This window comes from Prionailurus bengalensis, chromosome B3 (genome assembly GCF_016509475.1).
Source record: "Prionailurus bengalensis isolate Pbe53 chromosome B3, Fcat_Pben_1.1_paternal_pri, whole genome shotgun sequence".
Classification (NCBI taxonomy): Eukaryota; Metazoa; Chordata; class Mammalia; order Carnivora; family Felidae; genus Prionailurus; species Prionailurus bengalensis.
In genome coordinates, this window is record NC_057355.1 from 110,730,324 (window position 1) to 110,802,412 (window position 72,089).

The 72,089-nt window shown below is 38.8% G+C and overlaps 1 protein-coding gene across 1 annotated transcript; it reads right to left on the bottom strand.

The window, feature by feature from the left end:
* Positions 1–1,710: 1,710 nt before the first annotated feature.
* Positions 1,711–40,361, bottom strand: SGPP1 (sphingosine-1-phosphate phosphatase 1). Its single transcript, XM_043556318.1, has 3 exons — positions 39,427–40,361; positions 19,172–19,261; positions 1,711–6,409 (listed from the first exon to the last, which is right to left on the bottom strand). The coding sequence occupies exons 1-3, from the start codon at positions 40,138–40,140 to the stop codon at positions 5,858–5,860; spliced, it is 1,356 nt and encodes a 451-aa protein (XP_043412253.1). The 5' UTR covers positions 40,141–40,361; the 3' UTR covers positions 1,711–5,857.
* Positions 40,362–72,089: the final 31,728 nt, after the last annotated feature.

Sequence of the window (72,089 nt, forward strand, 5' to 3'; positions counted from 1 at the left end):
GCTATATATTTGGACATTATATGTTAATTTTAAAAATTTACAGCTTGTGTCCATAAATAAATTTTGGGACTATACTGCCAAGGGAAATGTTTTTAAAATATTTATTTTGTAACGCTATTTGAAACATTTTGCAGAGTGGAAAATGTTGAAGGAGTATTAGTTCAGTTTTTTATGTTCACTATTTCAAGGCTGTTATCATAGTACTTCAATGAGAAATAACCAAAAGTAACACTATCCATTAAAATGAGTTTGGCGAATTTCATCCCTAAATCAACCCAGATAAAAAGAGGGGCAAAGTAATATTCTCAAGATTACACTTCTATAGCTTATTAACTGGGAACAAATGTTATACCCTCATTTATACAGAACACTTTTGGCAGATTCACTTTTAGTTTTTTCAGTGTTTATTTATTTTTGAGAGAAAGCATGCACACGATCAAGCAGGAGAGGGGCAGTGCGAGAGGGAGATAGAGAGTCCCAAGCAAGCTCTGTGCTGTCAGTGCAGAGCCCAAGGAGGGGACGAAGGGCTCAAACTCAGGAACAGTGAGATCATGATCAGAGCTGAAACCAAGAGTTAGACACTCAACTGACTGAGCCACCCAGGAACCCCTTTAAAAAAAATTTTTTTACCATTTATTTATTTTTGAGACAGAGTGTGGGTGTGCACATGTGTGTGTAAGTGGGGGAGGGGCAGAGAGAGAGGGAGAGAATAAAAATTTGCTTTTAAAGAAATAATACCTTGGGGCGCCTGGGTGGCTCAGTAGGTTAAGTATCCCACTTCAGCTTCGGTCATGATCTCCTGGTTCATAAGTTCGAGCCCCTGCATCAGGCTCCTCTGCACTGAGAAGGCAGAGCCTGCTTGGGATATTCTCTCTCTCTCTCTGCCCCTGCCCACTCACACACCCTTTCTCTCAAAATAAATAGACTTTTAAAAAGATAAATAATAATTTGGACAGAAATCACATTCTATAAAACAGGGCATTGAAGTAATTACAGGCAAAACATTTCAAGAATCTAAATTATCCTTTAAATATTTGCATGAAAAGTGATAAAATTCCTACCAGATAAATTGGAACCATTTATTGACAAGCTAAAGTTTTAAAACAACTAAAAAGTAAACTGTTACATAATTTTTTACTTTTTTAGATCATTAATCTCTTTGAGAACCTGTTGGAAGTTGTAGAATTTTTCCCCCAGAAAAATGTACATACTATATAGCCTGTCTACGGATTGAGTATTCATTAAACATATGTTAATCAAATGCCTGCTGTCCCAGGGACCCAGAAGTAAATAGAGGCACAGGCTATTTTTTGTTCATGGAGCTTATATCATAAAGACAGAACATTTGAAGCCAATAATACATAAGCAAGAGAATCCCAGGTTTTGATATATGCTATAATGAGATTTCAGTTAAGAGAACCCCTAATACAGGACAAAGGGAAAACCTCAAATCTGAAGAGGTAATAATACTATTGTGTTGTTTTGTTTTGTTTTGTTTTAATTTTAAGTTTTTTATTTTGAGAGAGAGAGCAAGCAGGGTAAGGGCAGAGTGTGAAGAGAGAGAGAATCCCAAGCAAACTCCTCACTGTCAGCACAGAGCCTGATGCAGGGCTCAAACTCACCAACCGTGAGATCATGACCTGAGCTGAAACCAAGAGTCGGTGCTTAACTGACTGAGCCACCCAGGTGCCCCTGTGGTAATTTTTTTTAAAAGAATCCATTTTATATCTCCTAAGAAAAGGTCATTATGTAACAAAAACTTTGAAAACATGTATTAAATCAAATACTGCAAATAGCATAATAGGTAAGGTAAGTGTATGAAATTTTAAAACCTGAGATAATGGGCTTGGTGACATAAACCTAACAATGTTGTAGACATCATGATATAATTGGTTAGTATGGGTCACAAAGCAATTTCACAATTCATTTGGCTTTCAGAAAATGGGGGGAACCTCCTAAAATACAAACATATTCTGTCATATCCTGTTGCTTGCAGTGCTAGGTGCTGGGCTGTTTTAAATGGTGGAAAATGCACCAAGACTAGGGGTGCATGCGGTGGCTCAGTTGGTTAGGCTTCTGACTTTGGCTCAGGTCATGATCTCACAGCTTGTGGGTTCAAGCCCCGCATCGGGCTCTGGGCTGACAGCTCAGAGCCTGGAGCCTGCTTCGGATTTACTGTCTCCCTCTCTCTCTGCCCCTCCCCAACTTGCGCTTGTGCTCTCTCTCTCTCTCTCTCAAAAATAAATAAACATTTTAAAAAAATGCACCGACTAAAGATGATGAAAGGAAAAAGACAAATTTATAAAATACCTACTAGTTGAAATTAACAAATTAGTGTTTATTTCTGGAAACATTTTTTTTTAAATGTTTCTTCTAATTTTTCTTTGAATTCTCCCTCCTGTCTTATAAGCAGGGCATGCTTTGTTTATAAAGATGTGTAGTGGGCTTAAAAATGGAGAGTTTTCTAAAATGTCCTTTACAGTTAGCGTGTTAAAATTTATTTTTATTGTGCTATTTGCAGCTTATGTAACCACAATTAAAATTTAACTGTGTAAAGAGGTTGTTTTTTTTTTTTTTTCTTTTTAACTTAAGTACACTACAGAAGAAACTGGAAGAACATGACCAAAATCTGACAAAATATCCTGCATGGTACCATCCACTATGTCCGGTTACAGTACTCTTCTCAAAATATTGCTTGTTCCCTTTCCAAAAAAATCTCTTTAGCAAACAATAAAAACTCCCTTCAGAAAAACTAATTCAACTTTTAAGTTGAATTTTAAAAATTGGTCCTTACTCATGTCCAAATTAAACAGATTTTTAAATCTAGTGAAAACCTTGTTAACAAGAATGAAATTGTTTTGCTAATAAAAAATCTTTGCAGTATAAAATTATGTGATCATATATTCAAAATTAAAACATTCTAGTATTTACTCCTCCTTAGGGAATATTTTATGAAAATTTTCTTTTAAATTATACTCCTATCACTGAATTTTTGTTGCGTTTGAAAGACACATTTACTAAAGATTATAAAGGAAGCTAGTAAATAAAAATAATTATACAAATCTACTGTAGTCACATTGTTTTACATTAGGTCTTATAATGAGTTTCTGGCAGACCTAGGTTTTGCAGTTGACATATCACAGCATTTTAAAGTTACAAAATGAAATGTCCATATGTTAATTCAGCTTGAAAAAATACCTATTCCTGGGGTACCTGGGTGGCTCAGCTGGTTAAGCGTCCAACTCTTGGTTTCCACTCCTGTCGTGATCTCCTGGTCATGAGATCAAACCCCACGTCCAGCTCTGAGATGACAGCATGGATCCTGCTTGGGATTCTTTCTTTGCTCCTTGCCAGCTAGCACACACTCACTCACTCTCTCTCTCAAAATAAATAAACATTAAAACAAAACAAAACAAAAAAACCCTGTTCCTGGAGCACCTGGGTGGCTCAGTCAGTTAAACCTCCCACCTCAGCTCAGGTCATGATATCACAGTTCATGGGTTCGAGCCCTGCATCAGGCTCTGTGCTGACAGCTCAGAGCCTGGAGCCTGCTTCGAATTCTGTGTCTCCCTCTCTCCCTCAGCCCCTCCCCTGTTCTCTCCCTGTCTCTCAAAAATAAACATTAACAAAAACAAAAACCTGTTCCTAATACTGTGTCTAATGCCTGAGACGATGAATTGGCAGTCAACTACCTATAATACCATTGGCCACAGATTCTGCTGAAACATTTTATTCATGTTTCTTAATATTATGAAACTTTTTACTAAAAGTACAATGTCAGAATGATCACAATTGGAGCCCAAAGGCAGTTTGAACCCTGAGGAATTTCTTTGATATCTTCTATTACTGAAAACAGAACTCTGGTTTTGAATAAGATGCTTCAGAGGAAAAGCCTGCTAGAATGAAAATCCTAAATATATTTTATAAATATCAGATAATACAGAGAACAAATGCAAAGAAGGTAAACAAAACAAAATACTCTTCAATTCTGAATTTGGCTTTTATTTTAAAATACATTTAGCATGGAGATACCATAGGACAGAAAATAATAAATCACAAAGAAATGGAATATTTTCAAATACCTTTTAAGCTAGATATAAAAATTAATAAGATAGCATAGACCCAAATTATGGGAAATAGTTCCTAAAATTCAATTCATTAAACACATTTTGAAAGAAAAGTTCTTTGCACATTTTCCAACGTACCGATATGTTCCTAAGTGCCTCAGTTTCCTACTAACAGCTAAAGGTCCCAAATTTAGTTGTTTTACTTAAAATTATCATATTCAATGTTGGTAAAAATTACCATGTCCCTAAATTCTCAATCGGAATTATAAAAATATGAGTTCAAATAGTTATGCTGTCCAAAATAGAAACATCTTAAGTGATACTTCTGGATAATCAGACAGATATTGCACTAAAGTCAGTAATTCCATACCTGATGCTCATTTATATGGAAAGTTAATTCTCTTAAGAAAAACTTACTACAAATAAACTTAATGTTAACCTAATTACAATTACACTTCAAAATATAAAGGCACAGACAGAAGAAAGAATAGTTTAATACCCAAATTTTCCACTGTGAAAATAATAAAAATTGAAAAAATAATAGGATCTAAAATACTGATACTTTCAGATTTTATAATTTACCTTAAGTAGCTAATAAATGGGTATTAAAAGTTAACACTGCTAAATCCAATCCTTTCCAAATAATTTAGAAAAACGGTTTGTTTATAAATTAAGTGTGTGCATTGTCCCATCTATAAATTTCAATTACATTTCCATTCATTGGAAGTATCTACCTGCAGTATAAACAATCAAGACAATGTACAAAAAATATATCTTGTTCCTAAAACTTACAATGCACAGAAAAATACCTACAAAAATGGAAATACTTATCCATTTAGCTACCCAATAAATTAGTGAGAAAGTTTAACCCATTCCACATTTCTTTCCAAACAAAGGCTAAAGAATTGAGGGTGGCTTGCTTCTAGCCCTGTTAGTTTGACATGTATTTTTAAAACATTTGCCTGATTATATGTAACTTAAGATAAAGATAGTATCTTATTTTTGTATCACAGTATACATGGCATTTCTTAATTGCAACAGAAAGGCACAATTAGCAAGCAATAAAATTCAGTACCTGAATTATTAAACTGATGTCCAGAACAACTGCAAATAAAGTACATTCAACACAGTGTACAGAATTGAAAAAAAAAAAAACCCTAATTTTTCTGAAAATTTGGTCCATTAAAAATGCCTCCCATGCTCAACATCATGGGTAACATGAAAGGTGACGGCAGTGTAAAAAGAGGCAGTAAAACATTATGTGGTGGCATATGAATTCTGGTCTAGTAATTACGCAATTCAATTAGGAAATGGTTCCCATAGTAAATAAATGTTAAATATATCTGTTAATAACAACGTGCCTGTACTAAATCCAAATATACCGGCACACTGTTTGCATATTATTATTGATTTTATAATACAGCCCCACAGTTTAAAATAACTTAGGTATATTATTTCATATATAACATACATTAGATACATAATTGTACATTATGTATCTTAATATATATTATATATAACTCGAATTCATAACAGCATAAAACTCTCCAAACATTACATGAACATTCTAAATGGATACTTATCATTTTCTCAGTGTTGAAATAGCTCAGCTCACCTAAAACAATATCTGGATGTGCAATGATAAAATGCACTGACTCTTACGAATTTACTTAAATAATTATTTAAGTTAAATTCCTGCAAAAGCCTAACTCTGATTTGGCTTTTAACTAGGATATATTTTTAGATATCAGTAACTGATACCCTCCTTTCTTATAAACAGTATTTCTGCATCAAGAGATACCAATAAAGAAAAATAGATAAGGAACCAAAAATGTGATAGAGAAACCAACCATTCCATAGGTAATATACCGATAAGGAAGTTCAACTTCCATGTGTTGTCTTGCTTTTCGAATATCATCACATGGTATACTGAAGATTTTACAGGCTAAAGGAATGGTGATCCTTTTCATTATATCTCTGACTATTAGTACAAATACCATCCCGATGAGGATCCGCAGTATGGCTTTTCCAAACATAGTCACGGTAATGGGGGGCAGAGCTAATGGTAGTATATCCAGAGAAGGATCTAACATTAGACCCACGTTATGGCTAACATGAGATCCACATGCAATTCCAGCACCACTTCCTAGAATCTCAGCTGTGTCTCCTCGGGATGTACTCCAGGTGTCAAGAGTGAAAGAAAAGATCCCCAAGGCTAAATGAAGCCCGATGATGATTAATGGAGCATATTTGTGAGTTTGGTTGAAGTCGTCAATCAGGTCCACAAACGGATAGAAGATAGCTAAGATTAAAATGGTATATAGGAATCCAGCAATAATATCCTGGGAGAAGAGAAAAGTAAAGTTGTTCAGCATAATACTATTTTTGACATTTAAAAACATATATTTCACATTTTAAATCTTAATACAGATTCTTTAGATGTCACATTTTCAAACTTTACTGACCATATAATAAATACTAAACATTTAGTGATAATAAAAAGATTAATTTGATGATAATAATGAAAGTATTATGTTTTTTGGGGCGCCTGGGTGGCCCACTCATTTGCGCATCTAACTCTTGACTTCGGTTCAGGCCCGGATCTCATGGTTCATGTGATCAAGCCCTACGTCGGGCTCTGTGCTGACAGTGCACAGCTTGCTTGGGATTCTCTCTCTCCCTCTCTCTTTACCCCTTGCCTGCTTGTGCTCATGCATGTGCATGCATGCCCTCTCTCTCAAAATAAACATTTAAAAGCTATGTTTTCATAATTCTACCTTTTTATAAACTAACTACATATATACTATATAAGATTTATATTTAAATCCTTAACAATAAACTCTGTCTAAATTGTGTAGTTTTTTTTAACTTTTTTAAAAAATTATTTATTTTATTTAGGAGAGAGAGTGGGGGCGCCTAGGTGGCTCAGTGGGTTAAGCGTCTGACTTCAGCTCAGGTCATGATCTCACAGTTTGTGAGTTCGAGCCCCGTGTCAGGCTCTGTGCAGACAGCTCAGAGCCTGGAGCCTGCTTCGGATTCTCTGTCTCCCTCTCTCTCTGCCCCTCCCTTGCTCACGCTCTGTCTCTGTCTCTCAAAAAATGAATAAACGTTAATTTTTTTTTTTTTTAAAGGAGAGAGAATGCAAGCAGCGCAGGGGCAGAAAGAGATGTGGAGAGAGTGAATCCCTAGCAGGCTCTGCACCTGCAGTGTGGAGCCCAACGCAGAGTCATCCAGGTGCCCCATGTGTAGTTTTGATTTCTGGGAAATTACACAGCTGACCCTTAAACAATGTGAGGATTGGGGTGGCCACCCCACATACAGTAAAAAAACTCATATATAACTTTGACTCCCCCAAAACTCAACTACTAATAGCCTACTACTGACCTGAAGCCTTACCAATAACTAAACATCAACTAACACATATAATTAATGCTATACATGTTATATACTGTATTCTTACAGTAAAGTAAGAGAAACAAAAGAGTAAAGAGAAAGTAAAGAGAAATAAAAATGTTAAGGAAATCATAAGAGAAAAGACATTCAGTACTATAAAAAATCTGCATATAAGTAGACCCATGCAACTCAAATCCATGTTGTTAAAGGGTCAACTGTAGTTGCCTAATGTTTTTCTGTCTTAAAATTTTTATTAGGTAATAACTGATACATAGAAAAAGATACGTAGAGTGTGTATGAAGTTATAAAATTCATATCTATGAAATCACTGCCGCAAAAAAGATAATAATATTACCAGTACTTTGAATCTTTTGTATGCTGTCTCCCAACTCTATCACTCTGTATCCTCCACAAAGGCAATTATAAACCTGAGTTTTGGCTGAATAAATACAGTAAAACCTTGGGTTTTGAATAACTTGTTCTGCAAGTGTTCAAACATTTCTAATAAATTTTAATTTGATAGAGTGATGTCCTGCAATACAAGTAGTACATGATGCCGAATGTCACATGATCATAACTGAGCCAATGGTTCTTGAAATTCGCTTTGATATACGAGTGCTTCAGATTACAAGCATGTTTCTGGAACAAATTATGCTCACAAACCAAGGTTCTACTGCACTTGTTAAAAGCTTTCATTGGGGCGCCTGGGTGGCGCAGTCGGTTAAGCGTCCGACTTCAGCCAGGTCACGATCTCGCGGTCCGTGAGTTCGAGCCCCGCGTCAGGCTCTGGGCTGATGGCTCAGAGCCTGGAGCCTGTTTCCGGTTCTGTGTCTCCCTCTCTCTCTGCCCCTCCCCCGTTCATGCTCTGTCTCTCTCTGTCCCAAAAATAGATAAACATTGAAAAAAAAAATTAAAAAAAAAAAAAAGCTTTCATCACATATCTCCAAACAAACAAAAAATGATCTAGTTTTGCTTCTTTCTGAGCTTATAAAAATGTTATATAGTGCACAGTTCAAGATTCATTCCTTATATGTAGTTGTAGGTCATTCACTTTCCCAACTGTGTAATACTTCGCTGTGTGATTATACAGTTTACTTATTCATTATTCCACTGGTGGTCATTTAAGTTGTTCATAGGTTTTGGATTAGTTTATTGGCTATGGTTGAGCTTGAGTGCTTTCTTAATTTGTATCTCTTCTTAAACCAACCAGGAATATTATAACCAGTGCAACCATTTTTTTTGTTTCAATGTTGCCTGGTGTGGGCAGAGTTTCCTAGAAACAGAATGGCAGAATCATAGGGTATGTGCATGTTCCATTTTATAAGATTAAAAATTTCCAAAATGTTCATAAAAATTTACATCCCATCAGTTCTGCATTTCTTAATGTTTAAATTGCATTTTCCTGATTTTTTATAAGATTATGAGTTATTCCTTTTCTCTGTAATGTATATTTGTGTCTTTTTGTAACCATTCTTTTAGATTTTTTTTTCTTGTTGATTTACATGATTTTTTTCATATGGTATTCATATATAAATCCTCTATCAATAAAATCTCTTATCAATAACATGTTCTATAAACATCTTTTTTGGATTTTGTAGCTTGCCTTTTCATTTTCTTTATGGCACCTTTTAGTGAAGAGAAGTTCTAAATTTAATGTAGTCATATTTATCATTGTATCTTGTTTAAGAAAGCCCTCTCTGCCACAAAATCATAAAGGTATACTATTCAAAAAGTTTTTAAGTTTGCCTTCTACATTTAAGACTTCAGTATATCCTCAAACTCTTGCCATTGTCCTCATTGTGCAGAAGTTCAATGACTTTGTCATGGATTAGCGAAGTTAACAGTACAATGCACTGTTCTAAACTATGTAAAATTCTAAATCAGAATACTGTGGAATAGAAGAAGGGCTGAAGGTACAGACAATTCCTAAAGAGAGTAAGAACTGAATGTGCAGCTAAAAATTTTGAAGAATTTAAGTTCTTTAACCACCACCTTCCTGGGAAGCGTATCACATTGTAGACACTCAAATATTTATTGGACGAATAAATGAATCCCTTACATGAATCTATTCTAACAAAATCTACTAAATTACTTGTAAGTGAATCTTTACTCTGTTTTTCAACAATTACATTACAGGCATCATTAAAAAAACATTTTAAAAATTTATTTCTATATAGAACAAATTTTTCCTGTTATTTTCCAATTCTAAAAATATGAAATGAGATTATTTAAAAGCAATTGTGTTCTCTTTATGTAAGTGACTGCTTTCATAGTAGGTCGAAGAAAAATATAAGCAATTAACAAAATGTTTATCAAATTGTGAACTAAAGCAATATCACCTGTATATTCAAACTTCTTAGAAGGCATATAAAGCATTTCATATCTGGCTTCTGCCTATCCTAACACTTCAATGCCAGGGGCCCCTGGCTGGCTCAGGCAGTAGAGCATATATGACTCTTGATCTCGGAGTTCTAAGTTCGAGCCCCACAATGGGTATAGAAATTACTTAATAAAAAGAATCTTAAACACAAAACGCTTCAATGCCAGGTCCCATAATGAATTTTAGACTATTTCTCTCATCTCGGAATTATCTTTCCTCCTCTATTTTAGGAAAACCATTACATATCCTTTGAGATTCTGCTCAGGCACCTCTCTTCTCCATAAACTTTCTCTTCTCCTACCCCATAATAAGGAATTCCCTCCTCTTTACCTCCATAGCATCTGCTACAAAAGTTACCACATTGTTTTCCATTTTTTGCTTTCTATTTCTATTAGAAAACCAAAGATTCACAACCTCTGTGCCCTTTAGAAGTCACTAAAGAACTTTATAAATATTGATGCCTGGGCCAATCCTCAGAGATTCTGATTTAACTGAATTGAAGTGCGAGTAGGGCATCAATTTTTTTTTTTAATGTATATTTATTTTTGAGAGAGAGAGAGAGAGAGAGAGAGACAGAGAGAACAAGCAAGCAGTGGAGGGGCAGTGAGGGAGGGAGAAAGAGAATCCCAAGTAGGCTCCACACTGTCAGCACAGAGCCCAATGTGGGGCTTGAACTCAATGAACAGTGATCATGACCTAACCAACTGAGCCACCCAGGCACCCTGGGCATCAACTTCTTTCTAAAAAAAAGAAATAAAGAAAAAAAAGAGCTCCCCAGAGGCATCTGAGTGGTTCCATCGGTTAAGTTTCAGCTTAGGTCATGATCTCACCATTCGTGTGAGTTTGAGCCCCATGTCGGGCCTCTGTGCTGACAACTCAGAGCCTGGAGCCTGCTTCAGATTCTGTGTCTCTCTCTCTGCCCCCTCCTCCACTCGCATTGTCTCTCAAAAATAAATAAAAATGTTAAAAAGTATTTTTTTTAAAAGATAAAAATTTTTAAAAAGCTCCCCAGTGATTCTGTTGTGCAGCCCCAGTTGAGGAACCACTGCATTACATATTTACATTACATATTACCTATTTAGACAGTGATCTCTCAAGAGCAAAGTCTTTATCTTATTTATACATATATACCCAATGGCTGGCACACAGTAAGTAGGCAATAAATATTTGTTTAGTTAAACTGAGACAGAGAAATTCTTTAGATTCATCATATTGACTATATAATCCTGCTTGATAAGAACTCTGTATAAGAAATAGATGAAACAGGGGCGCCTGGGTGGCGCAGTCGGTTAAGCGTCCGACTTCAGCCAGGTCACGATCTCGCGGCCCGTGAGTTCGAGCCCCGCGTCGGGCTCTGGGCTGACGGCTCAGAGCCTGGAGCCTGTTTCCGATTCTGTGTCTCCCTCTCTCTCTGCCCCTCCCCCGTTCATGCTCTGTCTCTCTCTGTCCCAAAAATAAATAAACGTTGAAAAAAAAAAAAAAAAAAAAAAAAAAAAAAAAAAAAAGAAATAGATGAAACATAATTTCTTCAATTTAGGCTAAAGACATTTTTAGGGAATAACAGTCTCTACACTGAAAACACTGTTCTAATCTAATACTTTACATTTAGTGTCATATTTGATCCTCACAAACACCCTGATATGGCTTCCCTGGAACAATCTCATTTTGCTCTCCTCTGTTGTCCCCAGAATAAATACTAAAAATGCCTTTTTTTCCCATTTCAAGGAGTGTTCAAATTTAATAAAAATTTATGGTTACATTAGCCATTTTTTTGTTTTATTTTATGTTATCTTATTTTAATGTTTATTTATTTATTTTGGGAGAGGAAAAGAGGGCGACAGAAAAGGCCAACCAGGCTCCATGCTGTCAGCGCAGTGGGGCTTGAGCCCACAAACCATGAGATCATGACCTGGGCCGAAATCACGAGTCGGACGGTTAACTGACTGAGTCACCCAGGTGCCCCTGGCCAGTTTTTAAATAAAGAAAACTGGACTAATGTCATAGACCTAAGTATTTAATCTGATGGATTAAAGGTGCTCAATATATTTTGTTGAAAAAAAATGAATATTCAGCATTAGGAATTATATACTGGAGTGAAAAACTAAATTTTCAATTTTTTTAACATGAGGTCTTCCATGAAAACTCAGGTACATACTAAAAGTTACCTAAGAATTCTCATTAATTGAATTTTACTGCAGTTACTCAAAGATTCCAAAAGTGGCCCAAATTCTGACCATACTTGTGGATATGGAGACCTCAAATTATGACTGTCAGACCTCTATTCTTCATATTTCAGATCACTAATTTCCATAGAATTACACTTTTATGAGGCTATAGTCCTTTGGTTGCTATCCTACCCTTTCTTCCCTACGATGTGACTAAAGGCACAGATCTCGTGAAATAACTACAGAATTTTGGCTATCAGAATAGAAGCTGTTGCTTTATTTCTTATTTAAATTTCATGATAGGGCGCCTGGGTGGCTCAGTTCATTGAGCATCCGACTTTGGCTCAGGTCATGATCTCACGGTCTATGAGTTCACGCCTCAAATGCAGTTCACTGCTGTTAGCACAGAGCCTGCTTTGGATCCTCTGTCCCCCTTTCCTTCTGCCCCTCCCCCCTGCATCTCAAAAATGTTTTATTTAACATTAAAAAAAATAAATTTCATGATTGATTCAAAAACTTTCAGAACATACTAATGTGGAAATGTCTGAGCCTTGTAATTCTCAGAATGTGTACCAAGTTAGAAGTTTTAAATGACAATTGATGTTATTTACATAAAACCATATGTAATAAATTTACTGTAAAGTTAAGTGAAAGGAAGGGTTAATAGCTCTGAAGTTAGCTGGGTTTTTTTATAGTTTTTTCTTATAAGTAGATGTTCATTCCTATAAAATGCTTATAGTACTTTATTTATTTATTTTAATGTTTATTTTTGAGACAGAGAGAGACAAAGCATAAACAGGGGAGGGTCAGAGAGAGAGGGAAACACAGAATCTGAAACAGGCTCCAGGCCCTGAGCTGTCACCACAGAGCCCGACGTAGAGCTCGAACTCACGGACCATGAGATCGTGACCTGAGCTGAAGTCGGACGCTTAACCAACTGAGCCACCCAGGCGCCCGCTTATAGTACTTTAGAAAATGAAAAACTTAATCAATTAAATGACTTTTAAAGACATTCCTACATTTGACCACTTTTTAAAGTTTTTTCATGTTTATTTCTTTATTGGGATTTAGAATACCAAGCAGGCTCTGCACTGTCAGCACAGAGCCCAATGTGGGGCTTGATCTCAAGAAGTGTGAGAACTTGACCCAAGCCAAAATCGAGTTGGACGCCTAACCAAATGAGCCACCCAGGCACCCCCTATTTTTTTTAAGTTTTAATTTATTCTTTAAGTAATCTCTACACCCAAAATGGGGCTTGAACTCACAACCCTGAGATCAAGAGTAACACTTCTCTGAGCCAGCCAGGTGCCCCTACATTTGATCACGTTAAGAATTCTTAAAAATAATTCAAAACAATTATAATTCTAGAAATATATTTCGGTATGACACAAAATATCCAAAATTTGTTGTCCTCAATTTTTTTTGTAGAGCTCCATGAATATTAAACTAGATTGTTTCAAGACTCTATACAAATGTACCTCCCTTTCTGATTATTAGTTATTTATATTATCCTGAATAGTGAGGACAAACTGAGGCACCTAGGTGTCTCAGTTGGTTAAGCATCTGACTCTTGGTTTGGGCTCAGATCATGATCTCGTAGTTCATGAGTTCGACCCCCATGTCGGGCTCTCCTGTCAGTGCAGAGCCCGCTTGGGATTCTCTCTCTCTGCCCCTCCCCTGCTTGCTCTCTCTCAAAATAAATAAATAAACTTAAAACAATAGTAAGGGCAAACTGAACTTCCAAGCAACAGAACCAGAAGGAAGGAAGGCATTAATTCAGGGCATAAACATGCTAGCTATAACTGTGATATCAATTTAATGTATGACATTAAAATGTATACTAAGTGGTTTTAAGCATTACAGCACAAAGTATGTAATAAAGGAAAGTTAATGTTAAAGGTAGCAAAAAGAACTTAAATTAGCAAATTAAAAAAAAAAACCTTAGCACATAATTTTAGATACTAATCACAGGTAACTTAATATTCCCTCAAAGTTAATAGATAATTACACATTTGAATGGAATATTCAAGGTTATCAAATTTATGGAAGGAAGAAGGTATCAAGTACCATAAATTCAACACAGATTTATTACATATTAAGTCTAAACTTTTATCCTTTTCATTTCTTCCGATCAGGAAATAGACATAGAGAGGCTGGTGATTTGCTGAGATTAGAATTCCAGGCTCCTATGATATCCTAGTGAGTTGCTGGGGTGTTTTCAATTATAATATTTTATTTTATTTTATGTTGAGAGAGAGAGTACAAACACAAATGGGGGAGAGGGGCAGAGGCAGAGAGAGAATCTTCATGAGATCGAGAGAATCGACATGGGGGCTCGATCCCATGACCCTGGGATCGTGACCTGAGCCAAAATCAAGAGTTGGACGCTCAACCGACTGAGCCACTAGGCACCTCAATTATAACATATTTTAGGTGTCCTGCTTCTTATTTCAACATGCTAATACACTACTATAAGTGCACTATTAAGGACAGATTTTGGAATATTTACCTTTAATTAAAATTCAGATTTAATACGCGGTCATTATAGGAAAACTAGAAAATACAAATAATAACAAGTAGGTGGTGGTGTGTTTTTTTTTACATTTTATTCATTTTTGAGCGACAGAGACAGAGTGTGAGCAGGGGAGGGGCAGAGAGAGAGGAAGACACAGAATCTGAAGCAGGCTTCAGGCTCTGAGCTGTCAGCACAGAGCCTAATGCAGGGCTTGAAAGACAAATCATAAGATCATGACCTGAGCCAAAGTTGGACGCTTAACTGACTGAGTCACCCAGGTGCCCCAATAAGCAGTTATTACCCAGGTACAGTTACTATTAAAACTCTCAATGTTTATTGCTCTAGATCTTTCTCTCTAATATGTTTTTGGATTTTTGGGGGTTTTTTTGTGTGTATATGGTTGGTTTGATTTTATTTCTTCTTATAAAAATGGGTTTGAGGTATACTTACTACTTTATAATCTCATAATATCTTTCTAAAAAGACTTTACACATATAGACACATAAAATTGTTTGGAAAATTTTGGGTACATGGATTTACAATATATTCATAATTTTACTAAGACAGAAACAAAACAGTAGTTTGACAAGTACCCAGTCCAGTAACTTAAAAAATGGCCTGTGGTTTTATGAATTTAATATTTTTTAAGTTTATTTGTTTAGAGAGAGAGACTGCATCCACACACGTGAGCCAGGGAAGGTCAGGGAAAGGGAGGAGAGAATCCCAAGCAGGCTCCATACTGTCAGCACAGAGCCTGATGGGGGGCTCAATTCCAAGAACCATGAGATCATGACCTGAGCTGAAACCAAGAGTGGGACACTTAACCGACTGAGCTACCCAGGCACCCCATTAATTTAAATTTTGAGAGCTAGGTTTATAACAAATAAATAGATGTAGTAACTCCTCTATACTTGTCTTGGAAGTAAGAAAATCAATTTAGGAAAGTAGGCGGATGTTGAAAATAAACTAAGCTGTTGCTCTTTGTGTTGTAACAAAAACATACAGAACTTATGGAAAATACTGAATGAAGTGTTCATTATAAATCATTTAGAATAAATGATAAATAACACAAGAAGCCTCTTCTTGTGTTAATGAAGACATCCACTTAATAATAATAGGTATCTAAGCACCTATTAGCAACTTGTAGGGCATACACTGCCTATAGCTCCATACTAATTTCACAGTAAATAGTAAAGATACAAACTATGATCAAGAAAATAGATTAAAAAAAAAAAAAAAACGTTGAAAAAAAAATTTAAAAAGGGGCGCCTGGGTGGCGCAGTCGGTTAAGCGTCCGACTTCAGCCAGGTCACAATCTCGCGGTCCGTGAGTTCGAGCCCCGCGTCGGGCTCTGGGCTGATGGCTCAGAGCCTGGAGCCTGTTTCCGATTCTGTGTCTCCCTCTCTCTCTGCCCCTCGCCTGTTCATGCTCTGTCTCTCTCTGTCCCAAAAAAAAAAAAAAAAAAAAAAAGTTGGAAAAAAAAAAAAGAAAATAGTTAAAAGGGCACCTGGGTGGCTCAGGAAGTCAAGCATCAGACTCCTGATTTCAGCTCAGTTCATGATCTCAAGTTTCATGAGATCAAGCCCCACGAAGAGCTCTGTGCTGACAGCATGGAGCCTGCTTGTGATTCTCTCCCTCTCTTTCTGCCCCCCCCCACCCCTCTCCCTCCCTCCCCCTCTCTCTCTCTCTCAAATAAATAAATAGAAAATAATTCAAAATGAAGGTAATTACTGAAATATTAAAATATAGGAAAAAGTGAAAATTGTGGGAATATATTAGATCCATAATGTAAGAAAGGGAGGGATTCATTATAGGTATAGTTTCATCCATCAACTATCAAATAATAAGCAATGTATTTCTTATTAGGAATAATTGTGGTTATAACACAGGATCATAGTTTGTAACGTCTGCACATTACTCATGATTTTACTTTTAAAAAGAAATAAAAAATAAAAGGAAAACAAAAATTTGTAATACTACACAATAAAATTCAGTAGCTAGTCTGAATAAAATTGATGAAACATTCTATGGGACAAGAAGGTTTTTGAATAAAGGACTAGGATTATCAGACTCATGATTTGAAAAATAATACATCAATATTGTTTTTAGGTCAGCTGATTCAAAAACAGAAGTCCAGTATATAAAAACTGAACTGAACTCAGCTTGAATGTTTGATCAATCCACTAAACATGTTTTTAAAGAACACATCTTTTATTATTTTTAATTTTTTTTTAATTTTTAAAGTTTATTCATTTTGAGAGAGATACGTAGAGCAAGCAGAGGAGGGGCAGAGAGAGAGGGAGAGAGAGAATTCCAAGCAGGCTCTGTCCTGTCAGGATGGAGCCCGATGTGAGGCTTGAACTCATGAACTGTGAGATCATGACCTGAGCTGAAACCAAGAGTCAGACACTTAACCAACTGAGCCACCCAGGAGCCCCAAAAGCACATCTTTTAGAAAGTATATTAAATATAATCAGATTCTTATTCCCCTTTTTATTATGATAATGAACCTAAGGGTAATATCTAATAGCTTTATCTTCCAGAAATATCAGGGATCCATTTTTTATCACTCAAAGATACATAACCATTTGGTAAATTTTTAGGAGCAATATTACTAACTTTTGTAGTTGGAAGAGAATCATTAACAAGGCACAGAAATGGATAACATTTTCTTGTGACAAATGCTAGATATGATATAAAAATCGGATACTGGGGGTGCCTGGGTGGCTCAGTCAGTTAAGTGTCCAACTTCAGCTCAAGTCATGATCTCAGTTTGTGAGTTCAAGCCCCGCGTCGGGCTCTGTGCTGACAGCTCAGAGCCTGGAGCCTCCTTCGAATTCTGTGTCTCCCTCTCTCTCTCTCCCCCTCCCCTGCTCACACTCTTTCTCTCTCTCTCAAAAAATAAATAAACGCAGGGGCACCTGGGTGGTGCAGTCGGTTAAGCGTCCGACTTCAGCCAGGTCACGATCTCGAGGTCCGGGAGTTTGAGCCCCGCGGCGGGCTCTGGGCTGATGGCTCAGAGCCTGGAGCCTGTTTCCGATTCTGTGTCTCCCTCTCTCTCTGCCCCTCCCCCGTTCATGCTCTGTCTCTCTCTGTCCCAAAAATAAATAAACGTTGAAAAAAAAATTAAAAAAAATAATAAAAATAAATAAATAAATAAACGCTAAAAAAAATTTTTTTTAAATGATACCGAGGCTTATAAAATTAGTAGAGATTAATCAGAAAGGAAATTATATGTAAATTCACAATTTGTATTAATACAATTAATTATAAAAAGTTGAACACAAATAATTTGCTTATTAAAATAGTATTTGGGACTTGTGGAAATTTACTAGTGAAGGGGCAGCTACTGGAGGCAAGCAATCCAAGTTAAGAAATAGAAACCCAATATTTCTACAGCTATGAAACAAGCTAATTAGATACTTTCATGAGTAGAAAATTCTAAAAGTGTTAAATTATTGCAAAGGACAAGAAAAATTTGATATAGCCAGTTATAAATTTTTTGATCACATGAATTAGTTCATATTTCTCCACTTTTTTCTGATCCTTTATCTACTAAATACATAATACGTTCATAGAGTGCAGTAAGAGACACTACACTAGATGCAAGGGATAGTGAGGGAACATAGAGTTACTTTTCTTATGTTGCTTATTTTCTAGTGGGGGTGACAGATAAGGAAAAAAGAAGTTGTAGTTGTGCCAGAATTATGCTCAAGATGCTCTGGGAGAAAGGTCATCTAGCCAGTCTAGAGAAAGGCAAGATGGGGAATGTAACAAGGCTTTTAGGAGATAAGAACACTTTCTGTGAATCCTGAAGAATGGATAGTTAGCTAGACAAAGGGAAACGGGTATTCCAAGCAGAAGTTACAACTTTCCTAAAGGTATCGAGGTAAGAGACACCAATTACATTTGAGGAAACAAGTCATTCAGTATGGCGTCATGTTTGTGCTTTGGAAGTAAACTACAACAGGAGGCTAGACACCGTATGGAATGTGGTCAGACTGGAAGTAGGGCTACTAATTCAGAAGCTGTTACAGTCCTCTGGTGATGAGATGGTGCAAGCTAGAATGTCAATGGGAAGGGGAGAAAGGGAGGTGAGTAGTTGTGGCTAAAGAGTAGAGGGTCCCTGTGCTGGTGCTTTTTAAACTGAATAGCATTCTTAAAATAAAGTAACTGTTGGAAGCCCTAAAGTACCGTTGGGGAAAAGAAGAAAACTAGAGTTTAATATGTAAATACAAGTGGCACCAGGACGGTTTAAGTTCATGTTGTTTCTAGTCAGTGGGTGTTCACTACTGAGTAGAGCTCGCATTGATGTCTATATTCACATTGCTGCTTTGACTCTGGTGGAGAGGCACAAAAGACCATAAGAAGGAAAATCAAATGGAGACTGGAAGACGGGAGAAACCTTATTCCTTATCCTGAACATAATACTTGGTTATTTGTGATTGTTGGGAACGGTTTCTAAAAAATACAATTACTACATTAAATGCTCACAAAACAATATGTTAATATATATATTTTTTGCAAAACAAAGAAGATTTACAGTAATATTTTCTCAGGTTTCTTGTAAGTTTGAAAATGATTAAAAACTATAAAATAGCCTGTCATTTTCAGAGAAAAATAAAGCACTATGAACACAAATTTTCCTTACCAGAATGGAGTGCATTCCCATGTAAATTCTACTTAGGCAAACTAGAGAACACCAGCAGGGAATAAGAATCAGTCCACATAGAAGAGGATACTAAAGGGGAAAAAAAAGTAAAATGGGTTATATAAATTAGGTTAAATATAACAAGGAAATAAAAAACATATCACTATACCACAGAACTCCACAAAAACAAGAACTATGTGTTTTTATTCCCCATTGTATTCCTAGCACCTAACACTAAGCATGGCACATAGCTGACATTTAAGAAAAAGTTTTGCATGATTTTAACTTTTGCATAATTGAACAAATGAATGAAATCTGGTGTTTCTACAACTCTTCATTGTGAAAACTGGTTCATTTTCATTTCTACGGTAAAGACTTAATCACCAGCATGCTGCAGAGGAAGAAAAATAGGGAGGAGACATATTTTTCATGTGGCTCCAAAATGAAATACCTCTGGAATAGTGCTTGACTCTGATCCCTGTAAGTGTCCTTCGTTTCCCTGCGTAGAAGAACTGAGCAGTATCTCCCTCTCAGTTCCATCAGTGACTGCTACTTGTAGTTTCTGTTCATATTTCACCATCTTCTATTCAATATTCAACAACTTGTCATTTGTTTTCCACTTCTGCCCCTCCACTAAAATTTCAAATGGTAACCTTTTTGAGAAAAATCTTGGGGGGATACTGGGGTCAGAAAGTCTTTTTTTTTTACTTTTTTAATTTTTTTTTTTAAACGTTTATTTATTTTTGAGACAGAGAGAGACAGAGCATGAACGGGGGAGGGTCAGAGAGAGGGAGACACAGAATCCGAAACAGGCTCCAGGCTCTGTCAGCACAGAGCCCGACGCGGGGCTTGAACTCACGGACCGCAAGATCATGACCTGAGCCGAAGTCGGCCGCCTACCCGACTGAGCCACCCAGGCACCCCCAGAAAGTCTTAAAAAGGGAAAACAATAAAATATAGACAACTCTTGGTATCAAGGGCACTAATGTTAAGAGTTGGCTTTGAATCGCCTTATATTAGAGGGAAGGAGCAAACAATGGATGGCCATGGTGGCAAGTTTGTGAAGGAAGAAGGAGGGGGGCACATCTGAAGCAGTTAACACCGTATTAATTGGAAATTTCTCCATAAAAATTGAAGCCAACGCAGTTCAATCCAATAGGAAATCAACATGGTTCAATAACAAGTGGGGTCGAAAGAAGGGAATTAATTAAGACTGCAAGAAGACTGGTAAAGATTTGGTACGTACTTGTTTTGATTTGACTTCTCTACTACATTTGACATAGCCACCACTTCCCTGAAAGTCTAAACACCCTTGATATCTACAGTATCACATTCTCCTGGTTCCTCTTTCACCATCTTTGGTTTTTCGGTGTTTCCCGCACAAGAGTGTATCTTTCTGTTCCTGTTCCTTGAACACTAGCATAAATACATACATACATACATACATACATACATACATACATACATACATAAGGATTTTGCCCTTAGTACTTATTGGTAGTCTCTGCTTTTCTTATTTTTTAACTACTACTTTGCAAGCTGAAGACCCATCTGTTTCCTTGGGTTAAGAACCATACAGCCATCTCCTGCATGTGTCTTCACCTTGAGGTCTCTATGGAGTTAAACTCACTATACTTCAAACCAATGTCATCATCCTACCACCCAAACTTGTTCCCCCTCTCATATTCTCTATTTCACTTGGAAACTTCATAATATACATAATAAACTTAAATGAGAAACATGAATTATCCTTGATTCTTTCCTTACCTTTCATATTCAACAAATAATCAAGTCTTGCTGATTTTACCTTCTAAATATTTCTTGATTCTGTCATCTCTTCTCCACTCTACTTAAACTGCCCTTATTCAGATCCTCCTAGTTTCTTTTCTAGGCTCTACCTATGTCTCCAGCCATTCTTCCACATGCATGAGGAACTTGGTTGATGGGGCAGACAGACATGTAACTATATAATGAGGTAAGTGCTATGACAGTATACTAAAAATTCAGATGGAGCCTAAGGGATGAGCACTTAACTTAAAGATGTTAGCAAAGTCATCCAGATAAAGTTAAGATCCAAGCTGTCCTGAGAAATAAGTAGGATTTCACCTTTAGAAAAAAGGAGTACAGGACAAAAAAGATAAAAAGCATCACAGTAGGAACACTGTGAGCAAAGGCTTATAGGCAAGAAATTGTAAGCAGTGTGATTTTCTAGGAGAATAAGCTTATGCTTTTGCTGAGGGGAAGGCACTAAATAGTAAACACAAAATATGCAAATTATGTGATATTTAAATATATATAAATTATATATTATATAAAATATATTAATAACATAATAAAATGTGTTCATTACATTGGAGAAATAAAAGGAGAACAGGTGTTGAAACATTAATGTTCATCAAATATTCCTTATGCTCCTCTACATTTTCGGGTCCTCTTGAAGTTAGATTGGGACCATGTGATTAGTTTGGCCAATGAGCTGTGACGAAAGTGACTTATGCCACTTTCAATCATTCTGTGATCTCTCTCTTCCCTATTTATGCCACATGCTGAGATGGATCACAAGACAGGCAAACTGCCATCAGCCTCAGTCCCTGAAGCCCGGATGGTTTCACTGGTGAATTTTACCAGATATTTAATATCAATCTTTCTCAAGCTCTTCCCCTTGATTTCAGCTCAGGTCATGATCTCACTTTGTGAGTTTGAGCCCCTCATTGGGCTCTGTGCTGACAGCTCAGAGCCTGGAGCCTCCTTCAGATTCTGTCTCCCTCTCTCTCTGCCCCTACCCTACTCTACCCTGCTCTCACTCTGTCTGTCTCCCTCTCTCTCAAAAATAAACATTAAAAAAATTTTTTTAAATAAATAACATTAATATACACTTTCTAAAACAAAGTAACTAAATTGTATAGAAATATAAAAACCTCCCCCCACCCCCAAACAAATAAATAAACTTTAAATAAATAGGCAAGCAAGCAAGCAGGCTCCATGCTGCCAGCCAGGCTCAAACTCATGAAACTGTGAGATCATGACCTGAGCCAAAACCAAGAGTCCGACGCTTAACCAACAGCCAGGCCAATGCCTAACCAACAGAGCCACCCAGGCACCTCGATAAATAAAAATTTTCAAAAATATATTATACACTGGGGGGTGGAAGGGGAAAATATTACACACCATGACCAAGTGGGATCTATCACAGAAATGCAAGGGTGGTTCAACAAAGAAAAATCAATGTAATATACTGTATTAATAGAATTAAGAAAAAAATATACATGATCATCCTTCATAATAAAAGGATTTAAAAAACTAGGAAAGAAGGGAATTTCTTCAACATGATAAAGGGCATTTATGAACTACCTACAGCTAACGTACTCAATGGTGAAAAAGTAAAAGGTTTCCCGAGATTAGAAACAAGACAAAAAATTCCTGATTCCCTCTTTGGAAACCAGAGTAGAAACAACAGAAACTTAGTAAATTCAGTCTTCCAGGCAGTTTCCAATTCATTACTTTATTCCAATTCCAATCTGTCAAAGAATTTTTTTATCTAATTGTCTCTTGGATAATCTAGCCCTACTTGCTACAAGGCCCCAGAGAATTTCTCCAGTTGTCTAATATGGATTCTGTGGAGATTTGTTTTTTAAGAAATCCCTATTCAAATCTCCAGGGTTGGGAGCAAATCTAGTCTGGGGCGGCAATAGCTCTTCCTGAGCTGCTTTAGCACTTGGGACAGTAAGTGGAATGGGAGCAATTAAATACAGTAATTTTCAAAATGCAAAAGGCATTGTCATGGGAAACTCAAGTTGTCTTCTCCACATTGGCAAATTTAGCAATTCTGTAAAAGTCCGTAAGAGCCCTCGTTTCTATTTTTTAAAAAGTCATCTTCCTCTTTCTCTTTGTGATAACAATCTAACCAACCTTTCTCTCACTTCTGATATACACATATTTGTTGTTCTGTCCTTCCCTTGACTGTCACTCTCTACCCCTAATTCCTACCCAACCCAATCCTTTATTTCTGACAAATAAACTGTCTGGATTTTTTAAAAGCCAAAAGTGACGTTAGAACAAAATAATGTCAATTTGTTCTTTACTGAAGGGTTAGTAGATTAAATAATTTTACTGAACATAAAACTTACTATGTACCAGGCACTATCCTAAGAGCTTTATAAATATTAGCTCATTTAATCATCAGAACAACCCTATGAGGTAGGTATTCTAATTTAAAGGAAACTGAGGAAAAAAGAGGTCTAAGATTAAATAGGTATTAAGGTATGGAGCTGAGATTCAAACATTGAGAGTCTAATTCCGAAGTCTAAGCTCTTAACCACTATTTACACTAAGCTGTCCTTCATGTATGAAGTGTGTTGTTTAATTCCTTGTATCCCTAGGATAAAGCAGATTATCACTGAGATATTTTTTATGTAGGTTTTTCTTAGAATGGAGGCTAGGTACAAACTTTACTTACTTAAAGGCAAAAGGGATATTGAAGACATTAATTCCACCACCCTCTCCTCTCTTTACAGATAAAGAAACAGATGCAGAGATGCCAAATAACATTTAGTATTATATTCCAGTGGTCTATTCTGATGTCTTCCAATTTACTGTGCTTGTTACTTTACACTTTTATCACCATACAAATAGTAATTTTAAGTTTGGTAGTGGTTCCTAGCTTCTATTTTTCTTTCTCTTTTTTTTTCTTTTTTTTTTTTTTTTAGAGACTGTTGAGCTTTATCTGCTAAATTCATGTTATTTCCTCTTATAAAAAGGTTTTTTCTTAAGTCTTTAGGTCTTACCAAAAAAGCTGAAAGAAGGGGCGCCTGGGTGGCTCAGTTGGTTAAGCATCTGACTTCGGCTAGATCATGATCTCACGGTTCATGAGTTTGAGCCCCAGGTCAGGTTCATGAGTTTGAGCCCCAGCTGTGCTGACAGCTCAGAGCCTGGAACCTGCTTTGAATTATGTGTCTCCCCTTCTCTCTGCCTCTCCCCATCTTTCCCTCTCTCTCAAAATAAATAAATAAATAAGCAAACAAACAAACATTAAAAAAAATACTTTAAAAAAAAAAGCTGAGGGGCGCCTGGGTGGCGCAGTCGGTTAAGCGTCCGACTTCAGCCAGGTCACGATCTCGCAGTTCGTGAGTTCGAGCCCCGCGTCAGGCTCTGGGCTGATGGCTCAGAGCCTGGAACATGTTTCCGATTCTGTGTCTCCCTCTCTCTCTGCCCCTCCCCCGTTCATGCTCTGTCTCTCTCTGTCCCAAAAATAAATAAACGTTGAAAAAAAAAAAAAAAGCTGAAACACAAGTCCTTCATGTTATTTTCAAATTAATAAAAATTTACCAAACTGAAAACGGATCACATGACCTCCTAGATGCTTTTAATTTCATACCACTACCTAATCTTTTCATTGCACAGTCTATTACAAGAACACTTATCTAACCATTTCCTTCAGTTATTATACCAAACAGCTCTATTCTTACTGATACACTTTCCTTAACTATCACACATAATCAGAATTATTTTTTAGATTGTGGCATTTGTCATTTACATTCATTGAAGTTAGAAAAAAATGTCAATAAAATGACTTGCCATTAAAGCAATTACAAGAACTGTCTTCAACAGAATTTAAAATTTTCAGAGTAATTTAAATATGGGACAAAGGCAGGCACCAGAAAAAAGTTATATTTTGAATTCAAGAAATGGATAGTGTATATGTAAACAAGAGATGACTAGGATACCACATTAATGATACATCTGCCTTGTTCTCATACCCTGTTAGTGGAATAAAAATTGATGCCCCCTTTTGGAAAGCATTTTGCCAATATATAAAAGTCTAAATGTTCATATACTTTGACCCAGTGATCTCTCTCCTAGAATTCTATACCAAAGACATAGAAATGTGGGCAAGGATTCATATATAAACATGTTTATCATAAAATTATATATAGCATACAGCAATGAATTAATATTGACTATAATGTAGTAGTTTAAAATACGGGTTTTTGGAGCTACACAGATCTGGTTCTAGACATTTACTATATGCATTTACTGGGACGCTGAAAAATGGAAATAACAGAATCAACTCATGTTGAGAAAAAAGGAGCTGCATTATAAGGATACAGAGTCACTGAACCTTAAGGCAAAAGGAAGCTAAGCTTCAAGAAGAAACTGCAACTATAAATGGTCACAGGACCATCTCTTCTTATTACATACATCCTTTTCTGTGTAGCAGCTTTTCTGTTCTTTAGTTCACATGGTAAATGGAGGTTTTTCGATTTACTTCTTTAGTGAAGAAACCTGCCCAAACTCAATTTCTGATTTGAGAAAATACAGTTGCCCTAAAGGTGAGGGACCTTTAGAGGGTTGTGAGCTAGGCTGACTACTCCAAAGGTGCCTACCTCTTCAGGTGTAGGACAACGCACTAGTTTCATAAGCTCTTTGCATCACAGCTTCCTCATCTATAAATGGAGGTAATATATCTCTAGTAAGGACAATCCTATAATATAAAAACTATTTTGCAAGAATATGTAAGTGCTTCATTCATTAAGAATGTTTTCTAGGAATGTTTGCTGAAAGGAAAAAGTATGACCTATTAGAGCTCTCCAGAATAATGAAACCAATAAGGTCTAAATGTACACATATATGGAGATAGATTTATTCCAAGGAATTGGCTTTATTATTGGATTTATTTCAATGATCATGGAGGCTGGAGAGTCCAAAATCTGCAGGTAGGCCAGCAGACTGGACATCTAGGAAAGAGTTAATGTAGTCCAAGTTCAAAGAGAGTAGCAGCACAGAATCCCCTCCTCCTTGGGGGGGGGGGGGGGGACAGTCTTTTTTCTCTTAAGGCTTTCAATTGATTGGATAAAAGCCCCACCAATATTATGGAAGGTAATCTCAAAGTCTACAGATTTAAATGTTAATGTCATATAAAAAAAAATCTTCACAGAAACATCTACAATAGTGTTTAACCAAAAATCGGGGTATCATGGCCTAGCTAAAGGACACATAAAATTAACCATCACACATTATATAAAAAAAGAATAAACACTATATATAATATGGCCCCAATTATTTTCAAACTGTAAGGAAATACCAAAATGTTAACATTAGATTTTTCCTATTTTTATTTTCCAAGTCTTCTATAAAGCTCAGTGCTTATCTTGCTTGTTCTTTTAGCAGCATTTAAAAATATTAACTGCTTTCCTTTTCTAGAAACACTCTCACTTGCAGCTTCCCTTTATAGTATATTCTTTTTATGATATTGTCCAATTTTCACTCTTTTCTTCTGCAAATATTCCCCACTTAGACCCAGCAGGGTGGCCCTGGAGACATGCTCCTACTGTATGATCCTGCTCTTCCGACTACAGCTCTTGGTCAGGCATGGACACCTGGCCCTACAGCAGTAAATCCATTGGCTGGGTTGGGCTAATTAGATTCTCTTTCCCGATAGTAGTTTGAAAGCAAGTCAGTCTCTGTTGTGTGCTTGAATTTGGAAATGATGTAGAAGTAGGGATAAGGCTGAAACATGTGTGCCAAAGCACAGAGAGAAGAAAGAAGCAGAAATGGGAGACCATGCAACCCCAAGAAAAGGGATGAACGGCATTGCCTTTAGTTCTAATCGCGTTCTAGAGGCCTGGCTCTAATTCCTCCAGAAGCCTGGCAGCACTTTCTTGACTTTGACTTCTATGAGAAGATACCCATTCTAGTCCTCAAATAAATTTTTTTTTCTAGTACAAATGAGTTACTAGAGCCCTACACGCAAATACACACACACACACACACACACACACACACACACACACAACCTTAGTTAGACAAACCTCTCAAACTGCTGCTTGTCAGATTCTGTTTCAGGTTCTTTTTACCCTATCCATTCCTTAAATATTGAGGTCTTTAAAGGTTTTTTTTCCTTGGGGGCACCTGGGTGGCTCAGTCAGTTAAGCATCTGACTTTGGCTCAGGTCACAAGCTCACAATTCACGAGTTCAAGCCCCATGTCGGGCTCTGTACTGACAGCTCAGAGCCTGGAGCCTGCTTCACGTTGTGTCTCCCTCCCTCGCTCTCTACCCCTTCCCTGCTCATGCTGTGTCTCTCTCTTAAAAATAAATAAACATCAAAAAAAATTTTTTTACTAAAAAAAAAAAAAAAAAAAAAAAGTTTTTTCCCTAGACTCTCTGTTCTTCTGTGTGTACCCTCCAAGGGCAGGACCATCCACTCTCATCACTTCATTCTGCACATGTATGCTGATGATACCAAACCTCTCCAGGTCTCTTTCATGTGCAGAATTGCCTGCCAGATAGTTCAGTCTTACAGACACCTCAAATTCAACATATCTAAAATGGAATTTTCCTCCATACTCCTGCTCCTTTCTGCAATTTCTATAAATCACACTACTATTTCACAGCTTCCCAAATAGTAAATCTAGGAATAATCCTTTACTCCTGTTTTTCTTCTTTACTGTCATTTGCAATTAATCACCATGTCTTATCAATTCTACATCTTAGTATCTCTCAAATGTATCCATTTCTTTCTACTCCCACTGACACTATTTAGGTCAGGAGCCAGCCAAGTTCTTTTGTAAAGAGCCAGACAGTAACTATGTTGGGCTTTGTGGATTATATAGTCAATGTCACAATTACTCAATTCTGCTGCCATAGCACAAAGGCACCACAGACAAGATATATATAAATGAATGGACACGGCTGTGATCCAATAAAGCTTTATGTATAGCCACTAAAACTATTAATTTCATATAATTGGCACATGTCACAAAATAAATAATCTTGTGGCCTTTGTCAACTATTTAAGATGTAAAAAACCATTCATACTTCACAGGTCATATAAAATCAGGCAGCAGGCCGTTGTTTATAGCCTCCTGTAGGTCTCCATCTTCTCTCCCTTGAACTGGTGGAGTAACGTCTTACCTGGTCTGCTTCCCCTGCTTCCAGTCTTACTGCTCTCTAGTCACTTTCCATACTATCGATACAAGAATCTTCCTAAAACACCAATCTAATCCCCTCAAGCAAACAGACCATATTTTTGTTTTATTTGCCCTCTTATCTGTAGGACTTATGTGACTGGCTAGTACTTATTAGAAATGAAATAATTATATTTATGGAATTTAATGTCATTACCATTGTTAAAGCTTTTTGGTCAACAAAAATGTATAATTGCAACAAAAGAAATAAACTTGTCATTATTCTCAGCTGACATATTTTTCTCTATAAAGAACAGATGAGAATATACATCTAATTATTAAATTAATGGAGAGTTGAAAAAAGTTGTATATATGATCAATACATAAAAATCAAGTATGTTTCTATATTCCAGTCACAAAAAGTTATATTTGAATTTTAACAAGGTATCACTTACAATAACAAAAAACATAAACTACAAACAAGTCTAACAGAAGATATACTTGATTTATATGGAGGAAATTATAAAACTCCATTGAAATATATTTAAGAAAACCTAAATAAAGATTTACCATATTCAGGGAGCCTGGGTGGCTGAGTCATTTAAGCATTTGACTTTGGCTCAGGTCACGATCTCACAGTTCATGGGTTCAAGCCCCATGTCAGGCTCCGTGCTGACAGCTTAGGGCCTGGAGCCTGCTTCAGATTTTGTCTCCCTCTCTGTCTGCCCCTACCCTACCGTGCTTGTGCTCTGTCTTGCTCTCTCAAAAATAAACATTTAAAAAAAAAAAAAGATTTACCATATTCATAGACAAATTCAATATTGTAAGGCTATCAATTCTCTCCACATTAATTTATAAATCATTGCAATTTCAATAAAAGTCCAGAGATTTTTATGGAAATTAAAGAGCTCATTCTAAGATGTATATTGAAAGCAAATACTCAAAAATAGCCAAGACAATCTTGAAGAATATGGTAGAGAACTTTCATAAACAGATATTAAGACTTAGTCTAAAGCAATTAAAGCATAATGATGATATTGATAAAGAGACAGACAAATAAAAGAGACCAGTGAAACAGAATACAAAACCCAGAATCACAGCCATACACTTATAGAAACTTGGTACGTAACAAAGTGGGATTACAGATAAGGGGAGAAAGGATGAACTATTCAAAAATAGTATTAGCTTAATTATCAATATGAAAAAAATACATCAGACCCATTTCTCACAACATATACCAAAACCACTAAAGGTAGATCAAAGATTTAAACATGAAAGTATGATTTTATCTTTTTAGTAAAAAAGCAAAAGGATTTTTCTTTTGGAACTAGAAAAACAAAATCTAAAGTACATACAGAAGACTGTATAAACAAGTAAAAACAGCAAGAATAAGTGAAAAAATATTATAAAGCTATAGTAAATATAATAGTATGGAACTTGCACACAAATAGCAGATGTATCAATTCTTAGTAAAAAATATGGATACAGACCCCAATATATACCTGTATTTAATCTATGATTAATACAGGGGCACCTGGGTGACTCAGTAAGTTAAGCATCAGACTCTTGATTTTGGCTCAGGTCATGATCTCATGATTCCTGAGATCAAGCCCCCAATCGGGCTCTGTGCTGATAGCACAGAGCTGCTTGGGATTCTCTCCCTCTCTTTCTGCCTCCACTTGTGCTCATTTGTGTGTGCACTTGCACTCTCTCTGTCAAAATAAATAAATAAACTTTTAAAAAAAGTGACAGTTAAAGTCAGGGGAAAATGGACTATTCAATAAATGGTGCCATTGGGAAATATCAATTTAGATTCCTTACTCAAAGCAAGAGATGGTTCAAAGCCATCTTTTAAGCATAAAAAAAAACAAAAACAAAAACAAAAACCATAAAAGTACTGCAACAAATCATGGTAGAAGACTATTCTAAATATTACACAAAACCTAGAAACCACGAAACAAAAGACTGACGTATAAAAAGAAAATAATTCTGCTTGAAAAACAAAAAAGCAGAAGAGAAGTAACAATTTAGGAACACGTATTTCTAAATCACACACAGACAAAAGGCTAATTTGAACACAATATAAAGGGCTTCAAAAAGCAAAAAGTAACCCAAGAGAAACAAAAGCATATGTCCATGCAAAAATTTATACAATAATACCCGTAGCAACATTATTCAAAATAAAGTAAAACCAAATGTCTACCCGCAAATGAAAGGATAAATAAAATGTGGTATATCTATCTGATGGAATATTACTTAGCAATAAAAAGGAATGAAGTACTGATACATGCTATAATACAGATGAATCTTAAAACATGCTAAGTGAAAGAAGCCAGCAACAGACTAAATATTGTATGTTCCCATTTATATCCAGAGATATAAATGTCCAGAGTAGGCAAATCTATAGAGACATAAAGATATAAATGTCCAAAGTAGGCAAATCTATAGAGACATAAAGTGGATTAGTGGTTGTCTAGGGTTACCTAGGAATTGGGGGGAAATGGGGAATGACTGCTAGGAGTATGGGATTCCTTTGGGTGGTAGAAAGTGTTCTAAAATTGACTGTGATGATGGTTGCACAACTCTATGAATATATTGAAAGGTATTTTTTTTTTTAATGTTTATTTATTTTTGAGAGACACACACAGAGCAAGAGTGGGGGAGGGGCAGAGAGAGGGAGACGCAGAGTTTGAAGCAAGCTCCAGACTCTGAGCTGTCAGCACACAGCCCAACGTGGGGCTTGCACTCATGAACCATGAGATCATGACCTGAGCCAAAGTCTGATGCTTCATCAACTGAGCCACCCCTATTGGAAGCTATTGAATTGCATAATTTAAATGGGTGAACTGTATGGTACATGAATTACATCTCAATACATTTTTTAATATAAAAAACAAAAACCAGTAAGTAGAGGTGAGAGGATTTGTTTCTGCCCATAAAGGATTAACTGTTGTAAGTACAGCTGTTCCATTGTAAACATCCAGAAAACGAGACAAATTATATAAAACAACCATTTTCAGATACTGGAAAACAAGCAGCACAGAACTGTAATTCATGAGAAAAGGGAAACAAATGAGATGGGCCCTACGACTGCCCTAGGTTGCTGCTGGAGGCAGTTTCCAGGCTGTAGCATGGGAGGAGGAACCAAAACAAAGTCTAGCAGTTTCACTGAGTTAAGGGGAAGAAGACTGGAATTTCCAGAGGCCAAGGCAGCTATTAGTTTGCAGGACAGAACACTGGAGAGAGGAATCGCACAAGTCCAGAAGATCTGTAGGGGGTCTCTGCAAATAGTTTGCTGAGTATTAATCTGTGCATGCATGGGGTGAAAGTCCACAAGGATGGGAGAAAAAAATACCAGAAAACAGTAGGCCAATCAATTCCCAAAGTTCACACAGGCCTGGAATCACTTTCCTACCCAGCAGAGTACTAAGGGAATTGGGTACTCTTTAGAAGGTTATTGCTTGGGGCACCTGGCTGGCTCAGTCCTTACAAAGAACAAGCTCTTGATCTCGGGGGTTTTAAACTCAAGCCCCATGTTGGGTGTAGAGATTATTTAAAAAAAAAAAAAATCTTAAAAAAAAATAAGAATCTTATGACCTTAGCAGTGAGGACAAATTAGCTCTAACCTATGGTTATTCTGGACTCTCTCTAGCAAGCTTAAAAACATTAAACTGTAACCACAACAAAGTCCAACATTATTTAAAGGAATACAACAAAATCTAAAACTCTTAAAAATTACCAAAGAAGCAGAATAATATAATCCATAACCAGGAGAAATATTAGAACCACACAAAGATGACAAAGATGATGAAACTAGTGGGTAAGAACTTTAAAACAGTTATTAAAATCTTATACTCAGGGGCGTCTGGGTAGCTCAGTCAGTTAAATGTCTGACTTAACTTCCACTCAGGTCATGATCTCGCAGTCCATGAGTTTGAGGCCCATGTGGGACTCTGTGCTGACAGCTCAGAGTCTGGAGCCTTCTTCGGACTCCGTGTCTCCCTCTCTTTCTGCCCCTACCCCACTCATGCTCTATCTCTCAAAAATGAATAAACATTAAAAAAATTTTTTTTTCATTTTTTTTTTTTAATCTTATACTCAAGGGGCATGTGGGTGGCTCAGCCGCTTAAGCGTCCGACTTTGGCTCAGGTCATGATTTCACAATTTGTGAGGTCAAGCCCAAGTCGGGTTCTGTGCTGACAGCTTGGAGACTGGAGCCGGTTTTCGAGTTCAGTGTCTCCCTCTCTCTCTGCCCCTCCTCCCCCCTCAAAAATAAATGAACATTAAAAATAGAATAAAATATTACATTCAAGAATGTAAAAGAAATAACATGAGCAGGAAAAAAGGAAGATTAAAAAAACATCTAATTGGAGCTTCTAGATATAAAATATATAGTATGTGAAAATATATCCCATCCTACTTGAGTCCACCAGAAAATCAGATACTGCAGAAGAAAAGATCAGTGAACTGGAAGTTATAGCAATAGAGATGATATAAAACGAAGCACCAAGAGCAAAAACATTGCACTCATCATCATCATCATCATCATCATCATCATCATCACCATCACATCAGTGATCTGTGAGTGACCAGTGTTAAACAATTTAACATACATGAAACTGAATTTCTAAGATTTGGAGGGAGATAGAGGAAGAGGGGAGAAAAAAAAATTTCTAGAAATGCTGGAACATTACACAAAAATGTATTATTGTGAGTTTTATAACATATGTAGATGTAAAGTGTATGACAACAATAATAAAAAAAAAGAGAGGGAAAATGAAAGTATACCATTGCAAGCTTCTTAGGCTATACTTGAAATAGAACATTATTTGAAGGCAGAACAGCAGTTTAAAAAGAAAAAGGAAAACCCAAGAGGTATAGTTTATTTTTTTTTAATTTTTTTTTTCTTTATTAGAGAGAGTGTGTGCACGCATGCACAAAGCAAACAGGGGAGGGGTGGAGAGAGAAGAGTGAGAATCTTTGCAGGCTCCATGCACAGCACAGAGCCCCATGTGGGGCTCAATCTCCCAACAGTGAGCCACCCAGACACCCCAAGGTATAATTAAAAAAAAAAAAATCAGTAAGTAAAATGCCAGCAATCTAATAGAAAAAAAAAATGAAAAAGCTTTGAATACACAGTACTGAAATAGTCAACCTACTAAATAAATTACACTGTGTTAATATATTGGAAAGTAATGTAAATGTGAAAAAAATTAATACAGCTATTTATACAGTATGGAAAGTGCCGGGGTGCCTGGGTGGCCCAGTCAGTTAAGCAGCTGACTTCCACTCAGGCGGTTCAGGCTCCATGCTGACAGTGTGGAGCCTGCTTGGGATTCTCTCTCTCTTCCTCTCTTTCTGCCCATCCCCTGCTTGTGCATGCTTACGCATGCACACATGCTCACGCATGCACACATGCTCGCGCTCTGATCTCAAATTGTTAAAAAAAAATGTATATATACATGTACGTGTGTGTGTACACACACACACACACACACATATAATGGAAACTGCTAACACGGAGAGACAATATAATACAGTAGCATAGTATAATTGTGCAGCTAAACTCTAGGTTTAGGGGCGCCTGGGTGGCTCTGTCGGTTAAGCGTCCGACTTCATCTCGGGTTATGATCTCGCGGTTCGTGATTTCAAGCCCTGCATTGGACTCTGTGCTGACAGCTCAGAGCCTGGTGCCTGCTTCAGATTCGGTGTCTCCCTCTATCTCTGCCCCTCTCCCGCTCTTGCTCTGTCTCTGTCTCTCTCAAAACTAAATAAAGATTTAAAAAAAAAATCTTTTAAACTCTCTAGGTTTGAATCCAGGGTCTGTTAGGTACTTTTAAGAGTCAACTGGAGCAAATTACTTAATTTCCCTCTACCTCAATTTCTTCTTCTGTAAATAGGTGATAATACTCTGAGGATTTTAGGGGGATTAAAACAATTAAGTCATGTAAAGCATTTAAAACAACAGTTAAGCACAAAAAGTTAGTACTCATTAACTGCTGGGTAAAAGAAAAGGAAAATCTTCCCACAATATATTTCTATATGAAAAAAGCAAGGTCCAGAAAAGTATAGTATGCTACCATTTGTATGAAAAATAAACTATATAGATATATGTCTACAAAAGTAAAGATTCTCCAGAAGGCTAAACAACAGATTAGAACAATGAATTCTTCTGGAAAAGAGATTCTGGTAGCTTTGGAATAGAAAAAGAAAAGAAATGTACTCTCCTCTTCATATTTTCATGTAAATATTAAATTTTCTATTAAGTATTCCCTACTCAAACAAATAAATTCAATTATTTTTAAAGGAAGGATTAATAGTAAGCGCTTACAAAATCAGGAAAATGTGCATTTCAAGCACAAGTACGATATGAGGTAAAAAGAAATCAAAGAGCAAACCAATTTGATTTTTTAATGAACTGTGTTTCTTCCCAGAATTACCAGTGTGATCAGTTTTCCTTGGCTCTTGAAGCCTTTTCTAGCTCTTGTCATTACTGACCCACTTTTGTAGTTTTTCTTGCCTTCCTTTTATTTTTTCATGACCTCACAGATATCTTTATTATTTACAATAAACTATATTTTAATAAAATATCTTATGTGTTTTTCTTTTCCAAAGCTCTTATTATATTTACTGAATTTTTTATTTATATTAGAAAAATAGAGGAAAAGGAAGGGTGAGAAAAATCAGCACTGATTTCAGTCAACAACTTAATACATGTTTAAAACATAAATATTTGTGGCTATTGCATATGTGTTTATATACACACATATTATCTTCTCAAGGCATGTTTCTAAAAGCTTCTCAAGCTTCTAAAAAGCTGTTTGTGTAGTTTGACACAATCCTATTTCAAAAATATTTATTATTTAAAAGATTCTTTAAAAATCACATAGTGTGATTTCAAAAGAATTTTCTTTTTTTTTTTTAATGCAATTCTTTTTTTTTTTTAATTTTTTTTTTTCAACGTTTATTTATTTTTGGGACAGAGAGAGACAGAGCATGAACGGGGGAGGGGCAGAGAGAGAGGGAGACACAGAATCGGAAACAGGCTCCAGGCTCCGAGCCATCAGCCCAGAGCCCGACGCGGGGCTCGAACTCACGGACGGCGAGATCGTGACCTGGCTGAAGTCGGATGCTTAACCGACTGCGCCACCCAGGCGCCCCTCAAAAGAATTTTCTGCATAAGCTCTGGAGTCTGTAAGATTAAAAATTTTTTTCTAATGTTTATTTAGTTTTGAGACAGAAAGATAGAGCATGAGCTATGGAGGGACATAAAGAGAGGTAACACAATCCGAAGCAGGCTCCAGGCTCTGAGCTGTCAGCACAGAGCCTGATGCTGGGCTCAAACTCACAGACGGACGATGAGATCATGACCTGAACCAGTTGAGATCATGACCTGAGCCAAAGTTGGACGCTTAACAGACTGAGCCCCCCAGGTGCCCCTGAAGTCTGTAAGATTTAAATTTTCCCTGTGAGACTTACTAGCTATATTACTTTGAATAAATTAATCTTCCTCTACCTTACTTTCCTGATCTGTAAACTTGTATTAATAGTAGGACCAAACATTGGGAAGTTATAAAAGTAGACTAAATCAGGTAATAGACATTTTAAAAAATGTCTGACCTTCATACATGTTAACACTAGAATTACTATTATTATTATTAAAATTAGTGAGAGCATATGGACCAGTTGGGAATGGGTTTGGCTATAAAGTGTATGATGACAATTTTTTAAAATGAGATTAATCTAAAACTTTCTTAACGTCATTAAATCAAGTATATAATTAGAACTCATATGCAATATTATTTAAAAATTAAGAATTTTTATTTTTGGAAAGAACATGCAAAAATAAGTACAAAAGGAGTGCTTTACTTTTAATTTTAGATTATTCTTCAAAGGACCATGTTCTTAATACCTAATGCTCCTGATTTCTTATTTTTTCCCAATTCAGGCTATAAAAAAATTCCAACAAATAATACGAAAGCAGTAATTATTATCCTGGCTAATGGATTTCAAGTTACTTAATACCTGGAAATGCCATACACTTTCTATCTTGCATCAGCATGAAAAAAAATTCTTCTAGTATCAAATAACTGCTTGGAGTCATACTGTTCCGATCTCTCTTTTGATATAACATACCTTAAAAAGACTCAAAGACTGGAATTGCAAAAAAGGTGAGACAACAATGTTGGAGAAATACAAAATATATTTTAAGGATCAAGAGTTAATTTTACTTATTAGGGGTTTAAGAAAATACTTTTTTTTCCCTCAAAAATCTTTGGGAAACTTCAGTAAAATGCAATAGACCTCACTTAGCTGGCTAATGGATCAGCATCTCTGAGAGTAGGGATAGAAACCTGCACTTTAAACAAGCCCAAAGCAATTTTGTTGGTCTATGGTCATTTTAAGAATAAATGAGGATTGATGAAACAGAAGGGGTTAATTAAAAATAAAAAGGCTCTGTGTAGGGGCACTTGGTAGGTTCCGTGGGTTAAGCATCAGACTCCTGGTTTTGGCTCATGTCAGGATCTCAAGGTTTAATGAGTTCAAGTCCCACTTGGGGCTCTGCAATGGCAGCATGGAGCCTGCTTGGGATTCTCTCTCTCCCCAGCTCTCTCTGCTCCTCCCCCACTTGCACGGTCTCTATCTCTCTCAAAATAAATAAACTTAAAAAAAATTTTTTTTAAACAGCCAAAAAAAGGGGGGTGGTGGTGGATACTCTTTATAGGAAGTCAATCTTGAGCAGATTTCAAAAGCTGATTTCACATTAATTGGCAGGGAGCAGTTATTCCACACCAAAAGGATGGTATGTGAGAGAACTGTTTCCAGAGATGTTTCAGCATCCCAGGCATATAGAAATAACCACACTTGTCCTGAATAAGCACTAGGGGCCCAGCAGATAGACAGGACTATCAACCCAAACTACTATTAATTAGAAAAACACCAGGCTTTCATTGCTTAATTCTTACCCCAGTTTCCGGTATCGTTTTTTCATTACACACTCCTGAAAATATAAGCCTCCAAACTACTACAATACTAACTGACAGAGAGTAGGACCAAAACAGCTTAAGCAAAGGAAGGTACTTTTGTTTTCAATTATAACAGGATTTTTTTAAAGAGTAAAAAAGTTGGGGCGCCTGGGTGGCTCAGTCAATTGAGCATCAGACATTGGCTCAAGTCATGATCTCACAGTTCATGTGTTTGAGCCGGCGACGGGCTCTGTGCTGACAGCTCAGAGCCTGGAGCTTGCTTTGGATTCTGTGTCTCTCTTTCTCTCTGCCCCTCTCCCACTCACCTTTGTCTCTCTCTCTCTCAAAAGTAAACATAAAAAAAAGTAGAAAGTAAAAAAGCATTTTGTTTTTCATACTAGGTTATTAAAAACATTTATAAACACAGAACTTCCATACAAGGGAGCCTTTCTTCTATAACCAAAAGATAAACAATTATTCGAATTTAGAAGTTTACTCGAATTTAAAGTAAAAAAATCTAAAATAAGAAATTTAATTTTACAAGATTAATTCTAATAGCTCAGTCTCCACATATGTAAAATACAGTTTGAGAGTAGGTGATTTTTAAAGTCATGTCTAGCTAAATTTATAAAATTGTACAATATACGAATTCCTCAAACTTTGAATTAAACATACTAGGTTGTCCAAAACTATAATGTAAGCTTTTTCTAAGAATTCAAGTAACCCTGAAATATTACAATACTAATATCTACAATTCATAAATCATCAGCAGTACAGTTTTCAGACTTTCTGTTAGCACGTGCTTTGAATAAGTGAGCAAAAAATAACTTTTTTTTTTAACTTGGACTCTAATAGTAACACCATGCAACATAGCTACTCATTGAGGAATTATAAAAGACCCTACAGTTACAGTTTTTTCCTGAAAGTCTCATGAAAATAAGACAAACATCATTAGCTAACCAGTAAATATGCCAAACATAAATCAATGACAATCTTAAATTCTAAAATATTTAGATCAAATAAAACATATTTATCTTTCATGCAAAACAGGCAGCACTATTTTACAATTTTGAGTATCACCTATATCGCCTTTGGCTAAATAGGAAAAAATAATTGTCCATGGTACTCTTCTGTCGTAATTCTGTCATTCTTACTCTGCACATTACATATTTTGCATGATACTGTAAGAGAGATGTACTGCACAGAAGTGCCCATGGGGATAAGACATTATACTGCAATTAAATCTGGAATGAGTAAGCTTAACATAATGGAGTTTTACACAGAATTGAGTATATCTCAATTTAAGATGATTTCGTGCTCTGATGGAAAAAAAAAAAATTGAGGATGTCTAATTCTTTAGATTCTCCATGATTACTAAGTTTATTCTTAAATTAAGGGACTGGTCTACAGTAGGAACAAAGCTCCTTATAATTTTTAAAAGATGGATAAAACAAGATAGCAGTCTAAGAATAAATGTTGCTTCTATAAAAAAGAGAATCAGTATTCAAACCTAAGTAACATGAAAGAGTGAAAAATGGGAGGCCAAAAGAAGTAGGCAAAATATAAGATATTTCCCATTAGAAACTCATCCCTGATTGTCAGGCTGTCCTTGCTGTCGTTACGTGTCATTTTTATAAACCCACTAGTCTGACCAAGAGCCCTGATTTTAAGAAAAACTGTAATAAAAGTATGCACTTTCAAAGCTAATGAAACAGTAATACTGTAACAGCTCAACAACTGATACTACAAATCAGTGATTTAGGAGATTAATTAAACTTTGTATCCAACAGCAAATTAGCAGCCACACCCCTAAAAAAGATAACTCAGCCTGCGTTCCATTCACTTCCATAAACAGTGGCCTTCGTTTAACATTCATTTCTTCATAGCCTCGAACGACCATGTTTGTTTTGCAATTACACGACGGTTTTATAAACACTGTCTCAGAGTAAATAAAGCTCAAGACTTTACCCAAGCCTGGCAGAATTAGTCTGGGGCAAGGCATCATTATGGTGAAACTGGGTCTTGGTTAAGTGTAAGACCATCATACTTAATTACAATTATATTCTGTGCATCACAAGAATTAAAACCATTTTAAAAACTCAACCAAAGCTCAATGATAATGTTACTCCACGAATAGCGTTTCCTTTGGGTTCTAAGAAAGGCACTGTTATTAGAATACAGTTTGACAGCTAAGTCTCTTAAGTTTTCCCGGATCATTTAATTTTTTAAAACCTAGAAAAGGCCTGTTTGCGGGGACTGTGAAATCCCGCGGAAAGAGAGGTTTGGGAGGGGAACGGCCAAATTAACATAACTGCGGGGAGTGAAGACAACTCCGGGTAGTTTAACTCTCCAAGGCTGAGCAGACGACAGACAAGGGACCCTTACCTGCCAGCGGCCGTAGGTGAGGAGGATCATGGAGATGGGGATGGCGGTGCCGGACATGGCATGGGTGGAGGGCATGCTGTACTCGGAGTTGTAGAAGACCTCCAACTTGACCACGGGCGGCGAGGCGGGCCGCGGCCAGCGGATGATGTCCTTGGTGCACTGGCCCAGGTACATGACCAGCACCCAGATGACCACGAGCCTCCGGCCCACCAGGGCGTCCAGGTTCCAGATCCAGAAGGGGAAGAACAGGATGTAAAAGAGTTCGTTGCCCAGCTCGGTGCCGAAGCAGAACAGGTAGTAGAGCGGCCAGTTGCTCACGTGGGCCAGCTCACCCTCCTCGCCCGTCAGCGAGTTGCGGCGCAGGGCCCCCACGCGCGGCGGCGAGGCCGGGCCCAGCTCGGTCGCCAGCCCGTTCCGCACGCCGTTGGGGGCGCCGCCGCCGCCGCCGCCGCCGCCGCCGCCGGGCTTGGCGGGACACTGATTGCGGTCGTTCCCGGGCGGCTGGGGGCCTGCAGACGCCCCAGGCTGCGGCTCTCGGCGCCGGGCTTCTCCGGCTAGGGGCGCCTCCGCCTTCTCATCCTCCCTCGGATCGGTGGCGGGAGCGGCGGAGCGGCGAGGCAGCGCTTCCACCCCGCACAGCCTCTGGAAACGGGCCACTTTCTGCGGCTCCTGCAGACGGCGAGCCAGCTGGGCCAGGCGCTGCCTCAGCGACATGATAACGGGACCCTGGCGGCCCGCAGACGGGAGGACGTCGGCGGCGGGAAGGCGGGCCGGACCCTGGCGCAGCCCGGAATCGTCCCCGCGCACCTGGCCAGCGGCAGCAGCGCCTAGCCGGACCCGCTCGGCTCTGCCCGGTGACGGCGCCACAGGCCGCAGCCGCCGCCGCCGCGCGCCTCCGCCCCGCGCGCCCCTCCCAGGCCGCGCGCGCTCCGCCACCGCCCGCGGCCTCCACGCGCCGGCGCGCGCAGCGCCCAGCCCCGCCCCCCACTGCCGCGCCGGGAGGGCGCCTGGCCGCGCGCGGCCGCCTCGAGCGCATCCGGCGGCGTGGGGGTGCTGAGGCTCAGCGGGGTGGCTGCGTTGAGGTTCGCCTTGACACCCGCCAGGCGTCGCGGCGCTGGGCGGGCGGACCATGTCCGACCCCTTCTCCAACTTCAGCCCTCGTTTCCCTCCGGCTGATGCTGCCGGCTTGCCTCTGACCACCGTTGGTTCGGAGAGGCCACGACCCTGGGGGCCGGCGTCCCAGGTGCGAGTGGCCAAGCACCCGGACATCCTGCTGGCACAGAATCAAGTGTTTAATGGTGAATGAAGGCGAAATAACCACCATAGGCCCGGAATCGTTCGACTCAAGTAATCACAAGTAATTACAGAGCTGTTTCTGACGGCTCATGTCCTGAAAGCCACGTGCCAATTGACCAGTGGTGGCAAGATTAGATGTAGATCCCAGGACAATACTGCGCCATTGATCAAATAAGTTAAGAGATCACAGTTATCTTGACTTAAAGGTAGTATTTTAATAAATTCTAACAGCTAGGTGGGGTTGCACAGAAGAAATTAATTGGTTCCTGGATGCAGGCTGTAGATTTTTTGAGCTTGATGAGGCTGATTTAGAGGCTTAACTTCCATGTCAGGAAAGTTACAAACTTGAATTCTAGAAAATGCAGTTTTTATTAGAAAGTCTCTGAACTTTTTTTTTAATATTTATTTTTGAGAGAGAGAGAAAGAACACAAATGGGGGAGGGGCAGAGAGAGAGGGAGATAACAGAATTTGAAGCAGGCTCCTGGCTCTGAGCTGTCAGCACAGAGCCCCAGGTGGGGCTCCAACCCGCCACCAATGATATCATGACCTGAGCCAAAGTTGGACTAGCCACCCAGGTGCCCCAGAGATTCTCTGAACTCTTAATTCCAAGAAGCTACTTCAAGTAAGTGGATGTCAATAATTAAAGAATTTGAACCTCTTCCAAGAAAGTTGGGAAATTTCCCCTACCTGTGTCTTTAGCAGTATTTCCTTCATTTCCTAGGGAAATTATTCTCTTCCTCCCACTTCACTTGCTACGCTATAGCCATAGGAAGATAAATAAATCATCATCTCTGTCTTAAAGTTGCTCACAGTATAAATGGAAAATGCTAAAATGGAGATAAACAACATGCTCTGGAACGGAGAAGAAACAAGTTGACTAGGGACAACAAGCCAGGTAAGAAGTGATCCTCTTGAGCTGGGATCCTTTATTAAAGAGCATGATGAGAGTAGGTGGAGAAACTCATCTTAGGAAAGACAGAAAATGAAGAAAGATGGGATAGGAATGTGCAAAGATGTATTTGATAAACAGTAGCTCATAGAATACACAGTAGGAGGAGTAAGTGGTTGGAATGGGGTTAGAAAGAGGGGATGGGACCAGATTGTAAAGCCCTTGAATGCCAAGCTGGAGATTTTATTTGTAGGCAGTGGAGAGCCATGGAGGGCTTTTAACCTAGGGAGTGACACCATCAGAACTGCTTTAGAAAGATAACTGAGAAGGAAATCGAAGGTAAATTGCCAGAGGTCAGAGAGCAAAGGCTAGGTAAATAATTAGAAGATGATTGCAGTAGTCAGGTGAGAGGGAATGGGGGCAGGAACTTGGACTGTGGTTCTGGGAATCAGAAGGAAGAGATTTGGAAAGGATTTTGGAACTAGGAAAAAGTTAAAGCATTTCACTTGAATTCATAGGTCTGCAGGCAAATAATTGTCCGTCCTTGATTAGAACTCATTGTGTCTAATATTGAGGCATTTATAATCTACTGAGGGAGACAAAACATGCGAGTATATTCAAAGACATAAAGCCAGACATACCGAACGGATCAAAGAAATCAGACACAAGCAATCACTTCATGGAGTAAGCAGAGAGGTGGCATTAGGTTATCTATGAATGGTCCTGTGAAATGGATGATTAGCTGGCATTTGAAAACAAGGAGCAACTTGTACAAAGGTGGGAGGAGCCTGGTTTCTGTCAAAATCATTTGTTTATAAAGGCTGAATTTTTTTTGAGAGAGAGAGAGAGAGAGGGAGAGAGAGGGAGAGAGCAGGTACGAGCAAGGGAGAAGGACAGAAGGAGAGAATCTCAAGCACGCTCCAAGCTCAGTGTGGATCCCACAACCCTGGGATCACAACCTGAGCGAGCCAAAATCAAGAGACGCTCAACTGACTGAGCCACTCAGGTGCCCCTTGTTCAGATAAAGAATTATTCGGATTCATTCAAGGAATTTCCAATTCTGGGGACTAATTAGTCTAAAGAGAGCAGAGAAAGAGGAAAACATATAAAACAAAGTAGGAGGTGATGTTTATATCCTATGGCTAAAATATGACTTGATCACTGGCATATTTTGTCAGAATGTAATATCCTCTTTAAAAGAGAATAAAGAGAGGCACCTGGGTGGCTCAGTTGGCTAAGCGTCCGACTTCAGCTCAGGTCATGATCTCACGGCTCATGAGTTCGAGTCCGCATTGGACTCTGTGCTGACAGCTCAGAGCCTAGAGCCTGCCTTGGGTTCTGTGTCTGCCTCTCTCTCTGCCTCACCCCCCCCCCTCCCTGCCCTGCTTGCATTCTGTGTGTGTGTGTGTCTTTCTCTCTCTAAAAATAAACATTAAAAAAAAATTTTTTAAGACAATACAGAGACAAAGATGATGGGGAGGTGGGAATTTGGCCTCTGACTGCCCTGAAGAGGAAAAGAATGCAAGTCAAAAGACAAAACTTGAAAAGGCTGACAGTGTCCTGCTGCTGCTGTAAATCTGTTAATGATAAGGACAAGGCCAAAAGCACCAAAGCACCATGATGAAAAGAATAGTTCTGGTGGATTCTGTTTACACTCACTCTGATACTTTTCATCTTGAAACTTAACAGAAATTGAACCATATCAAAAGATTCAAATATAAACTTTCTGTGGCAAGCATTTTTTATAACAAAGCATAAACATTTTTTAAAAAGAAATACATTGCTACCAAGTAATGACATGATTATCTGGGTGTAATTCAGTGTCTTAGTTTATGTTGCATAATTAACATGTTAAATTTTGTTAGATCCTTCTCTGTACTTGAGTTTAACTTTATGTAATATTGAAATCTTTTTTGTGATACATGAACTATACAAAGGTAAAATATTGCTGTCATTTCTTTCATAAAAGTAGTAGGGAAACACAATATATAGGCTTAGCCTTGGTCATTTTGCCTTCCACAACTAATTTAAATAAAGTTGTATTTTGTCATATTGGGTTGAGATAAATCATTGATTGAACTAATTTTACAATGAAGTAAAAGAATTTTACCTTTAGAAATACGTCTTCTAAGTAATATATATTTAAAACTGTTATACCATATTGTATATTTGAAAGTTACTGAGATAATAGATCTTAAAATCTCGGGGCGCCTGGGTGGCGCAGTCGGTTAAGCGTCCGACTTCAGCCAGGTCACGATCTTGCGGTCCGTGAGTTCGAGCCCCGCGTCAGGCTCTGGGCTGATGGCTCAGAGCCTGGAGCCTGTTTCTGATTCTGTTGTCTCCCTCTCTCTCTGCCCCTCCCCCGTTCATGCTCTGTCTCTTTCTGTCCCAAAAATAAATAAACGTTGAAAAAAAAAAAAATTAAAAAAAAAAAAATAGATCTTAAAATCTCATCATAAGAAAAAAAATTATAACTATGTGAGTTGATGGATGTTAACTAAAATTGTGGTTATCATTTTGTAATATATACATAAATCATTATGTTATACACTTCAAACTGATACAGACTTCTACGTCAATTATACAATGAAACTAGGAGGGAAAAAACTATTTTACTTAATAAGAAAATGATAATACTTATTTTAAACTGAATATTTATTATAATTTTTTTGAGCCTGGAATATAACTTAATTTCTTATTCATTAAACTACAAAATTTATATATTGCAAGCTATTTAGCCTAAATTATTACTATTAACTATCACTAGAATAGTCTTGACATGTAGATGTCAGTACATAGTGCATTATGGGCATCAAAAATGGTGAATATGAATTTATTATTTTTGAAATATTAAACCTATGTTTTTTTTAATTCTTTACATAAATACCTACTGATTTTATCCTGCATCTTTGATTAGTTTTATTTTCTAAAAAATACGATTTCCTCTGAATTCTTGAAAAGATGCCTAGCATAGCACAAATCTAACTAAAATGTGATAAACATAAAATTTGTAATTAACAGATAAGGAATTTTCTATGCTTTGTGTTTTCTATGCCCTAACATTTCAAATCACTTTTACCCAGAGTAAGATTCGAAGGAAGAAAACCTTACAGAAAATGATCTGAGAGTATTTTAGGCAAAAAAATATATGGCCTCTCACCCACTTTAATTCTAATCCATGCTGGCTGAGATGACCATGGAATTCTTTCCTTACCATATAGACCATTTATACACAGTTTTATTTTACCCCAAATTTATAGTATTTTCTTTTAAAACCATTTTTTTCTTCCTAAGAATTTCCCCCTTTGTTAATGCCTCTATCCAGTTCCAGTTTTCTTATTATTAAAATCTGGCTCTTGGCTTTTTCTTTTCTAGAAATGATTGGTAATACACGTGTATACCCAACTCAGAAGATTTTTTTTTTTTTTTTAATTCAAGACTTGAAACCTCCAACCACATCTGCCCATTCATCATTCCAGACATTTTGGTAGGTGTTGATTTGCCCCTAATATTTCTATGTTTGTAATATACTAAATGCTCCATTAATCAAAATGGTTAATTTAATTTTCTGAAGAACATAAATTGTTTTTATAAACTAGCCATTGGTAAAAGTATTTATAAAATATGTTTGGTAAATTTTCTTTTTGTTTTTCCTTTTTTTTCTTTTTTTTTAAATTGTGGTATATTTGACAACATTATGTTAGCTTCAAATGTATCACTTGGTAATTCAACACTGGTATACATTGCAAAATAATCACTAAAATAAGTCTCTTTACCAGCTATTACCATACAAAGTTAATGCAGTATTATTGACTATATTCCCCATGCTGTACATTATATCCCCATGACTTTTTTATTTTAGTCCTGAAAGTTTGTACCCCTTGATCCCTGTCACCCATATCTCTCCCCCAGCAATCTTCTTTCTTCTCTGGCACCCACCAGTCTGGTTTCTATATCTAGGAGTCTACGCTTTGTGTTGTTTTGTTTTTTAGGTTCCACATTCAAGTAAGATCGTGTAGTATTTACCTTTCTCTATCTGACGTATTTCCTTTGCAGAGTACCCTCAAGGTCCATCCATATTGTTGCAAATGGCATAATTTCATTCTTTTTAATAGCTGAGTAGTATTCCATTATATTTATATGCCACATCTTTATACGTTCATCCATCAATGGACACTTAGGTTGTTTCTATATCTTAGTTACTATAAATTAATGCTGCAACAAACATAAGGGTACGTATATCTTTTCCATTTAGTGTTTTCTTTTTCTTCAGACAGAAAACCCAGCGTGGAATTTCTTCATCATATGGCAGGCCTATTTTTAATTTTCTTAGGAATCTCCATACTGTTTTCCATAGTGGATGCACAAATTTACATTCCCATCAACAGTCTACAAGAGTTTCTTTTTCTCTACATCCTCACCTAAACCTTTTATTTCTTGTCTTTTTAATAATATCTATTCTGACAGATGTGTGATGATATTTCATTTATTTACCTGATGATTGGTAATATTGAGCATCTTTTCATGTGCCTGTTGGCCTTCTGTATGTCTTCTTTGGGAAAAAATGTGTATTCAGATCTTCTGCCCATTAAAAAAAATTTTTGTTATGAATTGTCTGAATTTTTAAGTATGTTTTGGATATTAACCCCTTATGATTTGAAAATATCTTCTCCCATTTGATAGGTTTACTTTTTCTTTTGCTGATGGTTTCCTTCGCTGTGCGGAAACTTTTCAGTTTGGTGTAGTCCAACTTGTTTATTTTTGCTTTTGGAGCCAGTTCCAAAAAAAAAAAAAAAATCACTAATACTGATGTCAAGGAGCCTACTGCCTGTTTTCTTCTGGGAGTTTTATGGTTTCATGTCTTAACATTCAAATCTTTAATCCATATTGAGTTAATTTTTATGAACAGTACAAGATAGTGGTCCAGTTTCATTCTTTTACATGTAGCTGTCCAGTCTGCACAACATTTATTAAAGAGTCTATCCTTTCTCTTTTGTATGTTCTTGCCTCCTCTGTCATAAATTAATTGGCCATATATGTGTGGGTTTATTTCTGAGCTCTCTTTCCTAATGCATTGATCTATGTGTCTGCTTTTATGCCAATACCATACTATTTTGATTGCTATAGTGTTGTAGTATCATTTGAAATCAGGGAGTGGGATACCTCTGACTTTGTTCTTTCTCAAGATTATTTTGGCTATTCAGGATCTTTTGTGATTCTGTATAAATTTTAGGATTGTTTGTTTCTAGTCCTGTAAAAACTGCCATTGGAATTTTGATGAGGTTTGCATTGAATCTGTAGATTCCTTTGGGTAGTATGGACATTTAACAATATTTATACTTCCAATCCATGTGCATGGAATAGCTTCCCATTTATTTGTAACTTCTTGAATTTCTTTCAAGTCATATTTTTCAGTGTACAGGTCTTTTACTCCTTGGTTAAATTTATTCCTAGGTATTTTATTCTTTCTGATGCAGTTGTAAATGTAAATGTAAAAGTTTTCTTGATTTCTCTCTCTCTTTTTTAAATGTTTATTTTTGAGAGAGAGTGCAAGCAGGAGAGGGGCAGAGAAAGAAGGAGACAGAGGATCTAAGTGAGCTCTGTGACAACAGCAAAGAGCCTGATGTGGGGCTCGAACTCACAAACCGTGAGATCTTAACCTGAGCCGAAGTCACTTAACTGACTGAGCCACCCAGGTTCCTCTCTGTCTCTTTTTTTAAATGTTTATTTATTTTTGAGAGAAAGAAAGAGAGAGAGAGAGAGAGAGAGAGAGAGATAAAAGAGCACAAGCAGGGGAGGGGCAGAGAGAGAGGGACAGAGGATCCAAAGCAGGCTCCTCACTGATAGCAGAGCCTGATGCAGGGCTCAAACCCCTGAGTCTTTAGATCATGACCTGAGCCGAAGTCAGGTGCTTAACCAACTGAGCCACCCAGGCACCCCTTGATTTCTCTTTCTGATAGTCCATTATTAGTGTATAGAAATGCAAGAGATTTTTGTATATTAATTTTGTATCCTGCAACCTCACTGAAGTCATTAATTATTCCTAGCGGTTTTTTGATAGTGTCTTTAGGGTTTTCTATATATATAGTATTATGTCATCTGCAAATAGTGACAGTTTTACTTCTTCCTTTTTGTATGCCTTTTATTTCTTTTCTTGCCTAATTGCTGTGGGTAGGGCTGCAAATACTATGTTGAATAAGATTGGGGAGAGGGGCACCTGACTGACTCTATCAGAAGAGCATGTGACTCTTGATCTCGGGATTGTGAGTCTGAGCTCCAGTTGGGTGTAGAGACTACTTAAAAATTAAAAAGTGGGGAGGGGCACCTGGGTGGCTCAGTCAGTTGAGCCTCTGACTTTGGCTCAGGTCATGATCTCATGGTTTGTGAGTTTGAGCCCTGTGTCAGGCTTTGTGCTGACAGCTCAGAGCCTGGAGCCTGCTTTGGATTCTGTGTCTCCCTCTCTGTGTGCCCCTCCCCCGCTCACGTTCTGTCTCTCTCAAAAGTAAATAAACATTAAAAAAAAATTTTTAATTAAAAAGTGGGGAGAGTGGGCATTCTTGTTTTATTTCTCATCTTAAAGGAGAAAGCTTTCACTTTTTTACCATTAAGTGTAATATTACCTATGTATTTGTCATATATGGTCTTTATTAGGTCAAGTATACTGATTTTGTTGAGTTTTTTGATTCATAAATGAAGGCTGAATTTTGTCAAATGCTTTCTCAACATTTATTGAGATGATTATATGATTTTAATCTTTCATTTATTCTTATTTTTTATCTTTTTAAATGTTTATTTGGGCACCTGGGTGGCTCAGTGGGTTGAATGTTCAACTTCAGCTGAGGTCATGATCTCACAGTTCATGATTTCGATGCTGTCAGAGCAGAGCCTGCTTCAGATCCTCTGTCCATCTATCTCTCTGCCCCTCCCCTGCTCATACTCACTCTCTCAAAAATAAATAAAACATTTTTTAAAAAACACTCTAAATATTTATTTATTTTGAGAGAGAGAGAGAGAGTGTGAGCCAGAGAGGGGCAGAGAGAGAGAATCCCAAGTAGACTCCATGAGAATCCCAAACCCAACATGAGGCTCGATCCCACGACTGTGAGATCACGACCTGTGCCAGAATCAAGAGTTGGATGCTAAACCAACTGAGCCACCCATGTGCCCCAAAAGCTGATGTTTTCTTGTTGATTTCCTATCTATATAATTTATCCATTGATGTAAGTGGAGTGTGAAGGTCCTCTATTATTACTGTGTTGTCGTCAATTTCTCCCTTTTTGGTCCATTAATATTTGCTTTATATATTTTAGTGCTCCTATATTGGCTGCATATGTACTTATAAATGTTATATCTTTTTGCTAGATTGACCCTTTTATCATTATATAGTGTCCCTCCTTATCTTTTATTACAATCTTTGCTTTAAAGTCTATTTTGTCTGGGGGCACCTGGCTGGCTCAGTCAGTGGAGCATGTGACGCTTGATCTCAGGGTCATGAGTTCAAGCCCCATGTTGGGCGTGGAGCCTACTTTAAAAATAAATAAATAAATAAAGTCTATTTTCTCTGATACAAGAATAGCTGTACTAGTTTTCTTTTTGTTTCCATTAGCATGGAATATCTTTTTCTATCCCTTCACTTTCAGTCTGTGTGTATTTTTACTTCTGAAGTGAGTCTCTTCTCAGCAGTATATAGATGTGTCTTGTTTCTTTTTTTTTTTTTTCAACGTTTATTTATTTTTGGGACAGAGAGAGACAGAGCATGAATGGGGGAGGGGCAGAAAGAGAGGGAGACACAGAATCAGAAACAGGCTCCAGGCTCCGAGCCATCCGCCCAGAGCCTGACGCGGGGCTCGAACTCCCGGACCGCGAGATCGTGACCTGGCTGAAGTCGGACGCTTAACCGACTGCGCCACCCAGGCACCCCGTGTCTTGTTTCTTTATTCATTCAGCCACCCATTCATTTTGAGTGGAGAACTTGATCCAATTACATTTAAAGTGATTATTGATAGGTATGTATTGCCATTTTTTTTTTCTGGCTGTTTTTATAGTTCCTCTCAGTCCCTTTCTTTGTCTCTTTCTTCCCTTGTGGTTTGATAACTTTCTTCAGTGTTATGTTTAGTTTACTTTCTCATTTTCTTTGGTGTATTTTCTAGAAGTTTTTGTTTCATGTTTACTGTGAGGTTTTTTTTTTAATTTTTTTTTTAATGTTTATTTATTTTTGAGAGAGAGAGAGGGAGACACAGAATCTGAAGCAGGCTCCAGGCTCTGAGCTGTCAGCACAGAGCCCTACGCGGGGCTCGAGCTCACAGACCGCGAGATCATGACCTGAGCTGAAGTCGGAAGCTTACCGACTGAGCCACCCAGGTGCCCCGTGAGTAAATTTGAACACTTTCTAAAACTACAAGTTTACTCTCTTCCCCTCAACATTTTGTTTTTGACATCGTATTTTACATCTTTGTATCTTATGTATCCTTTAACTATTGTAGTTTAATTTTACTACTTTCTTTTTATTTTTAATTTTTTTTTATTTTAGGGAGAGAGTGTGCGAATGGAGAGGGGCAGGGGAGAGAGAATCTTAAGCAGGCTCCGTGCTGAGCATGGAGTAGGCTCAGCATGGAGCCTGACACAGCACTTGATCCCATGACCCTGGGATCATGACCTGAGCCAAAATCAAGATGCTAGATGCCTGATGCTCAACTGAGCTACCCAGGTGCCCCACCAGTTTTGTCTTTTAACCTTCATAGTCACTTTATAAGTATTTAATCCACTACCTTGTATGTATTTGCCTTCTACAGTGAGATTTTTACTTTCATATGTTTTCTTGTATTAATTAGTGCTACTTCTTTTCAGATTAAAGAAATGTCCTTAATGGGGCACCTGGGTATCTCAGTTGGTTAAGCTTCTGACTCTTGATCTCAGTTTAGGTCTTGATCTCAGGATCATGAGTTCAAGCCCCACGTTGGGCTCTGTGTTGGGCATGAAGCCTACTTAAAAAAAAAAAAAAAAAATGAAGGGCATCTGAGTGGCCGGTTAGGCATTTGACTTCAGCTCAGTTCATGATCTCATGGTTCGTGGGTTCAAGCCCTGCATCAGGTGCAGTGCTGACAGCTTAGAGCCTGGAGCCTGCTTTGGATTCTGTCTCTCTCTCTCTCTCTCTCTCTCTCTCTCTGTCTCTCTGTCTCTGTCTATCTGTCTGTCTCTCTCTCTCTCTCTCTTTGACCTTCCCCCGCTCATGCTCTGTCACTCTTTCTCAGAAATAAATAAACATTAAAAAAAAAAAAAAAGAAAGACGGGCACCTGGGTGGCTCAGTCGGTTAAGCGTCCAACTTCGGCTCAGGTCATGATCTCACGGTCTGTGAGTTCGAGCCCCGCGTCAGGCTCTGTGCTGACCGCTCAGAGCCTGGTGCCTGTTTCAAATTCTGTGTCTCCCTCTCTCTCTGACCCTCCCCCGTTCATGCTCTGTCTCTCTCTGTCTCAAAAATAAATAAACATTAAGAAAAAAAAGCAAAAAAAAAAAAAAAAGAAAGAAAGAAAGAAAGAAAGAAAGAAAGAAAGAAAAAAATCTCCTTAACATCTCCTCTAAGTCTGATTTAGTAGTGATGAACTCCTTTAGTTTTTGCTTGTCTGTAAAACTCTTATCTCACCTTCTATTCTGAATGCTAATCTTGCTGGGTGGCGTATTCTTGGTTGGAAGTTTTTCCTTTTAGCACTTTGAATAGTCATGCTTCTTCCCTCTGGTCAACAATGTTTCTGCTGAGAAATCTGCTGATAGTTTTATAGGATTTCACCTGCACACAACAACTTGTTTTTCTCTGGCTGCTTTTAAGAGTCTCTCCTTATCTTTGACTTTTGTTATTTTAATTATGTGTCTTAATGTGGATCCCTTTTGGTTATCTTATTTGGAACTCTCTGAGATTCCTGAACCTGGATGTTTCCTTTCACAGGTTAGGGAAGTTTTCTGCCCCTTTGTCTCTCTCTTCTTCTGGGCCCCCTGTAATGTGGATATTATTCCACTTGACGTTGCCCCATAGGTTTCTTTTTTCTTTTTTTTTTTTTAAGGTTTATTTATTTTTGAGAGAGAGAGACAGAGAACTAGGGCAGGGGCAGGGAGTGCAGAGAGAAAAGGAGACACAGACTACAAAGCAGGCTCCAGGCTCTGAGTCGTCAGCACAGAGCCTAACATGGGGCCTGAACTCACAAACCATGAGATCATGACCTGAGCCGAAGTCAGACACTTAACCGACTGAGCCACTCAGGCGCCCCTACCCCATGGGTTTCTTTTTACATATTTTTTTTTTACTTTTTTTTTTTAAATGTTTTCATTCATTTTTTGAGAGACAAAGAGAGACTGTGAGCAGTGGAGCAGCAGAGAGAGAGGGAGACCCAGAATCCGAAGCAGGCTCCAGGCTGTGAGCTGTCAACACAGAGCCTGATGCAGGGCTCGAACCCACAATCCGCATGATCATGACCTGAGCTGAAGTCTGCCGCTTCACTGACTGAGCCACCCAGGCACCCCTAGGTTTCTTAAATTACTTGCATTGTTTCTTTTTTTTTTTTTTCTTTTTGCTGGTATGTCTGGGTAAATTCCTTTGCTTTGCCTGAGTACTTACTGATTCACTCTGCTTCATCCAGTTTGCTGTTGAATCCCTCTATAGATGTTTATTTTTCAGTTCAGTTATTGTATTCTTCGGTTCTGCAACTCCTGTTGGTATTTTTAAAATATTTTTTACCTCTTTCTTGAAGTTCTCAGCGTGTTCATTGTTCTTCCAAGTTCACTGAGCATCGTTATGACCATTACTTTGAATCTTTGTAGGGTAGAATACTTATCTCCGTATCATTAAGGTCTTTTTCTGAGGTTTTGTGTTGCTCTTTCATTTGCAGCATACTTTTCATTTTGCTTGACTCTCTGTTTGCTTCTATATATTAGGCAAAATAACTACTTCTCCCAGTCTTGAAGGCATGGCCTTATGTAGGTGATAAATGTTCTAGTTCAACTTTGCCCTGGTTCTTGGTTGTCTCTCGAACCTTTGTGATTGACTACACTGCTGATTTATTCTGATACGCCCTGTTATTGAGGACATGCCAAGACCTATTAGTGTTTCAAGAGGAGGACTCTCATTTACCATCTAGTTTCAAGCTGACTGGAAGCCAGGCCCTCAGGTAGCAGCTTTTTTTTTTTTTCTTTAAGATTTTATTTTTGGGGCACCTGGGTGACCCAGTCAGTTAAGCATTCAACTCTTGATTTCAGCTCAGATCATGATCTCATGGTTCATGGGTTTGAGCCCCTAGTTAGGCTCCATGCTGGCAGTGAGGAGCCTGCTTGGGATTCTCTCTCTCCCCCTGCCCTTCCCCTGCTCTCTCTGTCAATAAATAAACTTTAAAATATTTTTTTTTAATTTTAATTTTTTAAGTGTTTATTATTGACAGAGAGAGAGACAGAGCATGAGCGGGAGAGGGGCAGAGAGAGAGGGAGACACAGAATCTGAAGCAGGCTCCAGGCTCTGAGCTGTCAGCACAGAGCCTGACACGGGGCTCGAACTCACGGACAGCAAGATCATGACCTGAGCCGAAGTCGGACGCCTAACTGACTGAGCCACCCAGGTGCCCCTAAAATAAAAATTTTTTAAAAGATTTTATTTTTAAATAATCTCTACACCCATGTGAGACTCAAACTCACAACCCTGAGATCAAGAGTTGCGTGCTCTACTGATGGAGCCAGCCAGGCACCCCAGTAGCAGTTTTTAAAGGAAGCAAAGGTATATAGTCCTGTGGGGCTGCAATCATAATCCCTGCTGGCGTCAAGACCAGGAGATCAGGAGGTATACCCTGAGTGACAGTTACAAAAATTGGGACTCCAGACAAGCGTATGAGCTCCCTTCTGGGATGTCTTGTTGAGCTGTGGTGAGGCCAAAGGAGCGTGGAGGATGGTGTCTTCCTGCTTATATTCTCTGGGAACGCCTACATAGCCTCTAGATGTTTCAGAAACCTAAAGCCTGTCCCTCAGGCTGCAGCTCCGCTAAGTAAATAGTCCTTTTTCATAAGACTGGGGTTGTGTTTCAGTTCGCTGCCTATGCAGCGCCCCGGGGGTGGTGACCAACCAAGAACTGTCTTTCCGACCATTACATTCCTGTGGAGCCCAGGAATTCCAGTCCCTTTGGCCACCAGGACCAGGTGACCAAGGGGCATCCCCTGTATGTATCGCACACACCCACTAGCTTTAGCTAGGCAGCTGGAGAGTGTGAGGAGTAGGGGCATTCTCACGGGCATTTGAAAGGCAGCTGGAAAATGTCTTGGCTGTACACACCCGGGGGTTTCAGGAACCAGTGGGAGAGCACCTTGTCCGTGTGCTTGAACCAGCTTCACACCAGGAGCGGGACGATGCCACAGCTCTCTGTCTGCCCAACCTGGCCAGGAAGTGGGGGAGTGCTGCCACCACCAGCAAGGGAGTGGCCTCGTGCCACCGCTGCTCACTCCCACCCGGTCAGTAAGGCAGCAGGAGGGTGAGGCCTGGGAGTTTGCTACCTGTGCCAGCAGGAGAGCTGGACGATGCACCTGCCATCTGCCAGCACTCCTTCTCTGGGGGGATTTCAGCTGTTCCCTGCCCCTCAAGCAGATGCTTTTATATTAGCAAATGAGTCTCCTCCACGTATAGACTAGGCACTTTTCAGCCTGATGTTTTTTTACTGGGTCTCAGGGCAGGTGAGCCCTTTAAAAAAAAGATAATCTCAGTTGCCTCTGGCACTTTGGGTCCCTGGGACATCAGCCCTGTTTGTCTTCTAAGTCAGACGTTCTGAGGGCTCATCTCCCTGGGGCAGATCCCAGGAGTTGGGGCGCCTGATGGGAACACCAGCCCCTCACTCCTCTGGGAGAAGTACCATACAGGTGAGATTCCCCCGCCTCGTGCATCGCTGAGCTGGGAATGAGGTTTTTGCCAAGACTGTGTCTCTACCTCCCCTACTTGTCTTTTTATCTTTTTTTGTGGAGAAGCAGTCCATCTACATTTTCAGAGAGAAATGATCCGTATGTAGCTGTAGATTTGGTGTTTTGGAGGGAGGAGGTGAGTGCAGGATTGCCCTATGCTGTCATCTTGCCACAACTGGTATATTTTCAAATGTAGGTTTTTGAAAGTACAGTAGAATCAACAGCCTAACTTTTTGGGGCTTTTATTATGGCCAAAAATACATAACATAAAGGGCGCCTGGGTGGCTCAGTCGGTTAGGCGTCCGACTTCGGCTCAGGTCACGATCTCACCGTCCGTGGGTTCGAGCCCCGCGTCGGGCTCTGTGCTGACAGCTCAGAACCTGGAGCCTGTTTCAGATTCTGTGTCTCCTTCTCTCTGTGACCCTCCCCTGTTCATGCTGTGTCTCTCTCTGTCTCAAAAATAAATAAACATTAAAAAAATTAAAAAACAAGTTTTTTTTGTATGTGGGTATTTGAGGACTTTGAAGAGTTTTAAGATCAGAATTGGAAATGCATTCAAAGAATTGCATTGCTAGAAGAGGCTTAGAAGCCATTATATTAATCTCATTATATGAGAGTCATGCAGTTTATTAATCTTGTAAATTAAGCACCAACTATGCCAGATTCCTGGAGATACAATGTTATTAAGACACTTCTCCTGCTTTCCAGTATGCTTATGTTCAAATAGTCACTGAAGGTGCTATCAAGAGTCGTCATCTTTTTTATAGGCTCCCAGATTAGGTGACTGGGTATTATCTCTCGAGTTTTCCTTCTCTGAATTCTGTCACCCATTCTTCTTTATTCCCACTGCCACAACTCTAAGCCAAGTTCAGTTGACAAGGAAGGAGCATTCTAAGAAATGATTGAAGGTCTATGTTACAGAAGAGAGTTTCAGAGTCACAGTTGAATTTATACAAGAAACCTGTAACAGCTGTTTCAACTAAAACAAATTCTGTGTTTACCTTTTATTAAATGCTTCAAAAAATTTTTTTTAATTTTAAATTTTATTTATTTTGAGAGAGAGAATGTGTTCACACCCGCAAGCAGGGAGGAACAGAAGGGGAGAGAGAGAGAGAGAGAGAGAGAGAGAGAGAGAGAGAATCTTAAGCAGGCTCCATGCTGGGCTCAGAGTCTGACACAGGGCTCAATGCCATGACTGTGAGATCATAATGTGAGCCAAAATCAAGAGTCAGTCGCTTAACCAAGTGAGCCACCCAGGTGCCCTGTGTTTACCTTTTATTATTTTTTTTTCAGTTTGTAAGTTTTATTTTATTATTTTTGAGAGAGAGAGAGTTGGGGAAGGACAGAGAGAGAGAGGGGAAGAGAGAGAACTGCAAACAGGCTACATGCTGTCAGCACAGAGCCTGACACAGGGTTCAACCTCACCAACTTCAAGATCATGACCTGAGCCAAAATCCAGAGTCAGACAGTCACCCCTATGTTTACCTTTTATTTCATTTTATTTAAAAAAATTTTTTAAACATTTTTTTATTTATTTTTGAGAGAGAGAGCATGAGCATAGGAAGGGCAGAGAGAGGGAAAGATACAGAATCCGAAGCAGGCTCCAGGCTCTGAGCTGTCAGCACAGAGCTCAACACGGGGCTCAAACTCATGGAGCACGAGATTATGACCTGAGCTGAAGATGGCCGCTTAACCGACTGAGCCACCCAAGAGCGCCGATCCTGTGTTTACCTTTTAGACCTGTCATCATGCTCAGTTCCTCCTTTGGCAATCCAATGTGATTTTCTGTGGGAAAAAGGATGCGGCCTCCCCTCCAATGAGGCTTGTCTTTTATTCATAGGCCACCCACGTCAACAACTCCAAACCTCCTTCTCTAGGTGAAACTCTGGTTTTCTTTCCTTCTCCCTAGCTATATAATAATGCCCATATTCAAGGCTCATGTCTTTCATAAAGTACTTAAGAAAATGAACACCTAAGTTAATCTTGCTAGCACTCTGTGGAATTGATTCCTCCAGTAATCACAGGTTAGACACTCACCTTCTCCTGGGCCAGGGGAGCAACAGGTTCCTTGACACTTTCTTTTTTTTTTTTCTTTTAATTTAATTTTCTTAAATTTTTTTTTCAGTATATGAAATTTATTGTCAAATTGGTTTCCATACAACACCCAGTGCTCATCCCAAAAGGTGCCCTCCTCAATACCCATCACCCACCCTCCCCTCCCTCCCACCCCCCATCAACCCTCAGTTTGTTCTCAGTTTTTAAGAGTCTCTTATGCTTTGGCTCTCTCCCACTCTAACCTCCTTCCCCCCCCCCCCCCCCCCCATGGGTTTCTGTTAAGTTTCTCAGGATCCACATAAGAGTGAAAACATACGGTATCTGTCTTTCTCTGTATGGCTTATTTCACTTAGCATAACACTCTCCAGTTCCATCCATGTTGCTACAAAGGGGCATATTTCATTCTTTCTCATTGCCTCGTAGTACTCCATTGTGTATATAAACCACAATTTCTTTATCCATTCATCAGTTGATGGACATTTAGGCTCTTTCCATAATTTGGCTATTGTTGAGAGTGCTGCTATAAACATTGGGGTACAAGGGCCCCTATGCCTCAGTACTCCTGTATCCCGGAGTAAATTTATCCTGGGTAAATTCCTAGCAGTGCTACTGCTGGGTCATAGGGTAGGTCTATTTTTAATCTTTTGAGGAACCTCCAACACTGTTTTCCAGAGTGGCTGCACCAATTTGCATTCCCATAACAGTGCAAGAGGGTTCCTGTTTCTCCACATCCTCTCCAGCATCTATAGTCTCCTGTTTTGTTCATTTTGGCCACTCTGACTGGCGTGAGGTGATATCTGAGTGTGGTTTTGATTTGTGTTTCCCTGCGATGGTGGAGCGATGTTGAGCATCTTTTCATGTGCCTGTTGGCCATCCAGATGTCTTCTTTAGAGAAGTGTGTATTCATGTTTTCTGCCCATTTCTTCACTGGGTTATTTGTTTTTTGGGTGTGGAGTTTGGTGAGCTCTTTATAGATTTTGGATACTAGCCCTTTGTCCGATATGTCATTTGCAAATATCTTTTCCCATTCCGTTGGTTGCCTTTTAGTTTTGTTGGCTGTTTCCTTTGCTGTGCAGAAGCTTTTTATCTTCATAAAGTCCCAGTAGTTCATTTTTGCTTTTAATTCCCTTGCCTTTGGGGATGTGTCCTTGACACTTTCTTACTTGAGTCCCATGAATGATTGGAGTGATCTCTCTCCCACGGCTAAAGCTTTCACTTCTAAAATCAGAAACATAGTAGACATATTTCTTCCTTTAGAGAAAGCTAGTTAGCAGCAGGGAGAAAGTGAAACTGCCACACGGACAGCAACAGAAACAAAAAATCAAATTTGAAGACTCCTGACAAGGTTCAAGCCTCCCCTTTCCACTTGTTCCCAAGAGCTGTCTCTGCAGTCTCACCTTTCCTGATCCTGGACTGTTCACACCTTCCTTGGATTTCATGAACCAGTCAATTCCCCTTTCTCTTGAAGTTCATTTGAAATGGGTTTCTGTTATCTTCAAATAAAATACAATCAAACAGGTGGTTAGAGGTGGAATTAGAACCGGAAGCCAGATCTGACTGCTGGTCTACAACTTTGCCAGCAATCAGTGCTGTTGTCTCTGTGCTGATTGTCTAATTCTTTTTTATTTCCGCTAAAGTAGTGCTAAGAGTGGGGTAGACGCTGAATGAGAGTTGATGGGTTACTGGGAGTGCATGCAGTTCCCCGCTGAGAGAACATACTCCTGGAGCTGGGTTCAGGGCGTGGCCCTGCCCTGACTTCCTCTGTGATCCTAGACAAATGAATCACTTCTAATCTCAGAGGCATAAATCCTCACTGCAAAATGGGAGGACCAGCAGTTCTGTCTACCTTACAGGATCATGGAAAGGCTAAAATGACATAGTATAGGTAAGAAATTTTTAAACTGTCAAGTGAATTAACAACTACAAACACATAATTGTAGTAGTTACATGAAATCGTACTGAGGGTGCGCTGAGGGCAAAATATACCTTGGAACTTTTATTTAAAGAGCTGAATCCCATCTCTTACTGTCATCTTAACATCACTATTCAAATACGCATCGTGTTCTCCAACTCAGCATGTTCAGACAGCGCACTGTCTTCGTCGTACCTCTGCCAGCGTTCTCCACCCCTCAAATCTCTTCCCCACGCTGCTTTCGCAGCTGCTTTCTGAAAGGCGAAGTTGATCCCAGTCCTGTCCTGCTTAAAATCCTTCCGCTTTTCCCCATTGCCTTCAGGATAAAGTTCAAATTTTACTTGGGGATTCACGACAAACTAAATTCAGGTTGTCCAGCGCAGGCAAAGAAAAACAGGTGATTGAGGCCTAGCTTCCTCAGAACTTTGGTCTCACCGAGCCTGGTTGGCAACGTACCTGGCTTTTTGTTTTCTTCTCCCTCCCCGCCACGATGTGTGCAAGTTGAGGGGACTTCGACAGACAGAGTGAGGGAAACCAGACGCTATTCACATATGAGGTTTTCATCATCCTACCCATGCCTGTCTCTCCTACCATGGCCCACATGCCCTCACTCCAAAGTCACTTATCCTTTTTTTTTTTTAACCATATTTATTTGAGAGAGAAAGAGAGAGTGTGAGTGGGAGAGGGGCGTGAGAGAGGGAGAGAGAATCCCAAACAGGCTCCACACTGTTAGCACAGAGCCTGACATAGGGCTCAAACTCACAAACCGTGAGATCATGACATGAGCTGAAATCAAGAGTTGGACCCTCAAATGACTGAGCCACCCAGAAGCCCATCTCTCTCTCTTTTTTAAGAATTAAAAAAAATTTTATTTGAGACAGGGGCACCTGGGTGGCTCAGTTGGTTTAGTGTCTTACTTCGGATTCTCTGTCTCCCTTTCACTCTGCCCCTCCTCTGCTCCGTCTCTCTCCTTCTCAAAAATAAATAAACATTTAAAAAAACTTTAATTTTTATTTTAGGGAGAGAAAGCATGAGCAGGGGAGAGGGGCAGAGGGAGAGAGAGAGAGAATCTTAGGTAAGCTCCATGTTCACTGTGGAGCCAGACGTAGGACTCAATCCCATGACCCTGGGATCGTGACCTGAGCCGAATCAAGAGTCAGATGCTCAATGACTGAGCCACCCAGTCGCCCCAGATCTTTCTGTCTTCATCCTACAAAAGAAAAATTGGGGCTCGGAAACATGGAATATGCTCAAGGTCACACAGCTAGTGAGTGGCACAACCTGGTTTCAGACATCTGAAACCAGAACCCACACTCTTAACACATTATGCTGTCTTGCCTCCCAAGAACTCTCAGAACGGCTGGATCAGTCTTCGCTATTCTCTTATTACCGTCATATTTAGGAGAGTCTATCTTCTGCCTTATAGTAAACAACATTCAATTGACTTCTGAGTCCTGAACACTCACATTATATTCCATTGGTCATTAGAGATGATAAACATACATTACAGAAAATGTTACATGGAACCACAAAGGAAATAGAATAGTTTTCCATTTGTTTTAATTAACAAAACGAATATCGAGTGCTTTCCAAGTGTGAGGTATTAGGCTAAGGGCCAGAGAAGATACACAGAGGAAAAAGATACTGTCTTGCCCTCAAAAAGCTTATAATCTAGAAGGACAGATTTTAAAATGTATACAAGTTGCTGTAATAAAAGACAACTAGTTTAGGAGCACCTGGGTGGTTCAGTCGGTTAAGCGTCCAACTCTTGATTTTGGCTCAGGTCATGATCTCACTGTTCATGGGTTTGAACCCACATCTGCTGTCAGCACAGAGCCTGCTCTGCCCTGCCTTCCCTCTCTCTCAAAATAAATAAACTTAAAAAAAATTTTTTTTAAAACAACAACTATCTTAAGTGCTTTTTTAAAAAAAATTTTTTTTTTTTTTTTAGCGTTTATTTATTTTTTGAGACAGAGAGAGACAAAGCATGAACGGGGGAGGGTCAGAGAGAGGGAGACACAGAATCTTAAACAGGCTCCAGGCGCCCAATTATCTTAAGTGCTTTAATGAAGGTACAGACACAGTGTCAGGGGAATAATAATGGAAGAGATTGATTCCCAAACAGGGAAGGAATGGCATTTGTATTGGATAAAAATTCAGGGAGGGGCCTAGGGCACCTGGGTGGCTCAGTCAGTTGAACTTCCAGCTTTGGATTTGTCCAAGAGTTGTGGGACAGAGCCCTGAGTCAGGCTCCATGCTGAATGGGGAGCCTGCTTGGGATTCTCTCTCTCCCTTAGCCCCTCTCCCCTGCTCATGCTCTTTCCCTCTCTGTCTTAAGTAAGTAAATAAATAAATAAATAATAGAGAAAAGAAAAGAAAAGGAATTCAGGGAAAGGAGGATTTGGGAGGAAAAACATTGGAGGTACAGAAAAAGTAAATGGACAACACAACGAGACTGGAGAAAAAAGGCAGGTTTTAGAAACAGCTGGAAGGGTTCATGGGAGGAAGAGATGAGGTTAGTCCTTGCTGTAGAAAAACAAGTGCTACACTAAGGAATTTGGACTTTATTCTTAGGCAAAAAAGGAGCGAAAAAAAAAAAAAAAAAGAATTGGAGGAATAATCTTTAGAAAGATAGACTTAGTAGCAATATGAAAAGGTAAATAAAATTGGAGGCTGAGGAGATCAGTACATAATGGGCCAGGATAAGGTTAATAAGGGTCTGGACAAGAGCAGTGGCAATGGAAAGAAAGGAGATGGCAGGTGTGAGATACTCAGAAAATACCTATCTAGGATGAAATAATGGGAAATCAGTTTAAGAAATGTCATATTAGGGGTGCCTGGCTGGCTCCATTGGTTGAATGTCCTACTCTTGATTTTGGCTCAGGTCATGGTCCCAGGGTCATGGGATCGAGCCCCACATCAGGCTCTGCACTGAGCATGGAGCCTGCTTGGGACTCTCTCTCTCTCTCTCTCTCTCTCTCTCTCTCTCACCTTCTCCCTCACCCTCTTCCTCTTCCTTCTCCCTCACCTGTACTCTCTCTCTCCCTTTCTAAAATAAAAAATATATATTTTAAAAATACCATATTCAAAGACAGATTATGTCAGAGGAAAAACCAATCTGAAACAAGTATCCAGTGGGAGGTGGGGCTGCTACCCTAAGGAGAACCCCTCACCATAAGGCTTGCAAGCATCTCAAAAGTTGGGCAAAAAGTGTTTTTCTTTTATACAGCAAGTGAACAAAGGTAGAGAGAACCGGGTATGGGGACAGGAGATGGAGAGAATATTTTACCCAGAGACCAGCCTCTTTCCAGGAACTTGCCCTTAAGGAGGGGGCTGGCTGCGTGCTGACTCAGCATCAGGGTGAGCCAAAGTTCAGTGTCCTGGGGGACGGAAAGAAGCTTAACCAGGGTTTGCTTAATATCATTTTATTCCTGTTAATCAGTAAGGACAAAATTAGTTCAGCTAGTCACTCATGAGGCAAAAAGTGGGAATTTGGAGCGTCTGTGTCTGGCAGTGTCCTATGTAAACAAGGCAGGCACCTTACCCATCTTGTGCCCCAAAGGGTGGTTCCCTGCAGTATGTGACTTTCAAAAAAGGGTGAGAGGACTTCTTAACCTTCAGGTAGTTCAACATTGCCAAATACAATAAGGAGGCATTACTGGATAGTCAGATTACCATTGAGGAGGAGAAGTGTTAGCATTCTTTGGCCCAAATCTATTTGCTTTTCATTTCAACACCTACTCTGACGCACCCACATCCGGTAACAGGACAAACCCCATTGCAGGTTCCCCTCCCCACCCCCGCACTGCTACCTGAAAGTAGAGTGTTCCTTATGAAAACTTTCATAACCTAAAATGGCCTAAAATGAAAGTCCCATTTCGATTTCTTTCAGTTAGCAAAGACAGATACTATTGTAGGTCTCCCATATAAGTGAAGTGGCATAATGCAGACTTCCAAACAGTGGGATGTGCCTATATTTTGAGATTCATTTGGAGCATGGCCATTCCATTGTCTTCGAAGCTGTTATTACAGATTCATGCCCTAGGCTAGTCAGTAAGAATAAAAGTGGCTGCCCGACACTAAAATTGTTGCTGAAAGGTGAACTGCAATTGGAAGACCGTAGGCTTTTAACCTGTAGTTTGAACATTGCATTTTTTTTAAGTTTATTTATTGATTCTGAGAGAGAAGAGTGAGTGTGCAAGCGAGGGAGAGACAGAGAGAGAGGGAGAGAGAGAATCCCAAGCAGCCTCCACGCTGACAATATACAGCCCGATGTAGGGCTCGAGCTCATGAACCATGAGACTGTGACCCGAGCTGAGATCAAGAATCAGATGCTTAACCGACTGAGCCACCCAGGCGTCCCTGAACATTGCAGTTTTAATTGTTGCTAGTTCAGGATAACAAGGAAAGTTGGCATGAAACAACCTTAGATTTTCACAATGTGAGGCTAGAAAAAGCTGATATTTTAACCGTCATGTCAAGAGACAGACATCACAGCCACTGACAGAGACTCTCCTGCACCAAGCCTGAGTCAGACTCCTTGAGCCCTCTTCTCAACTGGGCCCAACCTTGGGCTGTGTTTTTGGCAGCTTAGTCCAGTTGTAGCAAGAATTTTGATTAGTCAGTTTAGTGAAAAATCTCCTACCCTTGGTATTTGATCATCCTCAACATTGGATCAGATTCCTCATCCTGCACCCTTGCTGTCTTATCATCCTGACGTACCTTCAGCAAGAATCCCTTTTACCCCCATGTTTGTTCTTAGTAAATTTCCATCCACTGACCTCTGTCCTGCTCCACTTGTCCTTGTATTCAGAGTTGAGCCCACTGCGACTCCCCTACTGCAAAACTTCCACGTGGTGGGCCTTCTGAGATGTCAATAAAACCCACAAAAGATTAGTAATCAGAATAAATATAAGATTGTGAGTTAATAAGACAATCTAATACAAAAAACAAAAGACACAAACAGGCATTTCATCAAAGAAGAAACCAATGGCTAATAACCATATAAAAATTTGTTCAAACTATAATCAGGGAAATGAAAATTGAAGCCCAACAAAGATACTATTTCACTACATCCAGACTGGCAAAAATTTTAAGTTGGCTAATATCAGGCATTGGGAAGAATATGTGGAACAATCAGAACTTGGATACGTTGCTGGTAGGAGTCTAAATTACTACAACTGTTTTGAAAAGTAATTTGGCATTTTCTAGAAAAAGAGATCACAAGTATAACCAACATGCCACCATTTCCACTCCTAAGTACAGCTGAAGGCATCTCTTACACATGTGCCCTAAAAGCATGTACAAAAATGACCATAAAAGCATTGTTTGTGATCGAAAAAACTGGGAAACCCAAGTGGCCTTTTTTTTTTTTTAATGTTTATTTTATTTTTGAGACAGGGAGAGACAGCATGAACAGGGGAGGGTCAGAGAGAGAGGGAGACACAGAATCCGAAACAGGCTCCAGGCTCTGAGCTGTCAGCACAGAGCCTGACGTGGGGCTCGAACTCACGGACCACAAGATCATGACCTGAGCCAAAGTCAGATGCTTAACCAACCGCGCCACCCAGGCGCCCCAACCCAAGTGTCCTTCTATAGTAAGATAGGTAAGTAAATTGCTCAATGTTCCCAGAATAGAATACCTACATAATGGTGAAAACTAATTAACTTCTTTCTGTAGGTTGACATAGACGATTCTCAAAAACAAAATGCTGAGAGAAAAATTCAAGTCAGAAAAAAAACCACAATATAGTTTCATTTGTATAGACTAAAGAAACACAAACCCAAATAATAGATATTTGTCTCTCAGACAATTGGAGAAGGACACAAAGTGATTTTCTGTTTCTTAATCTGGGGGTTATTGGACAGATGTTCCTTTTATTAGTATTCTCCAAATTGTACAGATACATTTTTAGCCTTTTGTATGCATGATCCATTCCAGGATAAAAGAAAAATTTTAAATTAGTGCCATCATGATGGAGTTGTGCTTCGTCCTGCCTAACAAAGGCTCTGGTACATTTGCCAGAGTTTATGGACTCTTGAGATGCAGGTGCCTAAGATTATAGTAATATCTGGGTATTGCTGTCTTTATAGTATATATTTGTAATGTACCTATGGCCAGGGTTCTCTTTTATTTGCAAGGAGTGGACACCTAACTTAAACTAAACACAAACGGACTTCTGTTGGCTGTGTAACTGGGCAACACAAGATTGCCTCCAGCTTCAACTACAGCTAGATTCAGGGTCTCAAATGATGTCATTGGAGTGCTGTCATACACCTACTCTCAGCATGTCCTTCTTGCTGTGTTTGGCTTTGTTCTCATTAGGCTTTTTCTACATCTCAGATAGGCAGGTGACAGAGTTGGCCATCTGTAGCTTTCGGCTTATATTTCCTCAAAGCTGGAGAGCCCAACAACAGAAAATGCCTTTCCTTCAATATGGTTGGCAAATGTCCCAAAAAGGATTGTGACTGCCCCAGCTAGGTCCCTCCATGTGGCCAATCCCTGTGTTTTTGTTTTTGTTTTTTTAATGATTATTTATTTATTTTTTAAATTATTTTTTAATGTTTATTTAATTTTGAGAGAGAGTGCAAGCAGGGGAGGTTTGGAGAGAGAGGGAGACACAGAATCTTGAAGAAGGCTCCAGGCTCTGAGCTGTCAGCACAGAGCCCAATCCGGGGCTTGAACCCACAAAACACGAGATTGTGACCTAAACCGAAGTCGGACACTTAACTGATGAAGCCACCCAGGCGTCCCCGATTATTTATTTATTTTTGAGAGAGAGATAGAGAGTGAGCAGGGGAGGGGCAGAGAAAGAAGGAGACAGAATCCCAAGCAGGCTCCGTGCTGACAGCACAGATCCTGATGTGGCACTTGAACTCATGAACTGTGAGATCATGACCTGAGCCAAAACCAGGAGTTTGGGTCCTTAACCAACTGAGCCACCCAGACACCCCATGCACCATCTGTTTACCCTTAAGGTGGTGGTGGTGGTGGTGGTATATGTGGTGTATGCTTGGTGAAGAGGCTTTATGGAATCAGCCTTATCTGTGGGATTTCTCCACAAGAAAACAGGGGAAAAATATCTACTGGGCAGAAAAAAGACTACTATCATAATTCACTACCAATACTAAAGTGGCCTTTCACGTCCAGCATCTTGCATTTGTTTTGTTTTTCTTTTAAGATTTATTCATTTTCTTAATGCTTATTGATTTTTGAGAGAGAGAGAGAGACAGAGCATGAGTGGGGGAGGGATAGAGAGAGAAAGAGACACAGAATCTGAAGCAGGCTCCAGGCTCTGAACTGTCAGCACAGTGGCTGAGGCAGGGCTTGAAATCACGGACCGCGAGATCGTGACCTGAGCCCAAGTCAGGACACTTAACCCACTGAGCCACGCAGCCACCCCATAACGTTTTGTTTTTTAAGTAATCTCTCCACCCAGTATGGGATGCAAACTTACAACCTGAGATCCCACATCTTACATTTGTTACTCACAAAAATAATTTCAGATCCTCAGTAGGCACTATTTCAACTTCTTAAACTTTGGAATTATCTCCAAGAAATTATTATCCTTCTTATGACACATAAGACATTTTGGCACATAGGTCTAATGAGCACGCGACAGGATTCTAGTTTGACAGTCAGCTCTGCTAGACTTTCTCAAGAAAGTCACGTATTGTAGCAATATATCGAAGTTTTATGACTTATGCAAAACGTTTTACGAATCTTTCTGATCAATGTCTCTGCAACTTCAGTACTCAGCTTTTGTATTGGTTTTATTGGTTGCTTACAGACTGATTATTTTACTTTGTCTAAGGCAGGTATTGTTGCCCAAGATACCAGACAGGTGCTAAGAATTTCTAGCTAGATTTTGGGGCTCATTTACAGAGTTTCATCTATCACCTCCCCAGTTTTCTTCCTGGTTTCCATTTTGAGTTGTAAACTATTAAACGCTTATTCTCTACCTCCCATGTGAGTCTGAGCCATGTCATTGTGCTTACAGAATTCCATCTCCAATATATGTTGTACTCAAGGCAGCGTGTATGGTGATTAGGAGATAAACCTTAGAGACAAGTAGAAGTGGGTTCAATTCCCAGCGCTGTTACTTGCTGGTCGTGTGATCTCGGAACAGGTAATAATGCTCACCTCGTAGCGGTTTTGTGAAGAACAAAGAACTTACTTATGTAAAAAGCTTAACAGTGCCTGGGAGATAGGAAATATTCAATACGTTGTAGTTATTACGGTTAACCCTCTTTACAACAAACTAACATTGTGGGCTCTCTCCCTTTCTCTCTTTTTGGAGTATTCATTGTAGCTTTTAACTTTTCTATCTCCTCACATCCCTTATTCTAGATAGATTCCTGCCTTTTGGTCACTGAAAGAAAATGTATTTGAATAATGGAAGATTCTAAAATAGCTCAATACCTCACTTGAAAAAAAACTGGTTTAGAGAGTAAGATGAATCTGTCACGTCAGTGTTATTTAGAGCTGGTATTTAAAATTGGCAGTTATGAAGCACATGATACATAATGAGACAGCTTGTCTATAAAACACATAGGAGACCATATAGCAACATATAGTTCCGAGGAGCCATATGATGGATTCCCTTAGCATTGCTGCAGTGTATCTCATGATATTTTTACAAAAAAGAAAAAAGGTGAATAAAGGCATGTTATGAAAATAAAGGAAACAAAAATTATGAGTATTGTATTGCCACACTACAGAAGGAATAATATTTTTAATGGGAGTTGCGCACAGGTGTGTTACCGTGTGATTAACTTTCTGTATTGGATTGATTAGGTGAGTGCTTCTTTTTTTTTTTTAATTTTTTTTAATGTTTATTTTTTTTGAGACAGAGAGACAGAGCATGAATGGGGGGAGGGGCTGAGAGAGAGGGAGACACAGAATCCAGAGCAGGCTCCAGGCTCCGAGCTGTCAGCACAGAGCCCGACGCGGGGCTCGAACTAGTGAACCACGAGATCATGACCTGAGCCGAAGTTGGACACTTAACCGACTGAGCCACCCAGGCACCCCTAGGTGAGTGCTTCTAATTTGAGAAACATTATTGCTCCAAGTCTGTCTTACATCATGTTAATACTTTTTTTTGCCAGCAATTTGAAACATACGCAGCTAAAGGCGCCTGGCGTTACTACAATATTCTTATCATCCTAAGTCTATTATTAAAATAGTTTTAGGGGCATTTGAGTGGCTCAGTTAGTTGAGTGTCAGACTCTTGATTGTGGTCAGGTCCTGCGAGGGAGCCTCCCCATCCCTCTCTTCCACCGCCTCCACATTCACCTCCACATTCAACGTGGAGCCTCCTTGGGATTCTTTCTCTCCCTCTCACTCTGCCACTCCCCTGCTCATGCTCTCTCTTTCTCTCAAAATAAATAAATAAACATTTCATAAATATATTTTTAGGGGTGCCTGGTTGGCTCAGTCGGTTAAGCATCCAACTGTAGCTCAGGTCATGATCTCGTGGTCCGTGAGTTCGATCTCGCATCCAGCTGTCTGCTGTCAGCACAGAGCCTGATTTGGATCCTCTGTCTCCCTCTTTGCCCCTCCCCAACTCGCAGTCTTGTGCTTGCACACACACTTCTCTCTCTCAAAAATAAATATCTTAAAAATAAACAAATAAATAAACAATATTTTTTAGAAGACATTCCTGTTGCCATTAACAAAAGAACCTTGGCAAGTGAAGACTTATACCCCTTTTGTTATAATCATCTACCCTCTACTGAGAATCATAACTTTAAAATTTCACATTTATTAAACATTATAAATTGAAAATTTTGGGGTATTATTAGAATATCTAAACCTGAAAATGTTGAAAATTGTAAAGGATATTAGCTTTAATCCTGCCTCTGATCGTGAAATTTGGTTTTAGTGGATTGAAAAGAAACACTTTTTTAAAGATTTGTTTATTTATTTATTTATCTGTCTATCTATCTATTTAAAGTAATCTCCACACCCACCATGGGGCTTGAACTCACAACCCCGAGATCAGGAGTTGCCCGTTCTACTGACTGAACTAGGCAGCCACCCCCTAGAAACACTTTTCTTAAAGCTGTGCTTCTTCAAAGAACCTAATATTTATTGGTGTCAGACTCTCTCACTATGCATATTAAAAATCCATTGACTGAGATATTAACTGAATCTCATACCTATTCGAAGATTTATCCATTAAATTCTTGTTATCCTCATCTCATTTCGCTGAAAGCTAAAAGATTAATTCACTTTAGCTGTCTCTTATAAAGTATTTGTTTTCAGTAATTTAGGACAAATGACCAAAGAAAGGAATACATGACTTAAAGAAGGATTAGAGTGGTGGAAATAGTTGTTTCATGTTTCAGAGTGGCTTCAATCTCTTTTATTTTTTTTATAGCTTAAGCTGCTTATTTTGTTTGCCATGTTTTTTCAGTGACTGCTGTTGGTAGTACCTCTTTGTTTGGGATATCTGCTTTTATTTTCCGTCACTGACTTTGTTGGCTTTACTGTAACTCCAGCCTTTCCTCAACCTGCAGCCACACCTCGCTTTTTTTTTTTTTTTTTTTTGAGAGAGAGAGAAAGAGAGAAAGGGAGGGAGAAAGAGAGAGAGAGAGAGAACGAGAAGGGGAGAGGGGCAGAGAGAGAAAGAGAAAGAGAGAGAATCCCAAGCAGGCTCCACACTCAGCACAGAGCCAGCCCGGGGATCATGACCTGAGCTGAAATCAAGAGTTGGACACTCAACTGACTGAGCCACCCAGGTGTCCCACACACCTGGCTTTTGATGTATTCTTTCTATTTTTCACACAGAAAGACTAATGTGTTTGTTTGTTTGTTTAATAGAAATTCTAGCCAACAGCTTGAAGGTACTCGTGAAAGAAATACACATTCATTGTGTATTCATATCTCCCGGCGTATTCAGACCTCTATAGCTTCCTATGGTAGATGCCTCTGGGTTACTAGATCTTAGTCTCTTTGGCATGTGTGTGTGCATGTGTGTGCGTGTATGTGTGTATATCTATATATACATATGCCACGTACAAATATATATATCACAGAAACAGAAATATAGCTGTGAAATAAGATCTTCACAGAAGAAGAGCATAAACATCTAAGTAATGCCATCTTGGTATAGAATATACTGTGTATCTAAACAGCATGTTAGGGCACCTGGGTAGCGCAGTCGGTTAAGCGTCCGACTTCGGCCAGGTCATGATCTCGCGGTCCGTGAGTTCAAGCCCCGCGTCAGGCTCTGGGCTGATGGCTCGGAGCCTGGAGCCTGTTTCCGATTCTGTGTCTCCCTCTCTCTCTGCCCCTCCCCCGTTCATGCTCTGTCTCTCTCTGTCCCAAAAATAAATAAACGTTGAAAAAAAAATTAAAAAAAAAATAAATAAACAGCATGTTAGAGGCTTTTCTCATTTTCTTATAAAACCATCTAGGATGGATTTACTAGAAATGTTATCAGACAATTCTTCCTGATTGTCAGTTTCTTTTTTTTTTTTTTTTTTTTTTTTTTACATTTTATTTATTAATGAGAGAGAGAGAGAAACAGAGCATGAACATGGGAGGGGCAGAGAGAGGTGGAGACACAGAATCCGAAGCAGGCTTCAGGCTCTGAGCTGTCAGCACAGACCCTGACGCGGGGCTCGAACTCACAAGCTGTGAGATCATGACCTGGGCCGAAGTCGGTTGCCCAACTGACTAAGCCACCCAGGCACCCCATCAGTTTCTTTATTTCAATGTTCACGAGGGCATAAATGTCAAAATAAGTTGTTTTATATTTATTAATCTTATATATTCAGATATTTTTATACCTTATGAATTTATGTATTTTACAAGTGAAAAGTGCAGGGGATTTAGCTATTCTTATGATTCCACCTATGTAAAAAAAGGTAGATAAAAAAGGTTAGAAGAAAATACATAAAATGATAAACTAGATGTCTGGGGGTATTTTTCCTTCATGTTATTTTCATGTCATTAAAAAATTCTCTATAATTATCTTAACAATTTGCAAAAAATAAGTACCATTGATTTAACATGTTTATAGAACTCTGGTGATTTTTAGTATATTTGATGATTATTGGAAAGATTTCTAGTCTAAATGCAATAATTTAACATTTTATATTTTAGATATAATTTCAGTTTGTTCCTTTTGAAAAAGAAAGTTTGTCCCACAGCATTCTCAAAATAAGATCAAAAGGTACTGAGTCAAAGTGAACCAACTTTAAAATACTCTCAAAAAATATCTTGCATATTATTTATTTCTACATTACATATGTATATTGTTATAGTAATATATAATGTACATTATAAATAGTGCACAGAATTTTTTTAAGTTTATTTTTTATATATAGAGAGAGTGTGTGGGAGGAACAGAGAAAGAGACAGACAGACAGACAGACAGACAGAGACAGAGAATCCTGAACACTGATAGTATGGAAGCCGGATGTAGGGCTTGAATTCATGAACCATGAGATCATGACCTGAGCCAAAATCAAGAGTCAGACACTTAACCGACTGAGCCACCCAGGTGCCCCAATACACAGATATTTTTAAGCATGAAATAAAAATATCAGTAGACATGTGATAGTTTCTTCTGATATCCCCAGTGGATTGTCTTGTGTAGCTGTGAAGAACACACACCAGACACTGGAGAACATTGCCTTAGAAAACTAAAAAAAAAGTTAAATAACTCAGGGTTTCACACTTATTTACATTCTGTTTTCTTTTCCATCATTAAAAAAATGTCTTTTGAAAGTAAATCCACACTGGGTGTGGAGCCTGCTTAAGATTCTCTCTCTCCCACTGCCCCTCGCCCACTTGCAAGCGGGAATACAGGTGCGTGGATGTGCAGGCCCTCTCTCAAAAAAAAAAAAAAAAAAAAACAAGAATACTGAAAGTCTCTGAATTCTGGAGAGGTCACATAGGGAGAAAAAATGATAAATGTTTCAACATGTTTAAAAAAGTATATTTAGCTTAAGATTAAAATTGCCTTAACACTGGAAAAACAAAACATTAAAAAAAATCCATTATGTTTCAAACAAAAAGTCATAAAAATCATAATTGTCCTCCTCAGTTCATTCAGTACCATGTTAATTCTTGTTTTGTTTGAATCTACTTTTTTTGCTAGTCCCAGAAATTCTTACCTAGTTCAGTTTTATAATCTTAAGGTTATTAGCAGCTTGTACTCAGTTCTTTCCCTCAGTCTCACTGCAAATGAAACACATTTGCAGGAAGCTTTTGTAAAAGCATCTGAGTAAAAGTGTAACAGTCTATAAATAATAAAAGACTTAAAAATGGCCATGAGTGGGGCGCCTGGGTGGCTCAGTCGATTAAGCGTCCGACTTCAGCTCGGGTCATGATCTCGCAGTTTGTGAGTTCAAGCCCCACGTCGGGCTCTGTGCTAACAGCTCGGAGCTTGGAGCCTGCTTTGGATTCTGTGTCTCCTCTCTCTGCCCCTCCCTAACTTGTGCTCTGTCTCTGCCTCTCAAAAATAAATAAATGTAAAGAAAAAAAATATTTTTAAATGGCCATGAATAAAGATCTTACTAGAGTTCGTTACAATGCAATTAATAAGGAAATTTGGTTATTTCTGTGACACACAACATTT

What these genes read in the sequence shown, in the direction of transcription:
- SGPP1 (XM_043556318.1), bottom strand. Translation starts at nt 40,140, where the DNA reads ATGTCGCTGAGGCAGCGCCTGGCCCAGCTGGCTCGCCGTCTGCAGGAG. An exon ending in TCACCTACGGCCGCTGGCAG is followed by an intron (nt 19,262 to 39,426) that starts GTAAGGGTCCCT and finishes TTTCCCCTTTAG; the next exon opens with TATCCTCTTCTATGTGGACT. An exon ending in TGGGAATGCACTCCATTCTG is followed by an intron (nt 6,410 to 19,171) that starts GTAAGGAAAATT and finishes CTCTTCTCCCAG; the next exon opens with GATATTATTGCTGGATTCCT.